General features: G+C 36.3%; 7 protein-coding genes, 1 long non-coding RNA gene and 3 pseudogenes across 12 annotated transcripts; 5 read left to right on the top strand and 6 right to left on the bottom strand.

Moving 5' to 3' along the window:
- Window positions 1-13,848: 13,848 nt before the first annotated feature.
- On the top strand, window positions 13,849-14,334 carry LOC135118561 (uncharacterized). The gene has a single exon (XM_064040934.1). The coding sequence runs from the start codon at window positions 13,849-13,851 to the stop codon at window positions 14,332-14,334; it is 486 nt and encodes a 161-aa protein (XP_063897004.1).
- A 13,900-nt stretch (window positions 14,335-28,234) lies between these two features.
- Window positions 28,235-30,369, top strand: LOC135118531 (uncharacterized). Its single transcript, XR_010277650.1, has 3 exons — window positions 28,235-28,355; window positions 28,802-28,960; window positions 30,065-30,369. It is a non-coding gene; the product is annotated as an uncharacterized LOC135118531 (long non-coding RNA).
- Window positions 30,370-39,347: 8,978 nt separating this feature from the next.
- LOC126056415 (uncharacterized) lies at window positions 39,348-43,860 on the top strand. Of its 2 annotated transcripts, XM_064040763.1 has the most exons (6): window positions 39,348-40,014; window positions 40,610-40,781; window positions 41,247-42,059; window positions 42,165-42,411; window positions 42,655-42,843; window positions 43,151-43,860. In XM_064040763.1, exons 2-6 carry the CDS (start codon window positions 40,695-40,697, stop codon window positions 43,843-43,845), a joined length of 2,031 nt encoding a protein of 676 aa, XP_063896833.1. In that variant the 5' UTR covers window positions 39,348-40,014; window positions 40,610-40,694; the 3' UTR covers window positions 43,846-43,860. The 2 variants fall into 2 exon arrangements, with proteins under 2 accessions (XP_063896833.1, XP_063896832.1); XM_064040762.1 differs by lacking the exon at window positions 39,348-40,014 and having other exon boundaries at window positions 40,021-40,781.
- Window positions 43,861-52,889: 9,029 nt separating this feature from the next.
- Window positions 52,890-54,810, top strand: LOC135118576 (uncharacterized). The gene has a single exon (XM_064040981.1). It carries the CDS (start codon window positions 52,919-52,921, stop codon window positions 54,623-54,625), a length of 1,707 nt encoding a protein of 568 aa, XP_063897051.1. The 5' UTR covers window positions 52,890-52,918; the 3' UTR covers window positions 54,626-54,810.
- Window positions 54,811-54,864: 54 nt separating this feature from the next.
- LOC126055264 (uncharacterized) lies at window positions 54,865-56,392 on the bottom strand. Of its 2 annotated transcripts, XM_049843814.2 has the most exons (2): window positions 55,954-56,392; window positions 55,421-55,682 (listed from the first exon to the last, which is right to left on the bottom strand). In XM_049843814.2, the coding sequence occupies exons 1-2, from the start codon at window positions 56,238-56,240 to the stop codon at window positions 55,568-55,570; spliced, it is 402 nt and encodes a 133-aa protein (XP_049699771.2). In that variant the 5' UTR covers window positions 56,241-56,392; the 3' UTR covers window positions 55,421-55,567. The 2 variants fall into 2 exon arrangements, with proteins under 2 accessions (XP_063897052.1, XP_049699771.2); XM_064040982.1 differs by having other exon boundaries at window positions 54,865-56,373.
- A 132-nt stretch (window positions 56,393-56,524) lies between these two features.
- On the bottom strand, window positions 56,525-57,442 carry LOC135118577 (uncharacterized; annotated as a pseudogene).
- A 14-nt stretch (window positions 57,443-57,456) lies between these two features.
- Window positions 57,457-59,085, bottom strand: LOC126055263 (uncharacterized). 2 transcript variants are annotated; one of them, XM_049843813.2, is made up of 2 exons: window positions 58,546-58,982; window positions 58,013-58,274 (listed from the first exon to the last, which is right to left on the bottom strand). In XM_049843813.2, exons 1-2 carry the CDS (start codon window positions 58,830-58,832, stop codon window positions 58,160-58,162), a joined length of 402 nt encoding a protein of 133 aa, XP_049699770.2. In that variant the 5' UTR covers window positions 58,833-58,982; the 3' UTR covers window positions 58,013-58,159. The 2 variants fall into 2 exon arrangements, with proteins under 2 accessions (XP_063897053.1, XP_049699770.2); XM_064040983.1 differs by having other exon boundaries at window positions 57,457-59,085.
- A 35-nt stretch (window positions 59,086-59,120) lies between these two features.
- Window positions 59,121-60,032, bottom strand: LOC135118560 (uncharacterized; annotated as a pseudogene).
- Window positions 60,033-60,046: 14 nt separating this feature from the next.
- LOC135118578 (uncharacterized) lies at window positions 60,047-61,554 on the bottom strand (annotated as a pseudogene).
- Window positions 61,555-61,684: 130 nt separating this feature from the next.
- On the bottom strand, window positions 61,685-62,451 carry LOC135118558 (uncharacterized; the record flags this gene model as incomplete). The annotated part of the gene is made up of 1 exon (XM_064040933.1): window positions 61,685-62,451. A coding segment is annotated over one exon (741 nt), but the record flags the coding sequence as incomplete, so codon positions are not given.
- Window positions 62,452-62,490: 39 nt separating this feature from the next.
- On the top strand, window positions 62,491-66,121 carry LOC126055303 (uncharacterized). 2 transcript variants are annotated; one of them, XM_064040784.1, is made up of 2 exons: window positions 62,491-65,032; window positions 65,304-65,558. In XM_064040784.1, the coding sequence occupies exons 1-2, from the start codon at window positions 63,540-63,542 to the stop codon at window positions 65,416-65,418; spliced, it is 1,608 nt and encodes a 535-aa protein (XP_063896854.1). In that variant the 5' UTR covers window positions 62,491-63,539; the 3' UTR covers window positions 65,419-65,558. The 2 variants fall into 2 exon arrangements, with proteins under 2 accessions (XP_063896854.1, XP_049699963.2); XM_049844006.2 differs by having other exon boundaries at window positions 62,491-66,121.
- Window positions 66,122-72,089: the final 5,968 nt, after the last annotated feature.

Here is a 72,089-nt window from a genome sequence, read left to right as displayed (position 1 = left end):
ACTGTTACGTGACAATGTGAATTTTCTTATTATATTCAAACAAGATGATGTGAATTTAAAACATATTTATGAAGAGCATGTTAGTTTTGATTTACAGTGGAAAGAATTCAGAAATCTTTGTCAAACTGTTTGGAGTAAACCTTATAATTTTCTACTTATTAATAAAGAATCAGCACTAAATAACGGAAGGTACAGACAGAATTTTGATATGTTTTTTAAATTTGACTGACTGTTTATGTGTGCATATAAGTAATTAACATACAAAATCAAATTCAGTATAATTTGTTCTTTAGCTTAATACAGTTGTGATAATAGATACAACATGGAGAAAAATATTAAAATAGAATTAATGAAGTCTGTCGACTCCATAAAATATAAAATAAAACAAATGAAAAACCAGGAACACTCAATGAACTTATCACTCGACAAAATGTTAAAACCTGTCACAGATCCCCTTAAAACCCTAGTTGATTCGAGCAAAACAATAGAAAATACACACTCTAATAATAATTTCGAAGACATGGAATTGGATGACATTAATACCAGCTCATCTACAAAGTTTGAAGAATGCTGCGATCCAGAACTGAATTCTGTGCAGTTCGTTAAAAGTCCCCAGACAGAATTACTGAAAGACTTAGAAATATCATTAGAGGGCGGTGATATCCATGATATTTATGATGGAGTAAATATACCATTTGGAATAAGGAGTGCAAACAAAAAATTACTAATGGGTAATTCAATAGTTTCATTTTCTAAAATAGATAGTGTTAATGATGATAATATCATTTTAATTAAAGTTGGTGACAAAAGCTACAATTTAACCCTGGTTTAAAAGAACTTTTACTTCGAAGAAAACCTGATTTGAAAATAATATCGAGCAAAGATAAACTTGTGTATAAAGATATGTTGCATTATACAAATGCACATAAGAGAGATTTCAATCCTAATGGACAAATTAGAGGTGATAAAGGTATAAAATATCGTGAAATAATCAAACCATTGTTTTCTGAATCGTTAAACAGTAATATTGTCACTAAATTTGGAGGAAGCTTACCAACACTAAAGAAATACAAAAAAGATGCTGACTTGGTATATTGGGACGATCCTAACGAACTTGTTGAGAGATTGAAACTATTAGTTGCTTCCCGAGATGCCGGTAATACAAACCATGACAATGAAATTTTATCAATTATCGAAGAATTAAAAGAAGCTGACATAATTAAATAATAAATAGTTAAAATAGTATGCTTTTTATTCAGTATTAAAGCTGAACTCAAGACAAATAGGTATACTTACTGAACTGTGAACATGAGCAAAGCTGACGTCGTAAACGAAATTCATAAAAATGCGAGGGTGAACTATCCACGAAGACATGTAATCATGAAAGATATAGATGACTTGTGGCAAGCAGACTTAATTGATATGCAATCAATTTCAAAAGAAAACAAAAATTACAGATATATTCTTGCAGTTATTGATACATTTTCGAAATATGCTTGGGCCTTTCCTATGCGAAGTAAAACTAAAGAAAATGTGTGTAACTCTTTCAAAACTTTGTTGGATAAAGGGCGTGTTCCTAAAAATCTGCAAACGGATAATGGAGCAGAATTTTATAATAACGAATTTCAGAAACTTATGACAGCGTATCATATTAACCATTATTCAACCTTCTCAACAAAAAAGGCTTCAATAGTTGAACGATTTATTAGAACATTGAAATCTAAAGTCTATAAGGAATTTAGTTTAAAAGGCAATTACAATTGGGTAAATAGTACCCTCAACGAGGTTATTTACAAATACAATCACACTCGCCATCGCACCATAAATGAAATCCCTGTTAATGTAGACAATAATAATAAAAAACTGATATTAGAAAGGTACTTAAAGTTGCTAAAAAATGATAATTTAAAAAGCAAGTACAAAGTAGGTGATTATGTGCGTATCAGTAAATACAAAGGAACATTTGAAAAAGGTTATACTCCCAACTGGTCAACAGAAATATTTAAAATTTGTAAAATACAAAATACAACCCCTATAACTTACTTAATCGAAGATACTATCAGAGGTCAGCCTATTTTAGGTGCATTTTATACACAAGAACTTCAAAAAACAAAACATCCCAATGTATATCTAGTTGAGAAAGTTCTTAGAAGAAAAGGTAGCAGGGTTTTGGTAAAATGGCTAGGTTTGTCTTCAGCTGAAAACAGTTGGATTGATAAATCGAATGTTATATTATAAATAAAATAGTATTAGCAACAAACTCGAATCGCATAACTATTTATTAAAGTATTCAATACGGAATCATCAGTCTTATAATGTGTTTTGGAGAGAGCAGTCTTCTCAATTGGCTTATTAATAATTTACCATTTGAATTACACTTACCAGGATATAATTACTGTGGTCCTGGTACTAAATTAATAAAAAGACTTGCACAAGGAGATAACGGTGTAAATAAGTTAGACGAATATTGCAAAGATCACGATATTGCATATCACAAGTCATCAAACTTGAAAGAGCGACATAAGGCTGATTTAATTTTGTTAAAAATGGCGAAACAGCGAGCGATTGCTTCCGATGCCAGTACAGGCGAAAAACTCGCGGCACGTTTAGTAAGTAAGGCTATGTCAGCAAAAATTAAAACTGGTTCTGGTTTGAGGAAAAAGCATTCTCCAAAAGTTACATCTGGAAAAGGATTAAAAAGTAAATTAAAAACTGTTATTACAAAAGCAAAAAGACACATAAAAAAATTAAAACCTAAGAGCAAGAAAATAGCTATAGAATTAGCTATTGCTGCTACCAGAGAATTAGCTGATGATTCATCGATTAAGCTCCCTCGTGTTATTCCTATTCCAAAAACTGGGGGAGTACTACCTCTGATTCCTATTTTCGCCGGATTATCAGCAGCGGGAGCTTTAGCAGGTGGTGCAGCTGGTATTGCCAAAACCATAAATGAATACAAAATGGCTAAAAAACTGTATGAGGAATCGAAGAGACACAATGAAAAAATGGAAGCTCTATGTATTGGGAAAGGACTACACCTTAAATCACACAAAGGCGGTCTTGGAATTTTTGTATCAAAGGAAAAAAACTAAGATATCGGCTACCCAAACGGGCCTTAACTAACTTTGACATTTTGAAGTATGGAAATAGAATTCCTCATTTTAGAGGTGTCTTTATGAGAGATGAGCTCCCTAAATATCCATATAAAAAAGAATGCGGAGTTATTAATTTAGATAGTTCTAAAAATCCTGGTTCTCATTGGGTAGCCTATGCAAAATATAATGATTATGTTGAGTATTTCGATAGTTACGGAAACCTTAAGCCTCCAAAGGAATTTATAAAATATGTAGGTTCTAACATTCACTATAATTATGAAAATATACAACGTGATCACCCCTTCAACTGTGGACATCTATGTTTAAATTTCTTAAAGAATTTTTGGTATTATCAAGAAATAAAATAAACAGGATCGTTTAAAAGAATTCAGTATTCAAGCATGTCTACTACGGTTACCATCTCTGGAAATAAATCAGAACTGGTCTCGTATTTTCAACCACCTCTTCATTTATCTGATCAATACGAGTGCGGTTTACTATACTTTTCAGTATTAAAAACAAGACCAAATGTGCCCGTTAATAACAGCTGTGTAACAGCTGTAATCAGAATCGAATGTGATCTTGTGCACGGTTCATATTACAACGGATTACCGACTCATTTTATTCACGAATTCATAACTGATACTACTTCAAGTCACGGCTACACAGAAATACCACAGAACGTTATTTACTTCCCGGTGAACAAAAATATAATTTCAGCCATATCTGTCAGGATTGTAGATCAGTTTGGTTACTGTATTGACTTTGGTGAAGAACATATTCAATTACGTCTTCATTTAAGAAAAGCAAAATGATAGTATATGATAAAAACCCTCCAGTGAAAATAAAACGTCCTATTCCGTCAACAACCGTTAAGGTGCACAGACGTAAGAAAAACGTGAAGAAATTGACTAAATCAAATAAAGATTTTCTTAAAGCTTTGGGGTTTAAAGTATGAGTATACTACAGATTACTGATTTACCACACTTTGATAGTTCAATCGAAAGTTATGAAGTCCATTCATATAATCCCTACAATAACAGCTTTAGAGAAAACGATGAAATCAGAATCCCCATACATCAGCAAGATATATACGTGCTACCATCAGCCAGTTCAATCTACATCGAAGGTCGGGCAAAGCTGTTCGGTAAGGATGGGACTCCGGTCAAGAAAACTGTTACGTTCACTAATAACCCTGTTATGCATTTGTTTCAAGACATCAGATACGAAATGAATGGAATTGAAATAGATCGTATAAAAAATTCCGGAATAACATCAACAATAAAGTCTTACATCTCATTGAATGAAGCAGAAAGTAAAGTTGCTGCATTATGGGGTTGGAATTTAAACGGGTTTCAAAGTGATGGGCAATTTAGTGCTGTGGTGCCTTTAAATAAGATTTTAGGGTTTGCAGAGGATTACAATAAAATTGTGATAAATTGTAAACACGAACTTATATTGAATAGGAGTAATTCTAACTTAAATAGTATTATTGTTACTGATGAAGTTGTTCAGATTCAAATAGATATACAAAGGGTTCAGTGGAGAGTACCACATATAAAAGTTTCAGATAGAGAACGTTTAACACTTTTAAAGCATTTAGAAAGAGATAAACCTATTCAGATGGCTTTTAGAAATTGGGATTTATATGAGTATCCTTTACTACCTAAAACCACAAAGCATTCTTGGTCAGTAAAAACTGCTTCTCAATTAGAAAAGCCCCGGTATGTAATTTTTTGCTTGCAGACTAATAGAAAAAGTAATAAATCGAAAGACAGCTCAGTATTTGATCATTGTGATGTGACAAATGTAACGCTATTTTTGAATTCTCAATATTACCCTTATGAACCCTTAGGCTTAAAGTTTTCTGAAAATAAGTACAGTATATTATATGAAATGTATGTGAAATTTCGTCAGTCGTATTATAACAGCCCAGTCGATCCGTTGCTTGATCTAAAAAATTTTAAAGATAAAGCACCGCTTTTTATCATAGATTGTTCAAGACAAAATGACTGTTTAAAAACTGGCCCGGTAGATGTAAGGTTGGAATTTGAATGTTCAACATTGATACCAGATAATACAACTGCGTATTGTTTAATTATTAACGATCGACTTGTGGAATACAAACCGTTAAGTAACATTGTGCGCAGGCTATCATGACTGCAATAATTGCAGATATTCAAGGATTCAAAACAGAAGCTAACGAATTTATAATCAAGGAGATTGCGATATTATGCGATAAAAAAATACAGGTATTTCTAATAAAACCTCCATTCCCATTTTACGATTTGACTAAACAAGAACGGCGACAAGTAAGTTGGATTGAGCGCAATAGAAAGATATACTGGAAAGAAGGAATTGTGCCTTACTCAAATTATCAGAATTTGGTTATAAATATTTTAAGAGATAAATGTGTTTATGTCAAAGGTTCAGAGAAAGTGGCGTGGTTAAGAAACATTGTAAATTGTGCTAATATTAATAACTTAGAAGATAAAGGTTGTCCTAGTTTATTAAACTTATATAAACAATATGAAAACTCTGATAATCTGTATAGCTGTATTTATCATGATTCAGTGTGTGCATTAAAAAACGTTATATGTTTAAATAAATGGTGTATAGATAATGTAGTATTTAAACACTTTATGTAACTAATAAATTTTTTAAATGAATATTTTCTTGTTTTATTCATTAAAATTATATTTCCACAGTTCATGGTTTAATTTTCAAACAGATGTTCGAATTAAAGTATTGAATAAAAGCGAATACTATGAAAACCATATAAGGAAGTGCATCGAATGAATGATGTCATACAATACTACATGTGTATCGTTAAAGTAAACAAAATGGCATGATGTGGTCCGCTATTTTGTTACATATTTGACGACACGTTTGGCTTAGTGGTTAAGACCTGATCACAACACAATCAAATGCAAAATTACACGTTATTCAACCACAAAGACGAAGTGTCGTGGGTATATTTTTTTATGATGATCGGCTCAAACCGATATTAAATTTTATAGAAATGAAAAAGAAATCAAATGTTTGAAAAGATATTTATTATTATTGCAATTAATAAAGCAGAGGATGGCCTATTATATTTGGATATGTTTTTTTGTCCTTAAATATAAATTCTTTTAAAAATTGCTTTTTTTTTTAATAGCCTCTCAGGCGATGATTAGTAATAAGCAATATACAATTTATATTAGTAGGTACTCTAGGGTTAAACAAGGATTTCACAATAACATTTATTTAACCGCTAAATATTATAATCATGAAACAGATCATATCAGGTTACTCAAAATTAAAATACAACACAACTTACCCACAGAAAACAAATCAGATCAGGTTAAGACATTATTCCATACATAAAATATAGTACCTAGAAAACGGATCTCATAAGGTCAGATTATAGTAATGTATGGTATTTGACTAAATTAAATAAATCTCTGCTAGTTGTCATATCGAATAGAGAATCTTGAATGCATTCATCTTTTCGAATAGAGTAAGTATTGGGGGGTCGCGGATCTCATTTGATCCGGGACCCCCAATACTTACCTACTAACATTTTCCATTAAAAATTGCAACGAAATACATTAGAAACTTTGATTTTAGATCGACAAGTAGAGGACGCGCTAGAGGACGGGGACACGGACGCGGACGTGGGTCCAATAGTCCGGAGGAGCCTCAGCCGTAAATATAATTTATTATGCTTTTTAAAGTTGCATTTTAGGTTATGTTACTGGTAACATGCTATTGATTATTTTTATCTTAGTTCAACAAGATCAGTGAATGTAAACAATCATATTATGTTATTTTATTTTTGCAGTCTCGAGTTAATAAATATGAGGGCAGAAAATGCGCTCACTAAGCGCCGAATCAACGCGTTGCCCGATGAAATTCAAAAAGAATTAATATGTCGCAAGCGACAAGCTGAACTTCAACGGGTCCTCCTGCCTGATGCACCCCCGCGCAAAAAACAAACACGGTAATTACTTCCTAGTGATATCAATGCGTTCGATATTCTTGTTCAGTTAATATGAATAAGATTTATATGATAGAATTATTTTGCAGGAGGCCATCCCCAGACCCTAGCTCTAGAGATTATTTCAGATGACCTTCTTGGTCATCCTTGATAGACTGAGAGCTGAAATACAGAAAAGGGTTACTTGCTTACTTTGCTTTGCTTACTTAAACTTTAAAAACAAATTTTCATTTTTAACAAAAAATTACTGAACTTTCGCTAGTTACAGAAAAAGCTCAGTCTCTCGTAAAATGTTATACCAATGATTTAGAGGACGATTTGATCCAAGAATGTGTGCATTTTCAAAGTCATATTTCCTCTGATAAAACTGCACAGTGTGTAGTGAAGCCTGTATCAAACTCACTACTCAGTCTCTCTTGGATATAGCTCTCCGCATTGCACTTTCCACTCCTGCTACAAATTGTTCTGGGGCAATTCGATTCAATTGTTAAGGAGATTTTCCTGTTGAAAACGCGTAAAGAATTTTATCAAAGGTCTTTCTTCATTGTCTCAAGAAAAAAAGGATTTCTCTAGCTCTTCTCTACATAGAAGCCGAGATAATGAACACCATAAACTATGATGATATTATTAATGATTTTGCTATTAAAAAGGCCATTACGCTCCTTCTTAATGACTTATTCTAATTTTGTTTAACTGCTTTTATTAACTCTTTTCTTTACTAAAAATGGAAAATTATTATTTTAGAAAGGTATGCAACTATGATGATGACTCATAAAAAACATAAATCCGGCAATGGCACTGTTAAAGTAATTTTTGACTGTAGATTAGACCTGATCAAAACTTATCATTAAATGTTACATAAGCCGGAAACTTGGTATAGTGAAACGGTTTCCTTGGCACACTGTTTCCTCAGAAACTAAGAAAACAAGGAGTTTTGTTTTATTTTGCACATATTATCAGACTTTAAAAAAAAACCGATGTTCTTTTTAATTTATTGCAGTCAAAACAGATTGATATTGAAGTAGCAAACCGCGAAATAGATTCATTCAATAGTTGGCTCGCAAATGATTTGTTAAACAATTTTGATGTCATTTATGACAGCGTCCAGGAATTCAGCGAGCCGCCGCGACGGATTAGACGATTAAATACAGGAATTATTGATCAGAGGACGATGTACCGGCGTCTTTTCATTGAAATAATAGACATTGTTAAGACGCAAATACAACACAGGTACGAATAACTATCGCAAATGAGATTTCTTAATTTGCTTAATAAATAAGTATAATATAGTACAATATTTCCAGATGAAATATTATCTTCTTTGTTAGTAAAATTTCCGCAAAATTTTTTGTTCTCTGCGTTAAAGAAAGTATTAATAATTTTTATGTGAAAATCAGCGCTGTGGCACCAATTCTATGTGGTCGCAGCATAAGGGAGCACGTTCTTTTTTTGCGCACGCACCATAACATTTGTTTCGTAAGATTGCAATTTGTGAAATTAAATTAATTATAAGTTTTTTCTAAGAATAAGGCAATTGAGGTTATTGTTATCTTTGCGACATTTACATACAGTTATGGTCCACAGATAATAAAAGTCTATGTTATAATGAGCGACACTGTGGACCATAGACTAAAACTGTTTTTTAGTATTAAGTTATTTTAGTATTATTTTTATTTCTTGTTTTAGTAATTTTCTTTTTATATGTTTCTACTTTGATGGCACATATAAAATTTGTATTAAGTCATTTTATCAACTCTGTTCTATACATACAGATGTTGGAAGCAATGCAGACTACGTAAATGTTGTTCCGGTAGCTTACGCACTTCTACCTGATAAGAAGACATCTACGTATAAATTGCTCTTTGAACTCGTAAAAAGCCAGATACCCGAATGGGAGCCAGCTATAGTGACCATGGACTTCGAAGTTTCATCAATACAAGCGGTCAAGCATTTTTTCCCTGGTGAGAAAATAGTAGGTTGCTTTTATCACTTCAAAAAAAATTTGTGGCGTAAAGCGAAGGAATTGGGCGTCGACAAAACACAACCAGGAAAAGATCATGTTCAGCTATGTTCGGCTCTTTTTCATCTCCCACTAGATATGGTCACCGATGGCTGGTTGTATGTCATGGTAGAGTCGCCAATTAGTGCAGAAATTACAAACTTTAATGACTACTTTGTACAAACATACAGCTAGAAAATTCAACACTCGCAGGTACATTTACTGTTTATGGGGAATTAAACAAAACAAATAATGCTGTCGAGCAATGGAATAGTCACATTAGAAAGTACATCAAACCGAAGCCAAACATTGCCGAGTTGCTGCAAGGACTCGTAAAAGATGTAAAATGAAATACTATTCTGGAGCATTAAAAAATCCTAACGGTATCCAAATATCGAAGAGGACGCAGTCTTCGATTGCTAAGATGATTCATCATTCTGATAATGACTTATTAATTGTAAAATAAGTATCGGCCACTTTTTGGAGAGACCACCTTGGAGTACCACTTTTTGGAGTACCAGACATACCAGAAAACCCTTTACCAGACATACCAGCCAGCCCTTTACCAGACATACCAGCCAGCCCTTTACCAGACATACCAGCCAGCCCTTCATCAGATATACCAGCCAGCCCTTCACCAAACATACCAGCCAACCCTTCACCAAATATACCAGATAAGACTCAATTTGTTATGCCTTCAAGCCGAAAAAGAATTTAAAAAATTCTACCTCAACATATGTATCAGTAATACGATTGAGACACTTGAATCAATTAAAAATCAGGCTATAAATAGTAGAGAAATAGAAGACGAGTTTTACCATTTTGGCAGAAATATAGCTAGCCAACTTCGACAGCTGCCACTACTTGATGCTCTCGAGGTGCAATCCGATATATTAAATTTAATTAAAATAAAAAGGCAATCAAACTACTCTCCATCCACTAATGAATCATACTACACTATTGAAATACCAGAAGATAATATAATTATAACACAGCAAAACATTCCGAATCAAGAAGAAACTGCACCTCAAGATACTAGCATTGTGTTGGAAAATGATGTTCTGGATACAAATGATACCATGTTGCAGCAAGCAATAAGAAGCATTGGTGCTTTCGTGGACACTGGCGGTACGGCTGGTCCACAAGTTTAAAGTCGCTCAGCAAGCTATGGAAAGAATAGGTCTTTCCATCGGCTCGGCATTTCTCTGAGGGATCGCATCAGAAATGAGGTAATCCGTCAGAGAACCAAGGTCATCGACATAGCCCACCGAATCAGCAAGCTGAAGTGGCAGTGGGCTGGCCATATTAGCCGAAGAACCGATAACCGTTGGGGTAAACGAGTTCTAGAGTGGAGACCACGCCTCGGCAAACGTAGTGTAGGACGTCCTCAGGCACGGTGGAGTGATGATTTGCGCAAGACGGCTGGCAGGAGCTGGATGCGAGAAGCCGAAAACATAAATCCATCATTAAGTCAGGTGAATCAGGATCTCAATCAGAAGTTTTAAGAGGAGCAGATAAAGGAAAACAAAATAAGGGGGACAAGATGATATCGAAGGAGCAAGGAAAAGAAATAAAGGAGAATTTTAGAAGGATGGTTCAGGAAAGCCTCCTTAATGACGGGGAGACAATTCACATCCCAGAAAAAAACTATGAAGAAATGGAACAGGAAAATAAAGACAGAAAATTAAAAATCCAACAGAAAGGAAAAGGAATACCGGGGAAAAATCTAAGTAAAGGGAGTAGGATAGAAGGGAGATCATTTACACGAACCGCTGTTCCGCAAAGTCAACCAAAGGAGAGGGAAAGATACACCAGTGCAAATATGGCATCAGGTCCCACCATACAAGATGAGGAAGCACTTAAGAACACCGCCAAGTGTGTCATGATGAGCGATATTGCGAAACAAGTAATAGAATTGCATGTCTCTAAGGCCGTACTCACGGAAATGAGGGTTATTATGACCCATCTGGAAGAAATGAAGACTTATATGGTCAGACAGGATAAAAAGATAGAAGAGCTACAGAAGATAATCAAAAACCAGAAAAATACGGGTATATCTCAAAAGGGATCCCTATCAAAGCCACCAGAATCTGGCCCTGTCTCTCCTGACATATTTCCATCAGGATCTCCTATCTGCCCGACCCTTGAGATTCCACCAACAGCTCCCACTGGGAGGAAGAAATTATCTCAATTATTCAACAAACAACCACACCCTACTCAAAATACAGCTCCAAGGGGAGGTCCTACAAAAGGTCAAAGAACAATAAGGATTAGTGGTAGAATAAACCATGTGAATGATAGGGCACATCAAGAGCAATCTAATAACGGCAACCTGGTGACCATACAAAATATTAAAAACATATTAGAAGAGGATTGATAATAATCACATTGCTCTAAACAACTCCAGCATATGAAGCCAGGATTTAAAACTGTATTATGGGTGCCATAACCTAAGATTATAGGAGTTAAAGATACTCGAACCAGAGAGTCAATCGTGTATAGTATAAGTTTAGTCTTAAGATGATTGAATATCTGTCACTGCATAATTGGCATGTACTTAATTTTCCCTTTTTAATCTTTTAAGCCCTCTATCTTTTATAAATGCATCAACTCATATATTAATAAATAGAGACAGTTAGCTAAATGTATAATGTATAAGTTATGGTATTGTTCGACATGTTCGGGTGGCCAGATAACAATCGATATTTTTTGTGATATTTGTGTAAACGATTATATGATGGCTTGACTACTAATTTTACTTAAATTGCCAAAAATAGAGACTAAGATGCTTCCAGCTTAACTGACAAGCAATTACGAGAGATTTTTTTTTGTAATTATTTAGAAGTTATATACTGATTAAGTTTTAAGTTGAATTTTATTTTATTAAAATTTTACACATGTCACAGCGCGTTACGCGAAGGAATGCGCCGAGCAAAGTTCGGCGACTTTTTTGATTTTGCAAGCAATCGAGCGGTTAGAAGATTCAATTGATATTGCTAAACAAAACACTGTCACATTTGATTTTGAACGTGTAGAAGAAATGCCCAACCACATTTGCCATTATTGGACTGGTCTCGAAGGGACCGAATTTGTTATTTTATTTGATGAGTTACCGTTATTTAATAAGGTACCATCACCAAAAACTGCTTTAGCTATCTTTTTAATTAAAATGAGGACAGGGGACGGCAACAAGAGGTTGTCTTCTTTGTTTAATATACCTCGATAAACAATGGACAGGCACATGAACATTGTACGCTCATGTTTTGTGGAACATTTTGTGCCATTGCATATAGGATTGCAACGTCTATCTAGACAAGATATCATAAGACGCAATCTTAGCATTCCAAATGCTTTTTTCGGCAATCCAAATGACTCTGAACAATTTAAATAAAACTACTTTTACGGATTTTATCGCGGTTATATTATATTATTTAATCCCGACGTTTCGGATCCTTTACAGACTCTGAACAATCTAGACCTGCAATCACAATATGTGATGGCACTTATAGATATATATTGAAAAGAGTTCCAATTATTTTTACCAACAAACAGGAAACATATAGTTTACACAAATATTTGAACCTGGTCAAACCATTTCTTTGTGTCTGTACAGACGGGCATATTATTTATGTGATCGATCCATATGCTGCCACTCAGACGGATGCCGAAATTATGAAAGATTTGTTTAATGATGAAAATGGGCCCATGCGAACCTTTTACAGTGAGGGAGATGTATTTATACTCGACCGAGGGTTTAGAGATGCAATCACACTGTTAGAGGCCTGCAATTATACCCCCTTACTTATAAACGTGAATTAAATATAAGTATTACTTAAGGGCTGTTTAAGAAAATTCTTACTTATAAACGTTGCTTAAGCATGTCATAAGGAACATTTAATGACTACTTAAGACTTTAAGTAGTGATTAGTTAAAATGTTGCTGAGAAGGTGATTAGAGATTTTATAAGTAAGGGGGATAATGTGCAAAAGCCTGAGTCATTAAATGAGGGAGAACATCAATTAACAACTATTCAAGCAAACAAAAGTCGATTAGTTACTTTTTGTCGATGGGTTGTCGAAGTAGTTAATGGACGTTTTAAAAGAGACTTCAAATTATTTCGCCAGGAGTTTTTTAATACAACTCATGCTCATCTAATGGATGATTTCAAAATTGCAGCTGCGTTAATAATTAGGTTTCATTCGACAATCCAAGATCGGCCAGATGCTTCTTTAATAATAGAAAGAGCCATGAGGTTGAAGAAACAGGTTGTTTACCTGTTTCTTTATAAGTGATTGAATAGGATTGTATTGAAATATTGTACCTGCACTGATCGGTACCTACCCGTACAGGTTTGTCTGTACCGGAAACCTGTTTCTTTATGTAAGCACCCTAGCGATCGAGCGGTCGGTTCGACAGCTACGTCACAGCGGCGAGTGAGCGAGACAGCACTAGGCGGTGTTGCACTCGCGCACGCGGGACAAGGCCTGTTGCACCAGTCGGCTTTCGTTCGCTGCGCTAACGCCTACATTTTAAATTATGCTAACCGTTGCTTTGTTCTGCCTAGGCTTAGACTGTACTGTATGTTCTGTGCTTCTTCTTGTTCGTCCTTCTGACTTTCTATTAAGTGTGTGTGTGTTTACAAACTGTACGTGTACTTGTGCTGTGCATAATAAACTTTCCGTTTCTGTATTGTGCACCCTGGACTATCATTTATTCTCCGCTACACGTCGCCCTACACACCTACATTGGTGACCCCGACGAGCACGACAACAATGTCGACCAGCAAGGCTGATGTCGAATCTGCAGAGTCATGCTGCGTGGGCGTGCGAGTCCCACCGTTTTACCCGGAGAAGCTGGCGCTGTGGTTCGCGCAGATGGACGCACAGTTCGCACTCGCGAACATCAAGACAGACGAGACGAAATACTTCTACGTCACGGGTCATCTCGACCCAAAGAACGCGGACGTCGTGGAGGACGTCATCACTAACCCGCCCGCCACCGACAAGTACGAAAAGCTCAAGGCCGAGCTCATAAAGAAGCTGTCAGCTTCGCGCGAGGAGAAGGTGAAGCAGCTCCTCATGCACGAGGAGCTTGGCGACCGGAAGCCGTCGCAATTCTACCGGCACCTCCTCAACCTCGCCGGTCCAGATGTTCCGGAGGAGTTCCTGCGGACAATCTGGACGAGCCGTCTGCCAGCAGGTACGCAGACCATAGTGTCGTCGCAGTCCAAGTCCCAGACAAAGTCCAGTGTCAATTAAATATAAAAACACATGAAAGATCGCTTAATACGTGCTATTTATGTGCTTTTATAATCTCATTAGAAACGCCGGTTCGTCATGAATAGATACTTACATATTTGGTCTCTTTCCATATTATTATTTACTTGATTTATACATCGACATATTGACACTTATGGATCCAGACTACTAGATAATCCTACTAATATTATAAACGCGAAAGTTTGTATGTATGGATGTTTGTTACTCTTTGACGCAAAAACTACTGAATGGATTTTAATGAAACTTTACAATAATATAGCTTATACATCAGAATAACACATAGGCTACAATTTGTAAACATATTGTTCGAAATACTAAACCTGCGCAGACGAAGTCGCGGGCACCAGCTAGTTACAAATAACTGACATGTTTATCTGATAACATACAATTAAGTCATGAATTCATGATGATCATGAAGTTCCTAGTGAAAAACTAATAGCAATGCTGTCTATAAACGATAAAATGTATAAAAAAACCAGTAGGAAGTTATCATGTTTAATGTCCAATATCTTTTGAATCGGTGCTTTATATAATATTAAATCTACATATCTTACAAATAGGGCTATAAAGCTATCGTATGACATAGAACTAGAATTTGGGCATTTTTGACTCCATACTAATATGGGCATGATCCTTTATAAGTTTGGCCTGTCTACGCTACATGCTCGCATTAAATGCATGGAATGCATCCTACATACCGTGCTGAATTTAAGAAATGGCAAGCCAAAGGCGATGAATTTAAAGAAAAGCTACCTACAGCTTGGCAAAAAAGAGTCTGATGCGGTGACAGTTGGAACTAAAAATCGATGATTGTGGCAACATTGCTTCACTTGTCAACTGCAAGTACATTCTGTGTCAACCAGTGTCAGAGTGTTTGTGTTTATTCCTAATTATTTTCAAAAAATAACAACTTTCATTGCTTATTAAACAATTTAAAATGAATAAAACTATTCGTAGTAGTGGCAGAGTAGTGATTTATCACGTCTTTTTGCGGTGTTTGGCTGAATCTCAAGCGGGACAAGTTTTGTCCGATATCAAGAATGTTTATCAAAGAACTGCTGATATGACAGGTATTTATGTATCCAAAATAAGTCATTAAACCTTAAATAAGTTTTTATAAATGTTTTCAATGCGTAGTTTTGTGGATATCCAGATTTACGTAACTTTTAGTCTTGTTTATAGAAATTAAAAATTGAGGTTATGTTTTGTAGTTGGACAAGTCTCGTATACGCTAATCTCTAAGATGAGATACTTGAAGATAATGGATATGGAATTAATAATAAAGTACTGTTATTGTTTCTTGTTTTAGGTAAATCTCTGGTTAGGTTTCTGTCTCTGGTACCTGGTACCCTAACCACCGGTACCTTGGACCCTGTGCCCGATATCGGTGGCAACCTATTTTTTATATTTTTAAATGTTTTTTATTTTTATATTTAATATTTAAAAATGTAAATTATATATATGTTTGAAAATAAATAAATGACAAAAAGCCCCGCAGGGCATCTGAGGCGGATGACGGGGAGTAGCGACCCCGCGGGGCTATATATCCGAGTGCTCCAGGGAGAGTATACTGTCCCCCATCTCCGGCTTGCCGGAGTGAAGCATGACGGGGGATAGGTCTCCCGCCTCTTGGCTTGCCTTCATCGGCCGGTCAGAGTGGAGTCGCTAGAGCAAGGTTAGTCCTGCTCGGGGGGTAGGTGCCGCGTGGTAAGTGGCGAGTGGGCCGGTGATGCTGGACCCACAGGGAGCGCGTGATCTGCGTTTAAAGTCCGCCGAGGTATCCTCACCCTTCAGCCGCTCATGTACCTGTTGCCCTCTTGTTGCTATTCAGTGACTGATTCCCGGGGGCCCAGTAAGTGAGTTGGCGAGTCTCCACCTGCCATTTTTACGTGTATTTAATACATTGTCATCGGCAGGTGCCATAGTTTCCGTAGTTTCCTCATTCCTAGTCCATTAGCATCCCATCACAATAGCCCAAGTAGTTTTCATCCATAGTTAGCAATAGTTTAGCACAGAACCGGGGATTGTCCTTGGGTACGTTTCTATAGTGTATACAGGGATAATCGCCGGTTTTGTGCCGCCATCTCATTAAAGTTGTCTCAAAAGGGCTTCAGCGTGTTGGCTTCGGCCCCACGTTCGCTTTCCAAAAATCCGGGTCTCTGTAGTCCCGTGGTCGGAAACAGACATACAAAAAAAAAAAAAAAAATTAGCGCAAACGTCAACGTCAATGTCGGAATTTTGACTCTCCCAAAATCTTTTTAATAAATAATTATAATTTACATATATATTTTATAAATAAAACACTGAAATTCACGTAAATAATAACATAATAGTAGTTTAGTGTTAACTGAAAAAAAAAAATAAGCAAAGCCCCAAAGGGTATAGGTTTTTCAGGAAAATTTTTATTTTACCTGCTCAGCAAACTCTCATTAAGTTAATTCAAATGAGTATCTCAAGCCTGGGATTAACAAAAACATTTTCGAACAATTAAAGAACAAAGCTGACCAAATGAAAATAGAACAAAAACTGTGTGTACTAATGTTTGACGAAGTCTCACTGAAGGCCAATATCACATACCAGGAGAGAAAAGACAAAATAACAGGTCTAGTTGACAATGGAGAAGAAAGAAAAGGTGACTTTGCAGATCACGCCCAAGTTTTTATGGTGCGTGGTCTAATTTATAATTATAAACAGGCAGTTTCATACACATTTTCATCGAGTGCAACCAAGGGACCAGAGCTTGCGAAACAAATCAAAGCTGTTATAATAGGCCTGCAAGAAGCAGGTTTGATAGTGGTTGCCTCAGTATGTGACCAGGGAACCAATAACAGACAGGCTCTCAAGCTGTTGATAAATGAGACCAGAGGGCACTATTTACGAAAATTAGAGGAGCCAAAAGAAAATATCATTCTTATAAATGACCAAGAAATCATACCTCTGTATGAGCCTCCACACCTTCTCAAAGGAATTAGAAATAACCTGCTCAATAAAAATTTAGAATACACCACAAAAGAAGGTGTAAAAATAATCGCAAAATGGTCTCACTTAAAATTACTGAAAACCCAGGTTATAAGGGTTTTAGATTGATCCCAAAGTTAACGGAAAATCATATCAACCCTGAAAAACTGAACAAAATGAAAGTGAAATTGGCCTCACAAATATTCAGCCGTACTGTGGCATCTAACATGGGATATCTAGCAGGTAATAGTTTGCTTATTTATAATAGCTTTCATTAGTGGCATCGTCCATGTGAAGTGTTTTACCATCCCAAGGAAATATTACCCCAGTATAAAGTAACATAATCTACTTCTGTGCCAAATTTCATACAGATAGTTCAGCCATTCTGACATGATTGAGTAACAAACATCCACATTTTGAGTATTAGTAATATACCTAATAGAAATATTAGTATAACATAATGTTACTGCCTGTATTTTTGTTCTTTACCTTTTACCGATTTCAAATGTACCTATGTATATTTGTCCACTTAATTGTCTCCAAAATTTATGGGATATGGGATATGGGACCCTATCACTAAGACTCCGCTGTCTGTATGTCTGTTTGTCTGTCACCAAGCTATTACATGAACCATGATCGCTAGACAGTTTAAGTTTTCTCAGGCGATGAATATTCGTTGCCACTGTAACAACAATTACTAAAGAACAGATGAAATATTTAAGGGGGACAACTGACAGCATACCACAGATGTGATTTTTTTGCCGTTTGTGAGTCGTCTCGCGCTTGGCCAGGTTTTGATTGAGTATTTTCATTTAATCTTGTTTTGTTTTTTGTGCTTGTTTCAGATAAGAACATCCTTCCTAAAGAGTGCCAGGAAACTGCTGATTTCTTGCTCTTCATGGACAATATATTTGACTCCGTGAATGGAAGCAAAATGAAATATAAACACGCCAAACCCCTATTTGGCCCAGCAACGCAAAACTCAATACACAACAAAACGTGGGTGGAAGGCATACAAATGTTTAAATCTATGAAATTTGTAACTTCGGCTGGTAAAACAGAAACTGTTCCTTCTGTTACCAATTGGGTATGGACACTGAAAGGATTACAGATGTTAATAAAAAAACTAAAAGAAGATTTAACGTGTCGTCAATATGGTTGCGACACCTTAACGAAGATCCATTGGAAAATTTCTTTGGCGCAGTGAGAAGCCACGGGTGTTGCAACACTAACCCGACGTGCGACCAGTTTGAGTCAGCTTTTGCTACAATTATAATAAATAATATAAGCAGTGTCCATACCCGCGGTAATTGCGAAGGAGACTTCTGCGATGCATTGTACCCTCTCATCATCAACGAAAATGCGAAAGCACCATCGACCTGCTCCTCATTTGACTTTTCAAAAGTAATCGATTTCAATTGTATAATGGAGGTAAAAGAAAAGGATCCCAAAAAAATTGCTCCAATACAATACATATATGAGCGGGTACTTTTTAAAAAAGGCTAAATCAACATTTTTAAATCTTGCGCTGATTGCAATTGTGATTTAGCATCAAAAGATGAAATAGAATATATTAAATATAGAGAATATGCAGGTCGACGATGGCTTTGCACTCCCAGCTAAGAATTAATTCAATTAATTTCTAATATGCAGGACATAATAAATGAAATAATAACACAAAACATTGAGATATTTAATTTAAAAGAAGTACTCAAAACTTCAATAATTATATTATTGGATTTTAAATTTATAAAATGTAAAAAGCATAAAATCAAATCAACAGATTATTTAATTGACATTGTTATTAGATGGATTATTGTTAACTATTGTAAAAATATTAGCTGGGAGAAGACAGGTTGATGATGATGAGGATAATCTCCAAATAAAAGCTAAAAAATATAATAAGTGCTATAAAAGACATAAATGAACATTTTTTTATTATTAATACCTTGTTTCAATTCTATATTATTATCCATAAATAGCCTACTAATTTATCCATTCATAAAATATATACATAGTACGCACACATACGTAAGTATGTCGCACACGTACGTGGGCATATATATATACATATGTATGTAGTTATAGAAACCGTGAGTAAAGTTTCCTAATAGGGATTACAGATGGCGTTGTAAGTGGTTACCCATTTTGAGGCCGAAGATTGGTCTCTATTTCAGTATATTAGAATGTACTCTGTGGAGGTAGTGTTGTTGGCGCGTTTTTTTTTTACCGTAGTTTCTCCTGTAGGCCTACTCCACTAACTGTCATGACAATTTTAGGATAGTGTAACCCTTTCGCGAGCACGGGCAAAATAGTTGCCACCGCGATATTTTTAAATTCTAGCAAAATAATTTTAGTGTGTTGGCAACGTGCAATTGAATACAGCTAACGCCATCTCTTAGCAATGTGTGACAACAGTTTTATGTTCTTCCGGCAAATGACAGGAACAAAATTTGACACTTGTTGGCTAGCACGTGAAATATAAGACCGATTTTTAGGTTATTTTACATAAATCTGAATTAATCTAGAAATTAGCCGTGTCAAAAGTAAGTATATATTTCTTTTGTTTATAGTCTAATAAGGATTTAACTAATTACGATAATATTTTGTCAATTTGTATAGAGACCTACCATTTAGGAACCCAAATGTTTGACTTTGCCACTGCCTGCTACTTATTTTATCTTGGACAAATAGTTGCCAATGCCCGTTTCATTGTTTTTTTTTTCAGATGTCACCACGAAAACGTAAACGGGCAGCACCACTAAAATACGCCGATTTAGTAGAGTTGATAAACATACCTGATGGACCTGAGTCAGAAGATGACTTGGAAATGTCTGAATCTGAAGAAGATAACACCCGAACTTCACTATCATCGGCTTCGACATCCTCTTTGAACTCATCAGCTAGTCGTCCTAATCTTAACACTAACAGTCATCAACAAACTGTCACTGTTACCCACCAAAAAAACCCCATTGTTATAGATAGGCTTTTCACCGATGAAGATGATCAAGATTGGTCTTCTAGCGATGAAGAACCATTACAAGAATATAAACTTCGTAAGAAGGCGTACACTACAGATACACAAAATCAAGATATTGTACGTGATGACTCGGAACTTTGCGTTAGTGATGATGATCATGGTGAGGAAATGGATGACGTGGATAATAATTCTGATTGTGATGAAACGGATTGGAAGAAAATGAATTTAGAACAGCTGAACGAAATTACTAAAATATATGAAGAAGATGGGTTTGATGTGAATATTTCTCCAAATTATTTTTTCTCTATTGTCACACCACCCATAGAATATTTTGAAAGATTTTTTGACAAAGACGTGATAAATACAATTACAGAACGAACAAATTTATATGCTCACCAAAAACAGACAAAACACTGGACTGATACAACTCCAGCCGAAATAAAGGCACTACTTGGTATACATATGTTGATGTCATTACATCCTTTACATGATGAAACTCAATACTGGTCCTCCAACCCACTCTATCATGTCCAACCGATAGCTGATGTAATGCCATTGAAAAGGTACAAAAAATTGATGGAGTGCCTGCACATAAATGATGATGAAATGAATGGGTAGTTAGAAGCCAGTAAGTCTGACACCAGTCTAACCAAGCGGTATTGGGTTGCCCGGGTAACTGGGTTGAGGGGGTCAGATAAAGCAGTCGCTCCTTGTAAAGGACCGGTACTTAGCTACATCCGGTTAAACTAGAAGCCGACTCCAACATAGTTGGGAAAAGGGCTCGGAGGATGATTTGATACTACAATCTTTTTTGCAATTGCAAACAATTATGTCAGGAGTTTTCCTGGAGCAGGTGGGAGTAAAGTTTTAATAGATTCCAGATATTATGTATCAATTTCCAAACCCAGTCTCCTGGATAAAAATGGAAATGTCGAAGGAAAATAAGCGTGTGATAATTTTCTACAACTTTAAAAGCGGATTGTCGCAACTTCAGCGCTTTAAAAAAAATTGTTCTGTGTTTAGTGATGCAGAACCATGCCTTAGGACTGCAGTACGCTGATATTTAGGATTTAAAAGTGGGCAATCTAGCCTTAGAGACAAGCCACGTGAAGGTAGTTCAAAACCCGATACGACCCAAGATAATATCGGCTATGCGGCAGTTAATTGTCGCAGACCAACATGTAACATACCGTGACATAGATCCGTGGGCATAACGATTGTTTCACATTCCACAAAATTAAGTAAAGTCTTCGTGGTAAACGTTTCAGCACACCTGAAAAAGCTGTTGACTCATACAAATCGGCCAATTTGACTACCCCCACTTTAGAATGGAATAAATGTTTCAAGAACTGGGTTTAATGCGTGCAAAAGTGCATTAAATATCGCAGGGAATTCTTTGAAAAACAATAAATGGTATTAACCTATTAGATTGTCTGTACTTATTTCAAACGATACAACTTAAAGGCAGCCCTCGTATGTACGTGGCTTATATGTGCATATCATGTATAGTGTGACTCTTTGAATCGCTATATCTCAGGAATGGTAAGATTTAGGAGAAAACTGTTAATGCCACATTGAAGAAAATTTTAAGATCTACAATTTTGGTCTCATGTCTTTTTTTTGATAAAACTTACCGTTTTCGAAAAAAAATCAAAAAACCTAAAATTTTGACATTTGACCTCGAATAACTTTTGACGCACAAATGGGATCGATGGGGACTTTTAGTATTTTATTTATAATGATCAAATCTAGCTCTCCACCAAAAATCACCTTTGTGGGAATTTTTGTTATTTGACCACTACTTTTATGTCTATTTTGACCGGGCTATATTATTGAAATTAAGAAATGGAGACTCTAATGAACGAATTGCCAGTTTATTCCAAATGCCTCGCAGTACTTTGGAGAATTTAATGTCCAAAGCAAGAGAGTTGCTTCAACAAGATTTTGTGCCAATGCATTTAGGGTTAAGCCATATGACGAGGGCAGAGATTGCTAATAGAAATCTTTTAATCCCTAATGGTCTTTTTGGAGGTATTAATGAGAATGGGGAGAGATTACCAATTGTCAGGAAACAGTAAATGGTTTATTTAAAGAACAATTTAAAATATTCCGCCATGATTTTTTTAATAGAGCATCATCTCATTTGATGGTAATTTTTCTATTGCTGCTGCATTGATAAACCGGTTTCATTGTCGTTATACAGACAGAACTGATGCAGCACAGATTCTAGAAATAGTTAATCAAAAAATGTACCAAAATAATGTTTTAGCTGATTTTATAAATAATAATAATTACAATAGAAGGAGAGCACATTTCACAAACATAAATGTTGATTCACAAAATATAAGTAACTTCCCTCAACTCACACAGGAAGACTTGATACTAATTGCTTGTGGTACTTATCAGATAAAACAAGCACGGTCTTATTATGGCGAACATATTCGATACAATGGTTCCTATACTATTGAAGTGTGTAGAGAGGCTCATCTTAGCAACCTGCGGGATGAATTGTCACTCTCCCAAAATCACTGGCTTCTCAGAGGCAAAATTCAAAGCAGACATATGAGTCGAAAAATATATTATGTTTATATCATAATTAACAATAATGTAAGTGGGAGAGAGGCAGTTGAACACTACTGTTGTAATTGCTTGGACGAAGAACCGTAGGTTGCTGTGCCCATACAATGACAATATTATGGTACCTTGGCTGGGCAAGGCATGAAACAAATATAACCCCTCCAGCCCAGTTTTGAGATCAATCGTCATACTTAATTTATTAATTAAGTATGATTGATTGATAATAAATTGTTAAAAAGTATGACATGTGGTTTTTTTTTTTCAATACATTTTAAAATAATGTAGTTAGGTATTGTTGTGTTTTGTGTGTGTTTTTACTATAAGAGACATGTAGGTATGCAAAGATAATTTGACAAGTCATTAATTTAATTAATCATTTACTATTTAAAATCAGAAGTATTAAGTAAGTGGTCGACTTTAAAGAACTATAACTTTTTTTGGTGTACTTCTAATAAAAAACGAATTATACTATTAAATTCTATGATTTCTTTCCTTTTTTATGACATATAATTCATCTTTGTCGGTTCTGGCCGAGTCTTGTAGGGAATCTTGGCATTCTCCTTTAAAAATATGCGCAACAATTACAGAAGCCGCACAACTAGAATCAAACTTAGTTATAATTTTGACGTTCATAAGTGCTTGTAAAGGCCTAAATGAAATAAATGATTTGACTTTGACTTTGACTTTGAACTAATTTATCTATAAGATTAAAATGACCATTTTTGACAACATCTGGCCAGGGTAACGCACACCACAAATCCCCACCGTATGCACTCTGAGAATAACCCTATCACCTGATGCGAGATAACGTAATGTAGGCACAAGTATTTCGTTTTAATGTTGTTGTCATAGAATCGTCATAGTATACTCAAAATGCATAAAAACATCAGTGGGGATTTCGCGGTGGCGATTTATAGAATAACTCGGTAAATAATACCACTTATAAATGAACAAAAACAAGTGATTTACGAAGTTTTTAATACAAATTATAATAAAAATACAAGTACTAATACAAGTATGAGTTTCATTAAAACTTACGAGTTAGTCATTGATCATTTTGCCATGGTAATCTCCCGACATCGGAAAGAAAATATTGAACCAATTCTGTCCTTATAACCTCAGGAGATTGTGTCCTTGTAACCTCAAGGGAATGTGTATTGTCTCGTCTAGGCAAGTCAGCAAACAAATTATTTTCACGTGGTTCCCTGCGCCAATCTCCTGGATTGATTTCTCTCCTACTATGTTCAGTATCATATTCATTTTGTTGTATTATACCATGTCGTTTTACATAATTGAACAAATGAATACATGCCAATGTTACAATAGTAACTTTTTGTGGATTTAGCTGGATGGGTTTGTTAAATATCTTAAATTGTTTTGTTAACTGTCCAAATACAATAATAAAATTATATAATAATATAATTTTATTTTGTGGAAATAAACACATTTGTATTTAATTTTTAGGTACAAGCGATTATCACGAATCAATGAACGCCGCCAAATTCGAAAATTCGTTCAAAGAAATGTGGCCAAGACTTGAGCCGAACGCGGTGGTTGTGATGGATGATAATGCGAGCTACCACTCAAGGCGAAAGGAGAAAACCTCCGTCACAAGTTGGAATAAAACAAATATTCAAAAATGGCTCACATCTAAGAAGATTACTTATGAACCAAAAGAAACCAAAGTTCAGTTATAAGAAAAGGTGAAAGGTGTAAAAACAGAGTACCAATCGTACGTTATAGATGAAATGGCGAAAGAAGTTGGTGTGGAGGTATTAAGATTACCTCCATACCACTGTGAGTTGAACCCTATTGAATTGGTGTGGGCAGACGTGAAGGGCTACGTGGCAAGAAATAATACCACATTTAAGATGGTAGACGTAAAAAAACTGCTCCAAGAGGGGTTGAAAAACATTACACAATAAAAAAGGAGGAAATAAAATTATGTGGTTTAGACAATAATATCGACAAAACTATTGATTCTTTTATCATCAATGTAACTGGTGAAACGTCGTCTGAGGAAAGCAGCAGCTCTGATACCACGGAATCTGATTCTGATTATTAAATAATAAATATTTATTTTTAAAATGATTTTATTTATTAACATCAAATCTAAAATACCTAATTATATTACCTATTACCAAAAACTGTCATAGAATAGAATACCTATTTCAAATAAAAATATTTATTTGCCACTTTTCCGTTATTCAAGGTAGGTAAATATAAAAATCCTATATTTTTAACTAGTACACGCCAAAAAATGTTTGTGACCACTGTCAGTAGGTAAATAGGTCAATGTACGAAATTCTTCCTGCTCGGCGACCGTGGTTTTGTTAAAGACGAAATCCCTGGCAAACTTAAGAGCAAGTTGTTTGAAGCTGATATACCGCTAATCATGCAGCATACTGTGTGTTCTGGGGTGATACCTTCAGTCAGTGAATTCTCAGAGGATTTGCGTGAGATAGCACTCCTCAATGTAGAAATGACCTTGACATTGGCATCACCACTAGACCTTTAGAAGATCTGCTAGAGTCTTCAACCCAGTATGTCGATGCAGCAATTAATGGCAATCTCATTGCTGACGACATAAGGTCTAGGATGCTCGTTAAGGCAGATGTCCTGAATGTTACATCTGGAAGGCTTTCATTGAGCCCCAAGGTGCAAGTGATGGTCACAGAACTGGGTAAGATAAGACGGTATGCCAGACATACCTATCAGAAGGCAGTTGAGATGCTGATGGCTGATAAGTCACAACAGGCTTCCGGGTCTTTTAACTTTTAACCGGCCCGGCCCCAGCATGCCTTCGCACCCGTCATCAGGGGAGGAACACGATGTGAACACCAGCCACACCCCTCAACGGAATCTGCTACAGCAGATGACCGATGTGGTGGGAAGGATTGCTAGAGGGATCACGGGCCCTACCCTAGATGATAATTTTGCTGACGCAAGGTCCGGTCCATGGACTGATGATGATGAGGTGGATTGACTAGTCTTGGGACTCTTTATTCTCATTGTCATAGTAGGCCCTCTATCAGTGCCTAGACGATGAATAATGAAGTCTCCTTTGATTTATTATCATAATTATCATATTCCTATTCTTTTATACATATTTAGTTTAGATTAAGATGCATGTTAGATTATATTAGGTTAAGATTAAACTGATTTATAGCCATAAAGCTTAAGTTTGTATTAATTATATTTTAATTAGAATTAAGTTTGACCATTTATCACTTTATTAATCAATCACTATCTTTTATTTTGTAGTTTAGGTTAGGCAGGTGATGGGGTTCACCGTCACCATCACCTGACAAAAATTTATTTCTTAATTTACGTATTAATTTAATAATTTATCATATGACATAGAACTGGAATTTGGGCATTGCATGGCGTTGCTGACTTTTGACTCCATACTAATATGGGCATGATCCGTTATAAGTTTGGCCTGTCTACGCTACATGCTCGCATTACGAATTTAAGAAATGGCAAGCCAAAGGCGATGAATTTAAAGAAAAGCTAGCTACAGCTTGGCAAAAAGAGTCTGACGCGGTGACAGTTGGAACTAAAAATCGATGATTGTGGCAACCACGGTGCTATAACTTAGAACAAAAGTGACCGAATCATAGCCGACCAATTTCAGTAGGCTCCTGCTTTTATAGGTACACATTTGGTTTAATAGATTTTCAATTTACCCGTATAGTAATATCAAAAGTTTGTCTTACTTAACGATAGATGGAGCTTTTCTCAAAATATTCATAGGTTCAGCCCAAAGATAAGTTTCGTTTCACTCAGATATTCTTAAATAATCAAAATATTTTTTTGATAAATTAAATTATATTATGAGTTACTACACCCTTCAAATACATTTTATTATCATAATACGTTTATTTAAATGGATAAAATTATCCACAAATGCAAATATATTAATTTTTGGAGCTGCTTTAAATGAGGGAAAAACTAAATAAAAGCTTGTGAAAAGGAACGCAACGCAAGTAAATGTCAGTTTGTTTTCAAACAAAATATTCCGTTTTCTCTTTTCGAGTGAATGGATGCGCTCCGAGTATTTTGTGGATTTTTCTTGACGACTTGGCTTGTAAGGACACTGACGATACTGCTTTTAAACGTAGACCTGGAAAAGTTTTGGATACCGACGATATCGCTTTCTCTGAACGACCCTTGCATGAAAATCTGGACTTTGTACTACTTTGGTAAACTGTTTGTGTTGTTAATAAACATGAACGCGAGCAAGTGTTGTGTGCGGAACTGCAAAAATACACGTAAGTACAAATTATGAGGTATAATAATTTTATATTGCTGATAGATAGTTGCAAGGGTGGTACCGGTACGGGTTTGGTTTAATTAGAAGTCAAACTTACTGTCTTGCCTCTTTTCGAAGAGTGATGTTTCCCTAATATAAATCTAAATTTGTGAAAAGTGCATAGAATGTTAATAACAATTAAATCTTAGCCACTGGATAAAAATTATCTGTGTATTGTTTAAAACTATCGGAGTTTATGTAATAAACTAAAAACCAAAATTTGAATGGGTATTTTCTTTTAATTTTGCTAGATTTATTGGTTTTAATAAAGTATGAAATTAGTAGTGTTCACCTTCAGGATAAACGACTATAAGTTGAACCAAAAGGTACTTCCCATTGATCTAGAACATGAAATTTTGTAAGACGTTGAGAATGTCTCATAGCACAAGTAAAACCATAAAAAAGTTACATGGAATAATTTAGAAAAGATAACTTGTATGTTGCATTTAAAATCAGAAATTCCTTTTTTTTTCATTAAGCTGACCATTACCTGTGCAACCTACATCAAATGTGTGCTTTGTGTTTTTTTATTGAATTAAGGTCTTTTTCTATTAAATCGATAGTTGGGTCAAGAAATAATATTTGGTAATTTTTCAGGTCCAGATACTACCTTGCATAAGTTCCCTGATCCAGAAAAAGAGTTGGATAGATTTAATTCTTGGATTTTTGCAATTGGTGGAAATGTTTTAATGATGGATCCCAAGTCTATCTTTAAAATGGAAGAATTTGCCACTCACATTTTAACCCAAAATTTTATACTGCGAGCAAAAGACTTAGCAAAATGCAATTCCATCATTGTTTTATCAGGTATGACAATAAATGTATGCAATAACTATTTCTAAATATACCTACTGTTAGCAGAATTGAACTTGTGACTCTTCTCTCAGTTTTTTAGTTGTTCAAGCAGTTTTAGTGCATATGAACTGGCCCCACACTTACAAGACTGAAACCATATGAACTTACACCACAAATAGCTTCTCATATAAAAATTTAAATGGCCATATTAGAGTGTCTACCAGTAATTTTAACAATTATCAGATGATCATCACCTTAAACAATCATGACATTTATTAAAAAACATACTCTATTCTATTTCAGGTGTTCACTCATCTTTGCCTGTTCAGCCTGCTCCATCAATTGTTGAGCAACCTACCCCATCAACATCTAAAGGTACTACTAGAATTGAGGAGAACTAATCAAAAACCGATAAATCCATTTTGAACTCTTTTTCATAAAATGATAAAAACCTTCTAGCATAGTGTAATATATACTCTTTTAGTGTAAGAAAAGAAACTATTTTTAATGAAAATTTTATAGTAAAACTACCAATAGATATGATTGTTATTAAGGAAATATTAGACAAAGAAATATGGAGATAACGGCTTTTGTTCAAGCCATTTTAGATTTACCAGGCTTAGATCGAGTCTGGATTTATCCACAATTTGATCCAACCAACTTAGATTAATTTTTTATTTCAAACTGATCTAGAGTTAAACTGATTGTGATTCTGCCATTTTTGGCAATTCTATCCGAAAACGAAATCCATATTAAAATATTAATTTGACTAAATAATAATTTACTGAACTTTCGTTTAACTGAACTGTATTCTATTTTAGGTATCCACTCATCATTGCCCTTACAAGATGTAACTAACATGACAAGGGAAACCATGTTTTCGGGTCAGAGATGTGAACAGGTGCTGCAGCCAACTGTTCTACCTCCAAATCAGCCGGCTCCATCAATATTTGAGCAACCTGCCCCACCTACATCCAAAGGTACCTTTTTTATTCAATTCATTGTTACATGTAGCATACTGATTACATTTTTTCGCAAAAGTCGGTTCGTGCAGTGTTTGAGTATATTTATGTTACTGTAAAACCCCGATCTACGGTAAATCCTAAGATTAACCAGTAAAACCTAAGATTTACTAACCCTTAGTGGTAAAAGTACGAAAACTTTACGGACTTTTACCACTGAGAGTTGGTAAATCTTAGGTTTTACTGGTTAATCTTAGGATTTACTAGATCGGGTTTTACAGTATACATTAGGTGGTCCAAAATTTTCATTTTATTTTTTCAATATAGCCACCCCGTAAATTTGTTACACGTATCTATAGTATTAACCTAGTAAAATTACAGCAATCTATCTTTAGTGGAAGGGGTGCTCAATCAAGTTTTATTTTTAATTTTTCTAAGAAATGCCTGATTTTGACTTTTTTTTTAATTTTTTGAGGAAGATTAGCAATTTATACTCCACGTAGTGGAACAAAACACAAAAATAATTTCTATAGAGACATCCAAAAAGACATAGTACACATAATTTTAGATTAAGAAAAAATAACTTTTTTGCATCTAATTGTTTCATGACCTACTTTGTTTTTTTGGATTTGCAATATTTAAATACTATTTTTTAATAAAAGAAGTTAATAAAAAAAAATGTTTCATTTAAATTCTGACTTTCCCATATTAATTTTTTTTTTCATAAAATTAGTTTACTTTAAAGTCGATGAGCACCCCCTTTAACATAAGATAGGGGGCTGAAATTTAAAATGGATAATAGTATAGATATGTGTAACAAAATAATGGGGTGGCGAAAGTTCTACCTGAAATTTTTTTTTTCGCCATACATTTGTGGACCACCCTAGTATACATATTATATTATTATATATGTATACAGTTACATATATACACCCACAATACAGGAAAAATTCCTAGTGTGGGGAAATGTTTCCACTCTTCCTTGTAATCAATAATGACATTGAAAAGCCAAAAGATAGCAGTTATAGTAATGAAATGAATGATAGTGTTGCTTCATTTTCAGACTCATCATACTATTATAACTGAGCTATCCAGAACTAAAGTCATAATTCGTATTTTCAGGAAAACAAGGTGTCAAAAGAAATATTTTCAGTTTTGACACAGAGACAATTATGCTAAAAAGTAAAATAAAAAAATTACAAGGACAAAAGGATTCTGCAATGACAAGATTGAAGAAAGCATTAAAATTGTCAGAAAATGCAACATTTAAGAAAGCACTTAGCAAATTTTCACCAGCAGCAAATATTTTCACCATGCTACAATTTCGAGAGTCAGGGAAGCATAAATTAGGTTGCCGATTTAATAAGGACGAAAAAGTGATGGCCTTATCCCTGTATAAACAGGGGCCCAGAGCATATCGCTGGCTAAGAAAGTTTTTGTTCCCCACTAACACTTACCAGGATGATCTCACGGGCTTCATTGCACCCCGGAATTAATGAAAACTTATTTGAAGAATTAGAAAAAAAAGTGAAAAAAATGAAAGAATCTGAAAAGTTATGTATTTTGCTTTTTGACGAAGTTGCCCTAACTCCACATTTCGATTATAATAGAAGAACAGATCAAGTGAGTGGTTTTGTAAATAATGGCACTACCGTCAATGACAAAATTGCAGACCACGCTCTAGTATTTATGGTGAGAGGCGTACAAAAAAATTATAAACAGCCAGTGTCATACACATTTTGTGCAAGCACCACACCAGCATTAGAATTGGCTTCACAAATAAAAAATTTAATAAGGAAATTACATGCCATTGGGCTAAAAGTAATAGCAACTGTTTGTGATCAAGGTGCCACAAATGTAAGTGCCATTAATTGGCTCGTGAAAGATACAAAAGAAAATCAGTTGCGACAAGGAAAAATTCAAAAAAATAAAACATTTGAGGTAGATGGAGCAGAAATAATACCACTGTATGATCCTCCTCACCTAATTAAGGGAATTAGAAATAACTTACTGACAAAAAATTTGGTGTATCAAATGGATGGTCAAGAAAAGACAGCCAAATGGGATCATGTCCAAGACCTTTATAAGGAAAATCCTTCATACAAGGGGATAAGGCTGATGCCTAAATTGACCGATAGGCACATAATTCCCAACAAAATATCGAAAATGAAAGTCAAATGTGCAACACAGGTCTTCAGTCGCTCTGTTGCAGCAAATATGGGATACCTTGCAGGTAGGGAGTAAAAATAACATTGACATTTCAAATTGTTTTATTTAAAGCAATACTCTGTGATTCCTACTTGATAAACTTTAAACTGTAAATAATTTAAGAAATGTTTTTTTACAATCCACCTTTTTCAAGAAATGTGCGAGGGTCAGTGGAGTGTCATACTTTTACTGACTACTCAACCCACTTTGTTCCTCCTGGAGCCCTTTGTGTGCCAGGGCCATGGTAACTTTTACAAACCACCCCTCTGCCCTAGCAGAACTGAAATTCTGACCAAACCAAACAAATTAATTACCTTGTTTAAGTTGTTTACGAAAATATTGTCATTTGGATTCACACAGTCCAGTCCAAATAGTTATGGATAACTTTCATCATTCTCCTGCTCATCCCAATTGATACTTCTCTATTGTCATCCCAACAGGCACCTCGCAAACCATCCGACGATTATTTGGTCTTCCTCTATTCCAGTTATAGATAGATAATTTGTAAATATTATTAACTAGCTTCCGTCAGCGGTTTCACCCGCTTCCTGAGGAAACTACTTCCCGTACCCGGATAAAAAGTTGCCTTTGTGTTATTCTGATGCATAGGCTATGTTACTGCTAAGTTTCATCAAAATCCGTTCAGCCATTTGGGTGTGAAGGGGTAACAAACATACACACATATACACTCACAAACTTTCGCATTTATATATTAGTGTGACGTGATGTGGTGTGATTATACATAATTTAACAAATTGAATGTAAACTTTCAAGTGAAGTCGATGTTAATAAATTTATCTTGCTTTTTCAGATATGGGAATTCTACCTGCAGAATGTCAAGAAACAGCAGATTTGCTTTTATTTTTCGACGAGCTATTTGACTCCGTCAACGGGAGCTACGACAATTCAAAAAAAAGGGCCGGAAAACCGTTGCTTGGACCAGTAACTCCATATTCAACCCACAAAGCGGTGTGGGCAAATTCAAAAAAAATTCTTAAATCCATGAAATTTTGCGGTAATCGTAAATCTGGTACTGTACCCTCAATTGTAAATTGGTTGCAGACAATTGAAAATATTGAATATCTTGTCGATGTTTTAGCCAAGCAGTATAACTTGACGTCTCTATGGATGAGACATTTCAACCAGGACCCCTAGAAAATTTTTGGCTGCATTCGAAGCCATGGATATCGGAATACTTCGCCATCGTGCGTTGGCTTCGAAGCAGCCTATGCTTCCTTACTTATTAATAATTTTAGCAATACGCATTCGCCGGGGTCCAACTGTGAAGTTGACAAATGTTTAAATTTTAAATCTCTAAAAAACCTCTTTTTTAAGAAACCTGAGACGTCAAGTTATACAACGGAGGTTGATTTTGATGATGTCAACAGTGACAATATCTTTGTAGATCTAGAAATTAAAAGACAAGATCCAAAAATAAAGGCACAATTGGAGTATGTGACAGGATACGTATTGCGTAAATTAAAAATAAGAAAATGCGAAAAGTGCAAAAAATCATTTTATAATGAAAATAAAGAAAATACTTCCATTAATTATAGGGAATATTTAAAAAATAAAACAAGCCTTACGTATCCGTCCATCTCACTAATGACATGCTTTTCAAATATACAAGATATTGTCACTGATATATTAAAAAAAGATTGTAAAAAGAAAAACATACGACAGTATATGAAAACAATATTTTCAGTTATTTTAGATTATAGTTTTATTCGCTGCAACCAACACAAAGTGCAATTAATTTCAAAAATTGAAGATACATGCACAAATCTTTTTATTTATAACTGGTGTAAAGACACCAATAAATTGCTAATAGGGTCACGAAAAGATTACGACGTAAAAGATAAGGTTCAGGAGTTGGCCTACAATTATTGTAAAAAAAGAATTAAATAAAGGATTCATATTTTATATCTTTTGTTTTATTTTTAGAAATCTACTACTAAAAGGAAATATTGCTACAAGGAATGAAAACAATACAAAGCCTACTGTAGATTTGAAGGTGTAGTTATACGTATATATCTTGATGGAAAGTTGTTCTTACTTATTGCCAGAGGGCGCTATAAAATGTTCGAGTGACGTCTCTATCTCAGTATATACAATGTACTCTGTGGTGGCAACATTGCTTCACTTGTCAACTGCTAGTACATTCTGTGTCAACCAGTGTCAACAGAGTGCGTTTATTCCTAATTATTTTCAAAAATAGCAACTTTCATTGCTTATTAAACAGTTTAAAATGAATAAAACTATTCGTAGTAGTGGCAGAGTAGTGATTTATCACGTCTTTTTGCGGTGTTTAGCCGATTCTCAAGCGGGACAAGTTTTGTCCGATATCGAGAATGTTTATCAAAGAACTGCTGTTATGACAGGTGTTTATGTATCCAAAATTACAAAATAGGTCACTGAAAAATCAATCCCCAACCTAAGGGAACCTTCCATCATTGTAATGGACAATGCTCCATACCATTCGGTTGAACAAGGCACCAACTAGTGTTTCAAAGGTTGCTGAGATAAAGTTATGGTTATTGAAAAACAATATAACTTTTGAGGACTCTCTCCGTAAACCTCAATTATTAATGCTTGTGAAGCGGCATAAACCAGATATAATATTATGACATAGGTGCCATTATGTACAAACAGATGGAACAACTAGTTATAAATCTAAGAGATGATAGTAGTAGTGATTCAGAATTAGAATATTCCAGCGATTCTGAAGGTGCAGGAAGCTCTAGCCAAAATGTGAGCTTTTCTGACATTGAATATTTAGATGAAAGTGTTTTTGATTCGTCTGATTGAATTGATTGATATTAAAATAAAACTTCAAACAAAATTTGGTTATTCATTATCCCTGTAACCAAACTATTTGTCAATGCCTAAAAATCCCATAGTTAAAACTGCCTTCGGGGCATGATTATTTGTCTGTAGGTACTTATTACACAGGCTTCAGCATCCCTTGTTAACATCGTTAATATTTAATATTATTAATAATTAAGTGTCCAAGGGACATCGCCTACTTAGGATTGAATATCTCCAGAAATAACAAATATCAAAATCTGTGAGTCGTAGTATTCCGGGTTGCCACAGGTGCGATACTACTGACCTCATTTATTCCACACTCTTTTTTGCCAAGCTGTACATATTAGGAAAAAAATAATTCAAGAAGGGTTCTGGAATAAAACGGGACTTCGCGTGTACGTGGGGTTCTGGAACAACGAATGATGGAAACACTGCAGAGATTTTTTGCTGATCCCGAAGCCACTGCTCAAATAACAGGTGTAGATGCAGATCTGATAAGAAGCTTTGGAGTAATTCTCCAGGTGATTTCATGCCGAGAATTTGTCGACGTTGACAAGTTCAGAGCCTACTGTCACGCAAGTGCAAGAAAGTTTATTGAGCTTTATTCTTGGTACTACATGCCTGTAAGTGTTCATAAATTGCTCATCCGTGGTGCCGACATTATAGAGCACAACAACTTTATCCCAATTGGTAAATTATCCGAAGAAGCGTCTGAAGCGCGCAACAAAGACTTTAAGCATTTTCGGTGTTTCCGCTCAAGAAAGATTAGCAGAGTAGATTAGCTACTAATGAAAACATCATTCATAATCTCTTGGTTTCGTCTGATCCCTAAATTTCTAGTATTAGACCTAAAATAAGGCAACTTAAATACCAACCTCTTTCAGAAGAAGCTGAATTATTGTTGTCATTTGTGAATGTTGAAGACTGCACTGATCATGAATAATATATTTTTTCTTTTTATGAACTATTTTAATTTTATTTTTTAAGTGATTTTGCCAAATTTTACTTTTTTAAGTCTTATAATAGCTTGTTTCACTTTCATTTGTGCTGCGTACAAGGAAGGGAAGTTAAAATGTATGACAAGTCCATAAGGTCATTTGTTTTTGGAATTAATTACCACATTTTAACTATTTTTTAGATATTGTAAAAAGTTTACTTCTGAAGGGATCAGCAACACACCATGGCCATTCACGTTTGTGTATAGTCCTTTATATCTGTTTTAAATGACTTTTATCGTAGGTATAAAAAGGGCCTACGCTATAAGCCCTACCATGCCACCAATCTTTTTAACAGTCTGACTGAAAATGTTCCTAAAATATTATTATAGTTTGATAAGTAAACATACCTATTAAGTTTTGCATGTTATTCAAAATGATGAAAAAATCTTTCATTAATATAGGTAAATACAGTGAGCAAAAGAAAGTCAAACTTGGAGACATCTACGAGAGTCAGAAAAGGAAAGAAATAGTAGTTTGGGACCTCAAAAGTTGGACCTGAAGTGATGTCAAAACCTCAAGCCCTCGTTGGTGGAGCGATACGCTGCAACAGCTCAAGGGACTCCAGTCAGCACGTTCCATTCCTCCCGACGAATCGAACGTGCTAAGATGAACTTCGATGAGTTCAATCCTACCGGCGCTAGTCGCCAACGCTATAACGTATTTGAGGGCTATGGAAACTTGTTTCCGCCAGCAAATAAAGGAGCAGCCCTTCCGCCAAGAAGAGGACGTGGCCAAACACGATCCCGTCAGGGATTTCAGATGGCGCGAGTTGAAGCCAAGAGAAGATTTGAAGGTGCAAAGACTATGGACAAGATCCATGATATGATAAAATCAAGCTTGCATCCAGGAGCAAAATCTAGTGATGATTTGCTCACTAAGATTGGAGAGAACCACACCTTAAAGGCCATAACGTTGTCAATAACTACCCGTGCAATAGGATTTGGTTTGTGCCATCTTAACTTTATCGCCGTGTCGTATCACGAAATTGTGGTACCTAGTGTTTATGCTCAATATCGTGTATTTCTAGCAGTCTTGGAAGCTAAGCTAGAAAGCCTTAAAACTGCTTACCTTCTGCCAGCCCGTGACACAGACTTGACTTACAAGTATCAAGTGAACGCAGACTCATTGACAGAAAGTATGTTTAAAAGATTCTACGCTGAACGAGGTCAAACACAAACAATGCTAGCATGCATTTGTGCAGATGAAACATAGATTCCTCCTATAATCAAACTATCTCCAAAAGGGACGATCAATTCATATTTATTTTTGAAATGGTATATTTTTTTCTAACTGCCATACCACCTGAACGTCCAGTAGTCTAGTTAATGTACTTTCCCATCTCATTGCACGCATTTTTTACAGCCACAAGCAGCAGATGTAAGACTATTTAAGCCACTCAAGAGTTACTGGCGTGATAGCACGAATCGGTACATGAGCAATAACCCTCAAGATGCTCCAAATCACAGCAACTTCCACTCCATATCGAATCCGGCGTTCAGAAGCGCTTTACGCAAAAAGAACAATAATGCTTTTCAAATTAGGTACTATAGAATAGAATGTCGCAACCACATTCTTCGAAACTTATGCAACAAACTTACGGCCTTATATATAACAAACGGATACCAAGTTCCTGTGTAGGTTTAGAAAATTTATTACAACTAAACAAATAATGATTATTAGAAGGTGTATTCGACAAATCACATACGCTCATAAAGCAGGTACAGAATCCGAAAGACGGTGCAACATAGAAGCATTATATGCCAATATACTGCTAGCCCATAATCACGCGTTTGATGATCACACAAGATGCAAACCGTTTTTTTTTTGTAATTTCGTAGGTAGTGTGAACAGCCTTCAGATATTCCTAAAGACTTTTTTACCGGTACATTATGGTCCAAAATTGGTCCAATAATGTCATGCTGCCACAGCAAATGCTCCGAGCTTGATACACGACATTGACAGTAATAATGTGGAGCGCTATAACAGTATTTTAGCCAAGCTCGTCGGTGGTAAAAGGGTTAACTACAGCAGGCGTGGCTCTTACCAAGCTTAGTGCCATGCTGCTGTAGTTTCTTTTAATACACACAAAGTGCTGACGACTATGTATAAATCTGTCGCAGGGCGTAGTCCACGAGCTAATGCAAAAAAGTTTGAAGAAAGAAAAATAAAATGCATGAAAGCGTTAAGAAAATATTGCCGAAGAAAAAATTTACTCTTTTGCAAAAGCTGACAATTATGGAGATTATTTTTCCGACCCAAATATCGACCAATAGAATTGCACCATTCGACGTCACGTGGTACAACCTACATGGTATTATACTGATAATTTTTTTTGAATATTTTCTCTGGTCGTTGCTATGTCAAACTGACAGGTTGTGGCCGACATTTGGGACGGAAAAATAATCCCCCGAATACCACACGAGCTTCAAAATTCTCTGGCATTTCCTTGTGGTATTATAAGTGAAAATTGTGAAAAATCCGACATGGATTCTGAAATTTTTGAAAAAGAAAACGAGACCTTGCAAAATTAAAAAAAAAAAACTGAGGAAAAACGGCAAAAAATTTAACGAGATACTGTTCTGCAAAGTTCTCGTTCAGACTGGCTTCCTGAACTAGTTGACCCGAGGTTTTCACGGAACCAGAAAATACGAGATCCCCAATTTATTCAAGACGCGTTCAAAGAAAACTACAAAAGAAAAACGAAAATGTATGAATATTGAAAGTGAAGATAAATCTAGTCAGCCGCAAAAAAAAAACAATTAAAAAAGAAATGAAGTGAAGGCAAGGTCTAATGAAAATAGTACAGAGGAAAAACAAAATACATGGAAATTAAACTCTAATGATATTGCACTAATAAAGCAATACAGAAAAAAAGAAATCAACATATTATTTTAAATTACAATATAGATGAAACTATGGATTTACAATCTACGTTTGTTATTATGTATTTTGGTATCACTTGTACAGAGATACCAAACTGTCCTAGAAAATAAACAAAGTGATGCTTCGACATGGAAAATTAAAGAAGCCGCTTGGGAAAGCTTCCAAAATGAATTTAATGCTCGATCTGGAGGCACATTTAGATCGACGAAAACGTTAAAAGTTAAGTACGAGGGCCTGAAACGTACGGTGAGAAAAGTCGGCTGCAATACGCTCTGAGCTCTACCGCACCGAGAAGGTGGCAAGAACACGGCACCTCCTCTGGATAATGTAGAAGAGCAAATAAAAGCTATGATTACACTAAGCACCGATGGCATAAAAAGTATTTACGACTCCGATATGTTACCACAAAGTCAAGAAATTCAAGGTGAGTTAAATGCTTATTTGTTTAATAAAGAAACTTGTACTGCTTAGGGAATTTCTATCACAGGAATATACAATAATGTTTAGAATTGATATTCATTAAGAATTGCTTTAGACTTGAATAAAAATATATGTTTTGTTACAGACAGCATTGATGTTCCCAAAATGGATGAAATTTCAGTTTTACAGCGTGGCCAGTATGGCCAGTAACACACGCGCCGAGTTTAAATCGGAATCATTATGGTATGCTTGCCACCTCACTGCACGCACCACATGCAACCATTAGATGTATCTTTCTATGGGCCACTGAAGATATATTTTAATCAAAAAGTGAGCACTTGGTTAAAGAACCATCCAGGCAGAGTTATTACTCATTTTCAAATAGGTGCAATTGTCAACAAAGCTTATGGCAAAGCAGCTGCCATCAATGGGTTTCAAAAAACAGGTCTCTGGCCTGTTGATTTAGACATATTTCCAGATTATTTGTTTGAGCCAGCTGAGACGACAAACATCCCCATGCAACAAGATAGGGTAGAGCCCGAAGAAGATTCAACGGCAACAGAAAACCTGCGTACCGTCATCAGGTCCATCTCAAGTAGAAGCAGGCAGTTCGACATCACTGATAATTGCAATCACATCAGCCACAGACAACCCACTTCCACTATCAGTAGCCCAATCTAGAGACAGCTACTGCAATAACTGCGACACCCACATTAGGGTGTGTAATTTTTTTCAACTTTCGAATATTTACATTTAATACCTCTCAAAAGTTGCTATCTTGGGTGTCATTAAAAATAACATTAATATTTTTTTTATACATACCTACTTATGGCTCGCTCAACGACCTTGAAGTTTTATAAAAATAGTGAAATTTCGTTCGGTTTTGGCAGGTTATATTTCTTACTTCTATGCACTTAAAAAGTTATTTGATAATATTTTATTAAAACTGCATCGTCAGTAATACGACAGAGTGAAAAAAAAAGGAATCTTTCCATTCTGTTGTTTTTAATACCTACTTTTACGTGAGAGTGCGCTCGCCCCCTGCGTCCCTCCCGCTTTACTCCGTTTCGCGCATGTCAGTGAGGCGCAGGGTCTGTCAAGTTTGTTCTACGAATTGCATTAAGGTGGGCTTGAAAACAAGAGAGAGTCAACGACATCAGAGTAAAAGAGATAAATATATAATGTTGCCACCAAAAATACAATTTCGTATTCTCCCTAATAATGAGCGTATAAATTGATTTTTAAAGTAAATTACCCTTGAAGATACTTTTAGCTATTATTCTAATGCCAAAAAATATACTTAGTTGAGAAATATTAGATATAAAATTTAATATTACTTATTAGAAAATATATATGGGGGATTATGTGTGGCAACACTAATGTCCGGACGCCATATTGGTTTTGACATTGTTGACGTCACAAGAAAAATGTCTGCGGCCGGTTGCGCACCATTTTATCTTGTACTAATGTTTATTTGTAATAAATAAACTACTTCCATTTAATTCTACATACATTGATAACGTTGAGTCGAGCTTGCTCCTCCGTTGCTGTGTTTTGGTGAAATTAAGTGTGTATTTGTGAGATATAGACTCGGTGTTGAGACAGTGACTTGTTTGATTTTGTTTTGTGTTTAATTCGCGATGAGTTCACAAAAAGAAAACACAAGAATCTGCTGCTTGTGTGGATCTTCACCTTCTAAAGATCCCAGCATCACTTTGCATCGGTTTCCAAAGCCTGGCACTAAAATGCTCTGCGGTATGTACACTCCATGCTATTCGTCTTAGACGACATAGAATACCACATTTATTGTTAATTCCGCTTCTAACTACCACAAACTCACGTAACATATATACCTATATACTTAAGTCCCAACTTTCCTTGCCAAAAATCATTAGGTACTTACTATAAAAAGTTTTCTTGCTTACACCATTCCCGTATCTAATATAACATCTCTTTCAATCAAAGCGAAGACTACCCACTGACATGATATAATAATATCTTAACTCGGAAAATGATTAAAATAGTGTGTAATTTGAGAGCAGTGGTGGCCGAGTGGTAACTGCCCCAACTTACGAGTGGTAGGTCGCGGGTTCAAACCCGATCTGGCGCATAACTTTGTGTAATTTATTTCGTCACTACTGCTCTCAAAACGGTGAAGGAAAACATCGTGAGGAAACCAGCATGTCCTAGAACCAAAAAATTCGAAGACGTGTGACATCCACCAATCCGCACTGGGCCCGCGGGGTGGATTATGGCCCAAGCCCTCTCCTAGAGAGGAGGCTGTGTCCCAGCAGTGGGAACATTAGAAGGCTGATGATGAGTGTGTAATTTTGATATTTTTAATTTTCAGTTGTGAATTATGGGCAAAGTATTGCTTCCCAAACGAAGCCTGGTCTTCACCAAAATTCCAGGACGCACTCCATAAACAACATAAGATGCTATGCAGCAAACATTTCAAAAGCACATGCTTTAATGAGAAGAAGTTGTTCAGAACAGCTGTACCTGATGTTCAATGCCAAAAGGTTAGTACCATTATCATTTTGAAAGTGTATTTAAAACACCTGTCTTATATAGCACAGAAATACAGACATTATGTTCAGTGTTCATTGTACTATGCAAAGCTATTTCTGAATGACATAGACAAGGCCTGGACCCAAAGATTATGGAGGTACATGGGCTCTATGCGCCACCAAATTGGGAATTTGAGTAGAGCAGAGTAAGAATTATATATGAAGGCAGATTCTTTACTGGAAGAATGAACTTTCGCATAAATGAATTCCCACAAAAAATCTGCTAATGGTTATCCAACCAATTGCAAGATATAAATTTAAAAAATTAAATATATGATGAGTACAATGACCTCTTAAGAGGTTGTTGGTTTTTTCCATAACACTGTATATATGTTTTTACATTTACCTCATCTATGACTAATAAATTTAAAGAGTTATCTTTAAATTTATTTAAAATAATCAACTTTCAATTTACAGGATACAACAACTTCTAATGTGCCAGATCAATCTGCCATATTTGAACCTGTTGCCGGTCCATCCAGAATGAATCCTTTAACAGAACATAATGTAAACATTATCACTCCGACCAATTCAGGAATGTTTGTGTGCAAGTCTTCAAAACAAGAAAGTGACCAGAAAAGCAAAATGTTGAGGAAACTGAAAAGTAGTATGAACAAGGTGTATAGATTACAAAAAACTGTAAAACATTTAAAAAACGAATCTTTTTTAAATGTTATTTGTAACAATGAGACAGTCCGAGAAATCCTCAATACAAAAATGAGTTCGACATTTGCACTGTTACTGCAAGGAGAACTGCAGAATTATAAGAGGAAGAAGCCTGGTCGCAGGTGGAACATGGAGGCTAAAATAATAGCATTGAGGCTCTACAAGAGGTCACCAACTAGCTACAAATTGCTAAGGAGAATGATTTGTTTACCAGCACCCAGCACATTAAAATCCCTCTTAAGTAAATTTAAGATGAATGTGGGGACACACAAAACAATACTCACAATTTTAAAAAACACGACAAAACACTTTGTCCCCTCTGAACGTGAGTACATATTGTTGTGGGATGAAATGTCCTTAAGAAAAAATTTATGGTACAATTCGAAGACGGATTTAATTGAAGGGTTTCAAGACCATGCTACACAAGGTAGATCTCCACAGCCAGCTTCATATGCCCTTGTATTTATGATAGTTGGAGTCAGGAAACATTTTAAGCAGCCAGTGGCTTATTATTTATCAAGCGGTTCTGTCACAGCTGACAGACTTTCAGCTTTGATTAAGGAGGTATGCATTGCTTCTTCATATTCAATGATGATCATGCTGATTTAACTCTTTGCTGAACTATGATGTTAGTTTATTTGTTGCTAATCTCCCTTATAATACTTTCAGGTTTTAAATTGTTGCTTTGATGCTGGGATAAACATATGCGCTTCAGTCTGTGACTTGGATGGAGTCAACAAGAGAGCTCTATGTCAATTAGGAGCTTCTGTTGAGAATCCCTTCATAGAAGTGAGCAATCACAAAATTGTCACTCTATTTGACACACCACACCTGCTGAAGTGCTTCAGAAATCTTTTCATGAAATATCATGTAAGATTTAGGACCAATATAACATCAGACCACCAACAAGGAATTGGTAAGTCATTTGTTATTTAGTTTTAGAAAAATAATTGTTTAATAATAAATATGTACATTTAAAGCATAATATTTTTTTGTACAAGTAATTATAACACCGGGAACGATAAGAGGCGGGTTATTTTCTTAGAATAGTTGACTTTATATTTAATTTTGGATATTTATTTTGTACTTTATGTTTTAATTGACTTGTGACGAATAAATAAAATAGTTAATTATAACACTATTAATAATTACTTTACAGGAGTCGCTAAATGGAGCCACATCAAGCAATTTTATGAATTGGACAATAATAATCCCAATTTTGTGTTTGCACCATGCCTAAGTAAACAACACCTTGAGCCTAATTCCAAACAAAAAATGAGGGTAAAACTTGCGGCACAAGTTTTAAGCCACTCAGTTGCAGCAGGACTATATACTAAAATAGCTGGAGGTAAGAAACCTGATTTATTCCTCAGATCATAGTTGCATGATACTTATATTTGTTTCAACAGTATGGTTATCTGGGGTTGTGTCTTTGATAAAGGATAAAACCAACAAATAATTATATTGTGCTTTTAACATTATTACTTAATCCTGTATTGAGCAAGTAACTAGCCGAAACTTCACAATTTATAAAAGTAAAGTATAAAATAAATGTATATTATGTGTACATTTGCTGCCAGTATATCCGAAGTTATTAAGCTAGTTAGTAATATGCTTACTCATATTGATTTGATTTGTTTATTGTGAATTTTCAGGAGACATGCCGACTGAAGCCTTGGCAACGGCTAATTTAATTTCAAGCATGGACGATTTGTTTGATGGTGTAAACGCGTCGACACCAGACTTAAGGAGAGGAAAAATATTTTCCACAAATATAAAACACAATACAGGACATCTCCAAATGTTCGATAAAATGAAATTTTTTAAAACCCTGGAATTCTTGGGATGCAGGGGTAATCCCCCATCAAAAGATGGCTGGATTTGGACCCTCAATGGGTTAGAAATGGTTTGGAAAATTCTAAGTGCCAAACATACTACAGTTAAAAGTTTATCCACGAGAAGATTCCAGCAGGATCCTCTTGAAAATTTATTTGGATGCATTCGATTCAACTGTGGATCCAATAGCAACCCAACAGTTGCACAATTCGTTGCTGGATTAAAAACAGCTGTAATAAGCAACATGGCACATACTAGCTCAGGTAATTGTGAGCTGGATAGCAACAGTGCCATAATTACCAATTTTAAAAAATTATTGACACCAGCCACAGACATGCACACTGAAACTGAACAATCGGAGTCTGTTATAGAAAATGAAATTGAAGAAAATATTATTTCCTCCCTGGAACAAAATTTGGAGGAAGGAAGTAGCGAACTACAAGCATGTGCTTATGTCTGTGGCTTCATAATTAAAAATATAAAAATATTTGTAAGAACTGTAAAAATATTTTAGTCTCCGAAACACCAGAAGAAGTGCATAATTTTATAGAGTTTAAAAATTATGATTCGGTAAAAATTCTCTTACATACGCCTCTAAAAATTTAATAGATTGTGTAGAAAAAGTGCAAACATAATTAATATTTTTTAGAAAAGAGGCGTATAAAGAGAATATAAAAAAAAAAATAACACAATTACTAAAGGACTCTATAAATTATGTCTTCCTCGAAAATTGTATGGAGCACAAAGAATTAAATATAAATTATATAATAAATAGTGTCTTCCATATTAATATAAAGAGATATTGCATAATAAAAAACAAAATTTATTCCGAAGATGCATGTAAATCTGCACTAAAAGAAAAATGAACATAATTATGCATAAATAAATATCTTAACTAATATTATATGTGTGCGTTCGCGCAGCGGAATGTTGTTGAATTTAAAGATTTTAATTATGCAGATAATTAGTGTATGACGTCCTATAATTGTGTATGGTAAAAAAAAATTTGTGTATGCAGCCATTGTGGAGAAATTAACTAAAAACTGATTCCGCTGGGCAAACGTTGTCCTGTCGGAACTTTTTTTAATCCTTAGACTTTAGAAGAAAAAAGATGTGTCCACAAATTAGTGTGTATTTGTGTGTAATTGTTTATGTATGAATGAAATCAGTGCATGCATAAACTTGGGAGAAATTCAAGTTTCCGCTTCGCGAACGTTTGGCCATTAGCTAGTTTTCATATAAAGCGTTTACATAGAGAGCTGCCGATTTTTACATACGTTGTTTTGAATTTGTTTATATTTGTTTAAAAAACAGATTTAGAAAAAGTCGTAGGGTTTAAAAGATAAAAATGTAAACGTAAAATACACTTTAAAACATACAAAAATTATTGACACCAGCCACAGACATGCACACTGAAACGGAACAATCGGAGTCTGTTATAGAAAATGAAATTGAAGAAAATATTATTTCCTCCCTGGAACAAAATTTGGAGGAAGGAAGTAGCGAACTACAAGCATGTGCTTATGTCTGTGGCTTCATAATTAAAAAATATAAAAATATTTGTAATAACTGCAAAAATATTTTAGTCTCCGAAACACCAGAAGAAGTGCATAATTTTATAGAGTTTAAAAATTATGATTCGGTAAAAAATTCTAAAGTGTATTTTACGTTTATATTTTTATCTTTTAAACCCTGCGACTTTTTCTAAATCTGTTTTTTAAACAAATATAAACAAATTCAAAACAACGTATGTAAAAATCTACAGCTCTCTATGTAAGCGCTTTATATGAAAACTAGCTAATGGCCAAACGTTCGCGAAGCGGAAACTTGAATTTCTCCCAAGTTTATGCATGCACTGATTTCATTCATACATAAACAATTACACCCAAATACACACTAATTTTTGGACACATCTCTTTTCTTCTAAAGTCTATGGATTAAAAAAAGTTTCGCCAGGACAACGTTCGCCCAGCGGAATCAGTTTTTGGTGAATTTCTCCACAATGGCTGCATACACAATTTTTTTTTTACCATACACAATTATAGGACGTCATACACTAATTATCTGCATAATTAAAATCTTTAAATTCAACAACATTCCGCTGCACGAACGCACACATATTTTATTACAGTTTTAAAGTTATTTGAGAAAAACAGATTTGGCTGCAGTAATGTTTGAAATGTTAAAACTTGGCAAGATCGTTTTTCAAAATTTGTTTCAGCCCGGAACGAAATACATTGATATATAGCTTTTGTTGTGTAGTAAATGTTTGTAAATATCAAAATATAATTGGTCTAGTGTCTTTCTCTTCCTAATCATTTCTATAATAAAGAAGAAATAACACCAACGTTTATTACACAATATGATAGAATAATTTAAACCATGTCTGTAAACTTGTTGTTTGTTAAACAAATCGATAGTATTCTTTATTGTATAATAACATAGTCTTGTTTTTATAATAGTAACACTTTAAAACTAACTAGAATTTTTGTTTGTTTATGTTTTGATGTTGAAATTGTATGCAATAGGCCCATCCATACTTGTTATTTTGGACGAAAATGTCTGAAATACCTACCTAAATTGATTAAATTCATGTATTTTAAAATTCATTACATAGGTGCACATACTTGTGATTTATGAACACCTTTTGTACCCTATTTCTGGAAATAAATTATAATTATTAACATGCTAAATAAAAAACTCTTGTACTGTAATCTTCCTTTTATTACACTGCTGCACTGCTCTATAAAGATAAATATTAGCAATTTATGCACAAGTACACTGTGTTTCATGTCGATTATTGCTGAGCAAAATGTGATAATCTTGCTCAGCCATAATCGACGAACGCACTGGGGCCCGATTCTCCTAATTTTACGATTCAGTCGAGTCGATTCACATTCGACTGAGATTCAATCCCGACTCAATTACGATTGAAGCATATGTGGCATTCCGCTATTTTTCTTTGAAATAAACGTTTTATCCTTTTCTGTCATTCAATAATGAATCATTTTGTCTGCAAATGATTTACGATTGCAATATGATTGTAGAGCAAACTACCGTATAGACCAAAATCACCAAAATAGCAGACCAATCGCAAACCAATCGAATGTCGTTGGAATACGATTGGTCTTATATTAGTAGCAGAATGCCCGATATGGTTAAAACTGCTACTGCGATCATATTGCGATTCAATTTCTATTCGATTTTAACATTATTAACTTAGGAGAATCGGGCCCCTGTACTTGTGCATAAAATGCAATAAAAATGACCTATAGAATATACTGTAGTTTGAAACTCCCGCCCTAGCTTCTACTCTCTAGTTTTCGTGGGCGGAATATAGATGGCGCCGGCCGGTAAGGAAAAATTTCCTCATAAAATTTGTACGGAGTCGTTATTCTTCCCTTTAGGGTATATATGTTCTGTGGTGAGGCGCAAGACTTGTTTACGAGTGGGTGTGTTTGATTGATTGGTACATACATTGTTATCTGTTTGCATTGTTTATAATAATATCCAAACTATCGATATTACTGCCCAAAAATGACGTCACTGACTCGAAAAAAAACAAAGTTGCGTGTTATAGAAAAGTTTCCTGAGAAGATGAAATGTAATAACCTACCAACTTACGAAGATGTTTTAAGACATTATGAATGGGTGCGTCATGAAATGAAGCGCTCAAATAATAAAGAACCTCAAGCAAAACGTATCAGTTCCGAAGTTGTTCGAGCCATTATTGAAATATGGAACAAAGCATCAATTCCAACTGTTACTGAGGTTAGAGTGAATCAGCTTTTACTAAGTTACTGCAATCAATATCGACAGTTATTGAAGAACTATGATAGAGTACCCAAGAGTCAGTCATATTTAGATAAAATACATAATTTTATCACAAAATCTGCCGAATTATTCGATATTGCTTCGTGCAAATGCAAGGAATTTAGGGCTTGTAAATGTGGGAAAAGCAAGACCGTTCCTGTTAAAGAACGCTCGTTTCTTGTTGATCAGAGGACAGTAAGACGTATGGCTATTGGAAACATTGACGCAGAAACTACCAAAAAGCTTCAGAATAAATGTGAAAGGTCACAAAGGCAACAAAAGTCTATGGAACCACAACCTTGTACTTCCAAGTCGATTTGTATGAGCTCGTCGGATAATGAAGCTGAAATATCTATTGAAGATGAAGATTATCAGCATAAAGATACATCAAATAAAGGTAGGAAGAGAAAAATGCCATCAATAGTTTTAGATAAACTGTCGGAAATTTGTGATCGCTACGGAGTTTCTTATAGAGCAGGCGCTGCCATTGCTTCCGCCACCTTAAGTGACACAAAAGACAAATCTTCGAATTCACCTCCTACTGTCATAGACCATAATAAACTGAGACGCGACAGAGTTAAAAGACGACGTACATTGTTAAAAAATAGAAAGTTGGAGACACTAGAGGCATTATTTTTTGACGGGCGGAAAGACCATACGTTGTATTGCGTCAAAGATAAAAATAAGTTCTATCGCCGGATTAGAGTTGAAGAACACATTACAATGATACAGGAACCGGGATCAATTTACCTCGGTCATGTAACTCCACCTACTGGTACGTCTAAAGATATCGAGCAAGCAATGTTTTCATATCTCTCTGAAAAAAACATAAATCTCGATTCATTGGTGGCGATCGGTTGCGACGGAACAAATACTAATACTGGGCGTAAAAATGGAATTATTGTTCAACTTGAGAGACGGTTTGGAAAGCCAATGCAGTGGCTTATCTGCCAACTGCATGCTAATGAATTGCCGTTGCGGCATTTGATTCAACACTTAGATGGAAAAACAACAGGGCCCGTCGCTTTTTCAGGACCTATTGGTAAGTTGCTAAAAACTTGTGAAACTAGAGAAATCACTCGATTTGAACCAGTCGCCGTTTGTTTACCAGACCTATCAAAGATAAAATTAAGCTCGGATCAACAATATTTATACGATATGTGTGTGGCAGTGTCAACCGGATCGGTTAGCTACGATTTAGCAAAACGGTTTCCTGGTAAAATGTCACATGCTAGATGGCTCACGACTGCTAATAGAATATTACGGCTGTATGTTTCTACAGAACAGCCGACAAATGAACTGATGTTAATGGCAAATTATATTTGCAAAACATACAGTCCAACTTGGTTCCAGATTAAAATAAACAGCTCATGTAAAGACGGAGCAAGAAATTTATGGTTTCTCATTAAAAGCTCAAGATATCTATCTGAAGACATAAAGGCTTTATTGGATCCAGTAATAGAGCGGAACGCATATTTCGCTCATCCCGAAAACTTATTGCTATCGATGCTAACTGATGACAACAAGCATATAAGAGAACTTGGTTGCAGAAGAATTATAAAAGCTCGTGGTTTGCGACAAGCGACGATGATGAGGTCTTTTGTTATTCCAAAAATTAATTTTGTTAATTAAAATTATTACGACATGATTGATTGGCAAAACAAGTCTCTTGTTTTAACAGAACCTCCGCTATTGCGTAATTTGGAAACAGATGATCTAAAAAAAATTGTAGTTGAAGGAAATATCGAGAAATTCGACTTTCCAAAGTTTCCCTGTCACACTCAGTCTGTGGAAAGATGTGTTAAATTGACAACGGAAGCTGCAGGTTCTGTGGCAGGACAAGTTGCCAGAGAAGGTTATATTGCTTGCAAGCAAAACTCTAGGCAAATAATGCCAAAATTCAATTCCAAAAAAGATTTCAAATAACATATTTTTCTAATAAAAACTTGATTATATTTACTTGTTATCATTGTATTTCCTTATTTACATATTTATTTAAAGAAACACGTAATTTGGTACAAAGGGATGTGAAAAAAAATACATTAGAACAGACTTAGAACTTTACACTTTTTTTTTTTTTTTTCAATCATTAATGTCGCTTGAGCGAGCCAAAAGTATATTAATTTCCAACATTTTTTGTCATTTTCTAGTTACTATTGTTGCCCTTCAACTTTTGAGAGGTATTACGCAAAGAAATAACAAACTTTTTTTTTCTCCATACAATGGTGACACACCCTAACCCACATCATCTAAATTGATACTCCAAGACATCAATATCAATGTTCCAATCAGCGTGCTGTCTCCAGTGCCGATAGGAATGTAGCTGCAATACATCAAAACATGCGCGCGCCGCGACGGCGGGCGCCCCACTGCAGTCTCGCGCGCCGAGCGAACATTACACACGATCAAAGACTGTGACATATTTTTTGATGGATGTAAACGGTGACAAAATACCAGTTTGCAAAACTTTTTTCCTCACTACCTTAGGCTACAACAAAAATAACTGTAAAGCAGTAAGAAATGTTATTAATAGTAACTATAATAGCGGTGAATTGATTCCAGCATCAGCAGTTAGTGATGGCCGTGGACACAACCCGAATCCAAAAAAAATTGAACCTACTAAAATTACGGATCAATAATGTCATTTAATCCCGCAATATCACACTACAGACGTGAGCATGCACCTAATAAAAAGTATAACACAACTATAATATCTATATCAAATATCAACTATAATAACTATAATATATATATATATATAGCTATAATATCAACTATAGCCCTCATCAGACCAGACCTCGCACTCTCTGATCATGACTGGTAGTCATACAATCTGTGCTCCCTATTTTGAAAATTTTTATGACGTGACAGTTGAAGTCAGCGAGAAAAATGTTACCTTGTCTAAGGCAATTCCGTTGTGTAGAATAATGCTAAGTCACATTAAACTTAGGCTTCAAGAGCAAAGTATCATACCAGAAATTAAACACATTGTTTTACATTTACATAATGAACTAAACCAGAGATTCGGTTACATAGAATCCAATATATTAAACGCGGAATCCATAATTCTGGATCCACGTTTTAAAAACAAGGGATTTCAAGACTCCAAACTGTATGATCGTGCCTTCAAAGACCTCAAACTTAAAATTGGTCGAAGCTCCTCCTCAAAGACTACCTACGTGAGCAGAAAAAGGGGAAACGTCTAAAGGTTATTTAGGTGGTCACAAAACTACATTTAGTAAAGATCTCGAACGATAAATAGTTGAACATTTACAAGAGCTAGAAGTACGTTTTTTTGGAATGACTACAACTGATTTAAGAAAACTTGCTTATCAAATTGCTGTTGCTAAGAAAATTCCTCACAGATTTTCATCGGAAAACCAAATGGCAGGCTTGGACTGGTTGAGAGGCTTTAGAAAACGAAATCCATCCATTTCACTTCGAATACCGGAGGCGACATCAGCAGCCAGAGCACGAGGATTCAATAAAGTCCAGGTGGATTATTTTTTCAAGTTGTTGATTGATATAATGAAGCTGCATAACTTTGAACCCCATCAAATATGTAACGTTGATGAATCTGGATTTAGCACAGTGCCATCACAAAATCCGAAAATATTTGCCACTAAGGGTAGAAAACAAGTTGGAATAATAACCAGTGCTGAAAGAGGAACGCATTTTACTGCGGTTTACTGCGGTTTACTGCGTTAATGCCCTTGGAAGCTTCATCTCACCAGCGTTCATTTTTCCTCGTAAAAATATGAAGGCAGAACTAATGGACCATGCTCCAACGGGCTCTGTTGGGTTTGCCCAAGAAACAGGGTGGATGAATGGAGAGGTATTCCTTAAGTGGATGCAGCATTTTGTTAAACATGTAAAGCCTTCGCAAGAAACCAAGGCACTCTTACTTCTAGATGGGCACTCTAGTCATAAAAACTTAGACGTCTTAACTTATGCAAAAGATAATGGAATCATTATATTCTGCTTCCCACCCCATAGTACACATAATATGCAGCCGTTGGACAAGAATTGAAACCGTTAATAAAATTCAAGACAGTCAGAAACCTGAAAACTGGGATAACATCTCGGTGAAATCTTCGGATTTAACTTCTGGCTCTATTCTCATCAGTGAATATAATATCAGTACCATCCGATGGCCCTTCACTGATAACACAGAATGTGACTGTGAGCATAAATATGAAACTCAAGTACGCATCCGGAGATCAGGTTGGAATTCTGAAACAGACGCTCAGGGAACATCAAGAGGCTTTTAAGGCCGCTTAAGAAGAGAAAAAACCAGATAAACTAGCTCAGTCTTGCGAAGATATAGCTGTCAACAACAATGTCTGCCAACCCCGTACTTACAAACAAATGTTTCATTTTATAAGCGACAACAATTGTGGACATTTAATTAGACCATACATGATTTGAAAACCAACAAGGCTTTTTGCTACATGTGGCCAGAGTGTGAGGGAAATAGAGGTGCTAACGATATTGCTTCTTGTCTCTACGATTTTATCATCAATCAACTACCAAACTTACACCCAAACGCTAAGAAGCTGATTATGTACTCGGACTCTTGTCCTGGGCAAAACAAGAATTCAATTGTAGTAACACTCTGGCTGGAGGCTGACACCGACCACGCATTGATTGAGCGCAAAAAGAAGCACACGAAAATGAATATATAATTTATCGTTTAAATGTAATTCTAGATGCATTATGTTCCGGTATGAAAATAAATGTGGAACAATTTGAAAAATATTGCAAAGAAACTGCCGAACTTTATGTGTCGTTATATCATTTTTACCCTATGTCCCCTACATTACACAAAGTTCTTCCTCATGGAGTAGCTGTCATCAAGGAAGCAATACTACCAATTGGGCAACTGTCAGAGGAAGCAGCAGAAGCTCGCAACAAGAATTTTAGGACATTCAGACTAAACTTCAAAAGAAAGTTCTCGCGATTATAGTGCAACATGGACGTACTAAACCGACTTTTATTGACTTCTGATCCTTAATTAGGGGAAGGGGGGGCATGACGGGGACGCGAGGTAAGACGGGGTCACGCACACATACAAGAAACTAGACTCTTGCGAACAGAAAGCAATAACCCAATAGGAAGCCATACTCGATCAACCGTCAGTGCGACAGAAACAGTGAGTGGGAGTGCACGCGTTTTTTGTTTACAAACGAAAATCACGTTGAGTGTCTCGTCGATCTAATTTTACGCAGTTAAAAACGTCTTTACTGTAAGGTAATTATGACTACCCAATTTATGTCTTTTCTCGTATATGGTTGTTAGTGTTGTTTACTTTGTTGTGGTATAGTTAGACAAAAGTTCAGTTAATATTTTTTTTTCGAGAAATTTATTTTTTCTAAATCAGCCTTTGGGGTAAGACGGGGTATTGGGTATGAGGTAAGATGGGGTATAGGGGCAACATGGTGAAGTGGGTCTTCGTTTAGGTATCTATGTTTATAAATAGGTACGTGCCTAATACGATTGTACTTTTCAGGTAAAACAATGGTACGTTCATACAAGAAAAAAACTAAAAGAGGAGAGTGGTCAACAATTTCTATGAAAACAGCTATAGATAAAGTATTAAGTAAAGAAATGGGCTACAGAAAAGCCGCTTCTGAATACGGAGTGCCTCAGACTACTTTGGAGCGATATGTTAAGAAAATGAAGGAAGATGGTGAAGTTACAATTGGTGTACCTTTGGGCCCTAAAACCTATTTTACAACAAAGAAGAAGACGAGATTGTGGCATATCTAAAACATATGGAAGAACGTCTTTTTGGGCTGACAACTCTCGATCTGAGACGTCTAGCATATCAACTGGCTGTGAGAAATGGTAAGGCGCACAATTTTAATACTGACAAGCAGATGGCAGGGGTTGATTGGCTCAAAGGTTTCTTAAGGCGTCATCCAGATTTATCCATTCGTAAGCCCGAAGCTACTTCAGCAGCTAGAGCAATGGGGTTTAATAAAGTGGCCGTTAGTAAATTCTACCAGTTGCTCGGAGAGATTTATGACAAGCATAAATTAACTCCTGACAAAATATATAATTGTGACGAAACTGGTATCTCCGTTGTATCTAAAACCAAGAGCAAAATATTGGCCATGAAAGGACGAAAACAAGTAGGCTCGTTATCATCTGCAGATCGCGGCCAGACTATTACAGTAGAAATATGTTTTAACGCTGCTGGAACCTACATGCCTCCACTGATGATTTTTCCGAGACAACGAATGAAACCAGAATTGTTAGATCACGCCCCACCAGGTACTGAAGGTGTTTGCAATGCTCGAGGCTGGATAACTACCGAAATATTTTTGACTTGGTTCAAAAAGTTTATCAGATTCTCCGGAGCTACTCCTACTAATCATGTGTTGCTGCTTCTAGATGGGCATGTAAGTCACACTCAAAATTTGGAAGTAATTGATCTGGCACGTAAAAATGGAGTTATTATACTTTGCTTTCCACCTCACTGCACACATAAAATGCAGCCAGCAGATGTTGCATTTATGAGGCCACTCAGTACATATTATGACCATGCTGTTTCGGCCTGGTTGAGATCACACCCAGGGCGTGTGGTAACTGTATTTCAGATAAGTGAAATATTTGGAAATGCATATATTCAGGCAGCTACAATGTCGACAGCAATCAACGCATTCAGAAAGTGTGGCATATGGCCGTTTAATGAAAATAATTTTACGGATGCCGATTTCATATCTGCTGCAACTACTGATATACAAAATATTGAAAACTCGTCGAGTGTAGAGCAACACAGAGTTACAGAAGCCGAAGGGCCTCAATATGAGGTAGTTCCATCTGTGCCTTCAACCACAGTAGTCACGACTGTATCTTCAACGACCACAACATCCCATCCTGGAGCAGTTACAACAAGACCTGAACTTACAACAGAATCATGCACTTCAGTTAGAATAGATTTTATCACCGAATGTACAGAGCAAGTCACACCTGATGTGACTAAAAAATCTGCTCCCGAACCTGAACCTGGATGTTCTTTTGCTTCTAAATCTCCCATCCGTGCGGTATGCCGCGATCTTACATCTAGCTTTGAAAATGCATCCCCTGGTGATATTTTGCCAATCCCTTTGGTCCAACAAACTGAAAAGAGGAAGCAATACCGGAGAGGAAAAACAGCTGTCATTACTTCAACTCCTTATAAAAATGAGCTGGAGAATTTGAAAAAACTGAGGAAAGTATCCAATCCTAATGATCCTCGGCTCAAAAAAAATGCTAAGAAGAAACAAAAGACTACAGTTGCAGCCAAGACGAAAAATGACGATGATGAAGATACAATTTGTCTCTATTGTAATGATGAAAATCATAGTTTTCTGAAATCATCCGAAGGTTGGGTAGGCTGCCAGCTTTGTGGACGTTGGGCTCACAATGGTTGTGCTGGTGTGGATGATGAAAACACCGAAGAAATTCATATTTGTATTTATTGTGATAATAATTAGCTAACCCCATCTTGCCCCATTTTCATTACCCCATCTTACCCCATGGTAAGGGGCAAGATGGGTTTTCGAAAGTTCCTATTAAATCATTTATTTAAAAAAAATGTTATAAGTTCATCTCCCAAAGACTATGCCAAATTGTAGTTAGATTAATAAGGCATTGTGCCATAAATAAATAAGCATAATAAACGCATATTGATTTCTGACACTTACGCGAATATTAGACATTTAAATAAAACTACTTTTACGGATTTTATCGCGGTTATATTATATTATTTAATCCCGACGTTTCGGATCCTTTACAGCATCCATGGTCACGGGCAGACTAAGGTGTTGGTCGTCTTGATATATTAGTTACAAACAGCTACCCTACATTTTGTTAATTATTATTGACAATCCGATTCACGCAAAACGAGCTAACTGTATCCTTAGGTCGAGCAGTTGTAGGCTTGGATTTTGATTTAATAGTTTCTATGATGGGATTCCAAGCAGGTGGTATGACCCAGCCATCTTCTCTATTGAAATTTGGATGTTTTTTAATTTCAATAGCCTCGCGAATCATCCTAGGTAGGAATCGGTTTTCTTTTGCAAGGACTTGTGGTTTATCAAATCTGATGTAATGCTGGGCCTTGTCTAGTGTGTGTTCACAAACTGCTGACTGTCTGGAACGGCGGTGTTTGACATCGGCGATGTGTTCTTTTACGCGGGTCCCTATGCTTCTTTTAGTTTGGCCTATGTAAGAGAGACCACAATCACATTCAAGCTTGTATACACCCGCATCTTGTAGAGGTATGTGACACTTGACAGGTGGTAAGAATTGACTAATCTTCTTCAGCGGCTTGAAGTAGGTTTTGATTGAAGCTCGCTTCAAGATGTAGCCAATCTTGTCTGTGACTCCTCTTATGTATGGAAGAACAGCAGGTAGACGCTCAACTGTGGCTGGTTTCACGCGGGTTCTGCGACGAGGGCGCGGTACTCGGAGCTTGTTGTCGTGCAGTACTTGCTTAACATGTTGAAGCTCAGCACCCAGGTGTTGTTCATCGCAGATCCCACGTGCTCTCTGAAACAATGATTTACCAACGGTAGATAACTGTGTTGGGTGGTGGTGGGACTCACCATGAAGGTATTTGTCTGTATGGGTTTTCTTCCGATACACAGTGTGACTCAAGGTGTTATTAGGGTTACGGATAACCAAAACATCTAAGAAAGCTAAGGAGTTGTTTGCCTCTGACTCCATAGTGAATTGAATTTTGGGGTTTATGGAGTTAAGATGATTTAAAAATGCTGTGACTTTGTCAGATGGTAGTATTGTGAAAGTATCATCTACGTACCGCTTGTAGAATTTGGGTGTTACGGGTGCAGATTGCAGGGCTCGCTCCTCAAAATCCTCCATGAAGATATCAGCAACAATGGGAGATACTGGGGAGCCCATTGCTACACCATCCACTTGCGTGTAGAAGTGATTATTCCACAGTAAATAGCCAGATGTTAGGCAATGTTTTAACAGTTCAGCATATTCAGTAGGCATGTTATTCTCTGCTAGTTTCTTAGACACAATCTTGATGCAGTCTTCAACGGGTAAGCATGTAAACAATGACTGAACATCAAAACTGACCATAGTTTCATTGTCAGCTAGTTGTAGGTGTTTTATTTCACTGACAAAATGGTACGAGTCCTTTACATATGCTGCTGTGTTTCCTCTCAATGGTGAAAGTACTTTAGCCAGATGTTGAGCCAATCTGTAGGTTGGTGAGTCGATTTGGCTGACTATTGGTCGTAGTGGAGCATTAGGTTTGTGTATCTTCGGTAGCCCATACAGCTTTGGTGGTTTTGCGCAGCTAGGAACTAGGTATTTTACGTCTAGATTCAATGTTTCGGAGTACTTTTTATCAAATCACTAGTTGATTTCAATGTTTTGTTGTGGGGTCGGTCTTCACTTGTTTATATGTACTTACATCCGATAAAAGGTCTTGTATTTTATCATTGTAATCTGACGTATCCATCACCACCGTAGCATTACCTTTATCTGCACGTAGAATTGTTAATTCAGGCCTGTCGCGAAGGTTTTTTAACGCTAGATATTGATTTTTATTTAGATTCGGTTTGGGCAGTATGTTGCGACGTAATACAGACGAAATGTCCTGACGTATCGCCTCCGAATCATGTTTATTGATTTTATTTTTAAACAGGCAGTCTTCCACGTTGCATATAATGCTTTCTACCGGTATTTTTCGAGGTGTTACAGCAAAATTTAGGCCTTTCGATAACACTTGAACCGTATTTTCATCCAAGACATTTTTTGATAGATTGACAACTGCGCGTGATTGGCTCGCAGGTAACGGGCGCGTTCCGTTTTCTTTTCGTGTGTTATTTTGGACATTTGATTTAGACGTTAGTTTTTCAAATTTGATTATTTGTCTGTTTTGCATTCATTATATTTAGATTTTCGCGCTCATCTAGTATTTTCATGCAATTATTAAAATCAAATGTAGTTAAATCTATCTTTAATTCATGGGATGACGCCTCAATGTCTTGATTAACGCGGTGCAAATCGGATCGTGTATTTTGTATTAACTGCTGTAGTAACTTTTTACTTGCCTGGTTTAAGATCTTAGCGCTTCCTCGTATGTCCTTCCTTGGTGAAATTATGGCACACGTAGGAATGATGCTGTTGTCTCTGCATCTCTTCAAGAAATTCAAGGATGTTATGAATCTTGCGCGCTTCGTCTTGAGATCTTCCAACCGGCGTATTTTATTTGCAATTGGCAGTCCGTACTGGTTAACATATTGATTTCTGACACTTACGCGAATATTAGACATTTAAATAAAACTACTTTTACGGATTTTATCGCGGTTATATTATATTATTTAATCCCGACGTTTCGGATCCTTTACAGCATCCATGGTCACGGGCAGACTAAGGTGTTGGTCGTCTTGATATATTAGTTACAAACAGCTACCCTACATTTTGTTAATTATTATTGACAATCCGATTCACGCAAAACGAGCTAACTGTATCCTTAGGTCGAGCAGTTGTAGGCTTGGATTTTGATTTAATAGTTTCTATGATGGGATTCCAAGCAGGTGGTATGACCCAGCCATCTTCTCTATTGAAATTTGGATGTTTTTTAATTTCAATAGCCTCGCGAATCATCCTAGGTAGGAATCGGTTTTCTTTTGCAAGGACTTGTGGTTTATCAAATCTGATGTAATGCTGGGCCTTGTCTAGTGTGTGTTCACAAACTGCTGACTGTCTGGAACGGCGGTGTTTGACATCGGCGATGTGTTCTTTTACGCGGGTCCCTATGCTTCTTTTAGTTTGGCCTATGTAAGAGAGACCACAATCACATTCAAGCTTGTATACACCCGCATCTTGTAGAGGTATGTGACACTTGACAGGTGGTAAGAATTGACTAATCTTCTTCAGCGGCTTGAAGTAGGTTTTGATTGAAGCTCGCTTCAAGATGTAGCCAATCTTGTCTGTGACTCCTCTTATGTATGGAAGAACAGCAGGTAGACGCTCAACTGTGGCTGGTTTCACGCGGGTTCTGCGACGAGGGCGCGGTACTCGGAGCTTGTTGTCGTGCAGTACTTGCTTAACATGTTGAAGCTCAGCACCCAGGTGTTGTTCATCGCAGATCCCACGTGCTCTCTGAAACAATGATTTACCAACGGTAGATAACTGTGTTGGGTGGTGGTGGGACTCACCATGAAGGTATTTGTCTGTATGGGTTTTCTTCCGATACACAGTGTGACTCAAGGTGTTATTAGGGTTACGGATAACCAAAACATCTAAGAAAGCTAAGGAGTTGTTTGCCTCTGACTCCATAGTGAATTGAATTTTGGGGTTTATGGAGTTAAGATGATTTAAAAATGCTGTGACTTTGTCAGATGGTAGTATTGTGAAAGTATCATCTACGTACCGCTTGTAGAATTTGGGTGTTACGGGTGCAGATTGCAGGGCTCGCTCCTCAAAATCCTCCATGAAGATATCAGCAACAATGGGAGATACTGGGGAGCCCATTGCTACACCATCCACTTGCGTGTAGAAGTGATTATTCCACAGTAAATAGCCAGATGTTAGGCAATGTTTTAACAGTTCAGCATATTCAGTAGGCATGTTATTCTCTGCTAGTTTCTTAGACACAATCTTGATGCAGTCTTCAACGGGTAAGCATGTAAACAATGACTGAACATCAAAACTGACCATAGTTTCATTGTCAGCTAGTTGTAGGTGTTTTATTTCACTGACAAAATGGTACGAGTCCTTTACATATGCTGCTGTGTTTCCTCTCAATGGTGAAAGTACTTTAGCCAGATGTTGAGCCAATCTGTAGGTTGGTGAGTCGATTTGGCTGACTATTGGTCGTAGTGGAGCATTAGGTTTGTGTATCTTCGGTAGCCCATACAGCTTTGGTGGTTTTGCGCAGCTAGGAACTAGGTATTTTACGTCTAGATTCAATGTTTCGAGTACTTTTTATCAAATCACTAGTTGATTTCAATGTTTTGTTGTGGGGTCGGTCTTCACTTGTTTATATGTACTTACATCCGATAAAAGGTCTTGTATTTTATCATTGTAATCTGACGTATCCATCACCACCGTAGCATTACCTTTATCTGCACGTAGAATTGTTAATTCAGGCCTGTCGCGAAGGTTTTTTAACGCTAGATATTGATTTTTATTTAGATTCGGTTTGGGCAGTATGTTGCGACGTAATACAGACGAAATGTCCTGACGTATCGCCTCCGAATCATGTTTATTGATTTTATTTTTAAACAGGCAGTCTTCCACGTTGCATATAATGCTTTCTACCGGTATTTTCGAGGTGTTACAGCAAAATTTAGGCCTTTCGATAACACTTGAACCGTATTTTCATCCAAGACATTTTTTGATAGATTGACAACTGCGCGTGATTGGCTCGCAGGTAACGGGCGCGTTCCGTTTTCTTTTCGTGTGTTATTTTGGACATTTGATTTAGACGTTAGTTTTCAAATTTGATTATTTGTCTGTTTTGCATTCATTATATTTAGATTTTTCGCGCTCATCTAGTATTTTCATGCAATTATTAAAATCAAATGTAGTTAAATCTATCTTTAATTCATGGGATGACGCCTCAATGTCTTGATTAACGCGGTGCAAATCGGATCGTGTATTTTGTATTAACTGCTGTAGTAACTTTTTACTTGCCTGGTTTAAGATCTTAGCGCTTCCTCGTATGTCCTTCCTTGGTGAAATTATGGCACACGTAGGAATGATGCTGTTGTCTCTGCATCTCTTCAAGAAATTCAAGGATGTTATGAATCTTGCGCGCTTCGTCTTGAGATCTTCCAACCGGCGTATTTTATTTGCAATTGGCAGTCCGTACTGGTTAACATATTGATTTCTGACACTTACGCGAATATTAGACATTTAAATAAAACTACTTTTACGGATTTTATCGCGGTTATATTATATTATTTAATCCCGACGTTTCGGATCCTTTACAGCATCCATGGTCACGGGCAGACTAAGGTGTTGGTCGTCTTGATATATTAGTTACAAACAGCTACCCTACATTTTGTTAATTATTATTGACAATCCGATTCACGCAAAACGAGCTAACTGTATCCTTAGGTCGAGCAGTTGTAGGCTTGGATTTTGATTTAATAGTTTCTATGATGGGATTCCAAGCAGGTGGTATGACCCAGCCATCTTCTCTATTGAAATTTGGATGTTTTTTAATTTCAATAGCCTCGCGAATCATCCTAGGTAGGAATCGGTTTTCTTTTGCAAGGACTTGTGGTTTATCAAATCTGATGTAATGCTGGGCCTTGTCTAGTGTGTGTTCACAAACTGCTGACTGTCTGGAACGGCGGTGTTTGACATCGGCGATGTGTTCTTTTACGCGGGTCCCTATGCTTCTTTTAGTTTGGCCTATGTAAGAGAGACCACAATCACATTCAAGCTTGTATACACCCGCATCTTGTAGAGGTATGTGACACTTGACAGGTGGTAAGAATTGACTAATCTTCTTCAGCGGCTTGAAGTAGGTTTTGATTGAAGCTCGCTTCAAGATGTAGCCAATCTTGTCTGTGACTCCTCTTATGTATGGAAGAACAGCAGGTAGACGCTCAACTGTGGCTGGTTTCACGCGGGTTCTGCGACGAGGGCGCGGTACTCGGAGCTTGTTGTCGTGCAGTACTTGCTTAACATGTTGAAGCTCAGCACCCAGGTGTTGTTCATCGCAGATCCCACGTGCTCTCTGAAACAATGATTTACCAACGGTAGATAACTGTGTTGGGTGGTGGTGGGACTCACCATGAAGGTATTTGTCTGTATGGGTTTTCTTCCGATACACAGTGTGACTCAAGGTGTTATTAGGGTTACGGATAACCAAAACATCTAAGAAAGCTAAGGAGTTGTTTGCCTCTGACTCCATAGTGAATTGAATTTTGGGGTTTATGGAGTTAAGATGATTTAAAAATGCTGTGACTTTGTCAGATGGTAGTATTGTGAAAGTATCATCTACGTACCGCTTGTAGAATTTGGGTGTTACGGGTGCAGATTGCAGGGCTCGCTCCTCAAAATCCTCCATGAAGATATCAGCAACAATGGGAGATACTGGGAGCCCATTGCTACACCATCCACTTGCGTGTAGAAGTGATTATTCCACAGTAAATAGCCAGATGTTAGGCAATGTTTTAACAGTTCAGCATATTCAGTAGGCATGTTATTCTCTGCTAGTTTCTTAGACACAATCTTGATGCAGTCTTCAACGGGTAAGCATGTAAACAATGACTGAACATCAAAACTGACCATAGTTTCATTGTCAGCTAGTTGTAGGTGTTTTATTTCACTGACAAAATGGTACGAGTCCTTTACATATGCTGCTGTGTTTCCTCTCAATGGTGAAAGTACTTTAGCCAGATGTTGAGCCAATCTGTAGGTTGGTGAGTCGATTTGGCTGACTATTGGTCGTAGTGGAGCATTAGGTTTGTGTATCTTCGGTAGCCCATACAGCTTTGGTGGTTTTGCGCAGCTAGGAACTAGGTATTTTACGTCTAGATTCAATGTTTCGGAGTACTTTTTATCAAATCACTAGTTGATTTCAATGTTTTGTTGTGGGGTCGGTCTTCACTTGTTTATATGTACTTACATCCGATAAAAGGTCTTGTATTTTATCATTGTAATCTGACGTATCCATCACCACCGTAGCATTACCTTTATCTGCACGTAGAATTGTTAATTCAGGCCTGTCGCGAAGGTTTTTTAACGCTAGATATTGATTTTTATTTAGATTCGGTTTGGGCAGTATGTTGCGACGTAATACAGACGAAATGTCCTGACGTATCGCCTCCGAATCATGTTTATTGATTTTATTTTTAAACAGGCAGTCTTCCACGTTGCATATAATGCTTTCTACCGGTATTTTTCGAGGTGTTACAGCAAAATTTAGGCCTTTCGATAACACTTGAACCGTATTTTCATCCAAGACATTTTTTGATAGATTGACAACTGCGCGTGATTGGCTCGCAGGTAACGGGCGCGTTCCGTTTTCTTTTCGTGTGTTATTTTGGACATTTGATTTAGACGTTAGTTTTTCAAATTTGATTATTTGTCTGTTTTTGCATTCATTATATTTAGATTTTTCGCGCTCATCTAGTATTTTCATGCAATTATTAAAATCAAATGTAGTTAAATCTATCTTTAATTCATGGGATGACGCCTCAATGTCTTGATTAACGCGGTGCAAATCGGATCGTGTATTTTGTATTAACTGCTGTAGTAACTTTTTACTTGCCTGGTTTAAGATCTTAGCGCTTCCTCGTATGTCCTTCCTTGGTGAAATTATGAAATTATTTATGAAATTATTAATGAAATTATTTTTAAATCATCTTAACTCCATAAACCCCAAAATTCAATTCACTATGGAGTCAGAGGCAAACAACTCCTTAGCTTTCTTAGATGTTTTGGTTATCCGTAACCCTAATAACACCTTGAGTCACACTGTGTATCGGAAGAAAACCCATACAGACAAATACCTTCATGGTGAGTCCCACCACCACCCAACACAGTTATCTACCGTTGGTAAATCATTGTTTCAGAGAGCACGTGGGATCTGCGATGAACAACACCTGGGTGCTGAGCTTCAACATGTTAAGCAAGTACTGCACGACAACAAGCTCCGAGTACCGCGCCCTCGTCGCAGAACCCGCGTGAAACCAGCCACAGTTGAGCGTCTACCTGCTGTTCTTCCATACATAAGAGGAGTCACAGACAAGATTGGCTACATCTTGAAGCGAGCTTCAATCAAAACCTACTTCAAGCCGCTGAAGAAGATTAGTCAATTCTTACCACCTGTCAAGTGTCACATACCTCTACAAGATGCGGGTGTATACAAGCTTGAATGTGATTGTGGTCTCTCTTACATAGGCCAAACTAAAAGAAGCATAGGGACCCGCGTAAAAGAACACATCGCCGATGTCAAACACCGCCGTTCCAGACAGTCAGCAGTTTGTGAACACACACTAGACAAGGCCCAGCATTACATCAGATTTGATAAACCACAAGTCCTTGCAAAAGAAAACCGATTCCTACCTAGGATGATTCGCGAGGCTATTGAAATTAAAAAACATCCAAATTTCAATAGAGAAGATGGCTGGGTCATACCACCTGCTTGGAATCCCATCATAGAAACTATTAAATCAAAATCCAAGCCTACAACTGCTCGACCTAAGGATACAGTTAGCTCGTTTTGCGTGAATCGGATTGTCAATAATAATTAACAAAATGTAGGGTAGCTGTTTGTAACTAATATATCAAGACGACCAACACCTTAGTCTGCCCGTGACCATGGATGCTGTAAAGGATCCGAAACGTCGGGATTAAATAATATAATATAACCGCGATAAAATCCGTAAAAGTAGTTTTATTTAAATGTCTAATATTCGCGTAAGTGTCAGAAATCAATATGTTAACCAGTACGGACTGCCAATTGCAAATAAAATACGCCGGTTGGAAGATCTCAAGACGAAGCGCGCAAGATTCATAACATCCTTGAATTTCTTGAAGAGATGCAGAGACAACAGCATCATTCCTACGTGTGCCATAATTTCACCAAGGAAGGACATACGAGGAAGCGCTAAGATCTTAAACCAGGCAAGTAAAAAGTTACTACAGCAGTTAATACAAAATACACGATCCGATTTGCACCGCGTTAATCAAGACATTGAGGCGTCATCCCATGAATTAAAGATAGATTTAACTACATTTGATTTTAATAATTGCATGAAAATACTAGATGAGCGCGAAAAATCTAAATATAATGAATGCAAAAACAGACAAATAATCAAATTTGAAAAACTAACGTCTAAATCAAATGTCCAAAATAACACACGAAAAGAAAACGGAACGCGCCCGTTACCTGCGAGCCAATCACGCGCAGTTGTCAATCTATCAAAAAATGTCTTGGATGAAAATACGGTTCAAGTGTTATCGAAAGGCCTAAATTTTGCTGTAACACCTCGAAAAATACCGGTAGAAAGCATTATATGCAACGTGGAAGACTGCCTGTTTAAAAATAAAATCAATAAACATGATTCGGAGGCGATACGTCAGGACATTTCGTCTGTATTACGTCGCAACATACTGCCCAAACCGAATCTAAATAAAAATCAATATCTAGCGTTAAAAAACCTTCGCGACAGGCCTGAATTAACAATTCTACGTGCAGATAAAGGTAATGCTACGGTGGTGATGGATACGTCAGATTACAATGATAAAATACAAGACCTTTTATCGGATGTAAGTACATATAAACAAGTGAAGACCGACCCCACAACAAAAACATTGAAATCAACTAGTGATTTGATAAAAAAGTACTCCGAAACATTGAATCTAGACGTAAAATACCTAGTTCCTAGCTGCGCAAAACCACCAAAGCTGTATGGGCTACCGAAGATACACAAACCTAATGCTCCACTACGACCAATAGTCAGCCAAATCGACTCACCAACCTACAGATTGGCTCAACATCTGGCTAAAGTACTTTCACCATTGAGAGGAAACACAGCAGCATATGTAAAGGACTCGTACCATTTTGTCAGTGAAATAAAACACCTACAACTAGCTGACAATGAAACTATGGTCAGTTTTGATGTTCAGTCATTGTTTACATGCTTACCCGTTGAAGACTGCATCAAGATTGTGTCTAAGAAACTAGCAGAGAATAACATGCCTACTGAATATGCTGAACTGTTAAAACATTGCCTAACATCTGGCTATTTACTGTGGAATAATCACTTCTACACGCAAGTGGATGGTGTAGCAATGGGCTCCCCAGTATCTCCCATTGTTGCTGATATCTTCATGGAGGATTTTGAGGAGCGAGCCCTGCAATCTGCACCCGTAACACCCAAATTCTACAAGCGGTACGTAGATGATACTTTCACAATACTACCATCTGACAAAGTCACAGCATTTTTAAATCATCTTAACTCCATAAACCCCAAAATTCAATTCACTATGGAGTCAGAGGCAAACAACTCCTTAGCTTTCTTAGATGTTTTGGTTATCCGTAACCCTAATAACACCTTGAGTCACACTGTGTATCGGAAGAAAACCCATACAGACAAATACCTTCATGGTGAGTCCCACCACCACCCAACACAGTTATCTACCGTTGGTAAATCATTGTTTCAGAGAGCACGTGGGATCTGCGATGAACAACACCTGGGTGCTGAGCTTCAACATGTTAAGCAAGTACTGCACGACAACAAGCTCCGAGTACCGCGCCCTCGTCGCAGAACCCGCGTGAAACCAGCCACAGTTGAGCGTCTACCTGCTGTTCTTCCATACATAAGAGGAGTCACAGACAAGATTGGCTACATCTTGAAGCGAGCTTCAATCAAAACCTACTTCAAGCCGCTGAAGAAGATTAGTCAATTCTTACCACCTGTCAAGTGTCACATACCTCTACAAGATGCGGGTGTATACAAGCTTGAATGTGATTGTGGTCTCTCTTACATAGGCCAAACTAAAAGAAGCATAGGGACCCGCGTAAAAGAACACATCGCCGATGTCAAACACCGCCGTTCCAGACAGTCAGCAGTTTGTGAACACACACTAGACAAGGCCCAGCATTACATCAGATTTGATAAACCACAAGTCCTTGCAAAAGAAAACCGATTCCTACCTAGGATGATTCGCGAGGCTATTGAAATTAAAAAACATCCAAATTTCAATAGAGAAGATGGCTGGGTCATACCACCTGCTTGGAATCCCATCATAGAAACTATTAAATCAAAATCCAAGCCTACAACTGCTCGACCTAAGGATACAGTTAGCTCGTTTTGCGTGAATCGGATTGTCAATAATAATTAACAAAATGTAGGGTAGCTGTTTGTAACTAATATATCAAGACGACCAACACCTTAGTCTGCCCGTGACCATGGATGCTGTAAAGGATCCGAAACGTCGGGATTAAATAATATAATATAACCGCGATAAAATCCGTAAAAGTAGTTTTATTTAAATGCATAATAAACGCAATGATTATACTGTATTTTTGGTATTTTCCTTAGATACCCCATCATGCCCCCCCTTCCCCTAACTGGTATGAGATGTAACTCAAATAGAAAAAAGAAGAAACTATTGCCAGATGTTGTAAATCTTTTATGCGAAAGTGACATAACAAATATTAATATTGTTGACAACAGTAGTGATGACGAATAAATAGTTATATGTACATATATGCAAATAAATGGTTGTTTTATTTTGCTTTCATGTAAAACTAATTAAAAGAATATATAAGGTCCTAAAACCAAAAAAATATTTTAAGGCTAAATAACACACTGTGCGAAGATCGAGAGGTAGATCGAGAGAGATTCTCTGCGTAGTGCGCTAAAATGATGACGCCGAGTGGCTTGATTAAACCGATGTTGATCTTTAACAAAGCCCTGACCTGCCAACAACTGACATGCAAGATGCTTATCCAGTTATTGGTGTTGAAGAGTCTTGCTATTCCGTGGTCCGAAAATATTGTCAAAACTTTTTCGCATTCCTTTCATTATTTTTATGTCAGCCAAAAACAAACTAAGTCTTCAAACGAAAGTCTGCCTCCGAACGTTTATTATAGGTATAGTAAGTAGTCCATATTTTTTTTTATAATTAAAGAATAGATTTTTTGAAGGTACGAAAAAATACACGTGATATAGGGAGGAGGGGTAAACCTCACCACGTATCACCAAGGGGGAGAGGGTCAAAAATTGCCAAAAAAAAACATCCTGTGATTAATGGATGGAGCCTAACCCCTGCACTGAGTAAAGTTAAAAGCGTCGTCGATTTTTTTAAACGAACTTCCCAAGCAAACGAGAAGTTAGTAACAATGCAGAAAGACTCAGCCTGCCAACTTTAAAATTAAAACAAGATGTCGCCACCAGGTGGAATTCTAATTACGACATGCTGCATCGGTTTATCGAAAGCAAAGATGCTATAATATCAACTATAGCCCTCATCAGACCAGACCTCGCACTCTCTGATCATGACTAGATAGTCATACAATCTGTGCTCCCTATTTTGAAACTTTTTTATGACGTGACAGTTGAAGTCAGCGGCGAGAAAAATGTTACCTTCTCTAAGGCAATTCCGTTGTATAGAATAATGCTAAGTCACATTAAACTTAGGCTTCAAGAGCAAAGTATCATACCAGAAATTAAAATCATTGTTTTACATTTACATAAGGAACTAAACCAGAGATTCGGTTACATAGAATCCAATATATTAAACGCGGAATCCATAATTCTGGATCCACGTTTTAAAAACAAGGGATTTCAAGACCCCAAACTGTATGATCGGGCCTTCAAAGACCTCAAACTTAAAATTGGACGAAGCTCCTCCTCAAAGACTACTTACTACAACGCCAGCGGTAGACGCAGTGCAATCCCAACCTGGCCCTAGCAACTCGATTTGGTTTGAGTTTGACCAAGTAGTGGTTAGGCAAACACCTGACAACCCAACGGCAGCAGGAATAGTGGAGTTAGACAAATATCTACACGAGCCTCTTATAAATCGTACCGAAGACCCCTTAAAATGGTGGCACGCTCGAAAAAACATTTACCCTTTACTCTTCAATTACATCATGAAACGGCACAACCTTGTGGCAACCTCTGTCCCTTGTGAGAGGATATTTCCTAAAGCGGGATATACGCTCAACGAATGCAGAAGACGGTTGACAACAAAGAAAGTGTCACACAGCGGCGGCCCTAGCCATTGCGAGGCTACGTGCGGCAGGTCTATGCGAGGCCCTTTGTCCTACGTGAAAAGTCTGTTGTGAGCTAGGAGTTATTTTCTTGTTAAAAAAAGGACTTACAAGCGGCGCTACCTTCTAGGTTCGGCTAAAAAAGGATGAAAAAAAGAAAATGGGAAATAAAGCACCCGCGAGCGTAGCGAGCGCAAAAATTTTTGAGCTTTGGGTCACTAAAGCACCTAAACTTGTATATTAAAGAACGGTGCAAGGTGAAGTCGCGAGCGCAGCGAGCGCGAAAATGTGTAAGTTTTGGGACATAAAAGTACTCTAATCATGTTAGAATGAACGGTACTGACAAGCGAACAGCCGCGAGCGTAGCGAGCGCGAAAATTTTTGAGTTTTGGGACATAAAAGTACTCTAATCATGTTAGAATGATCGGTACTGACAAGCGAACAGCCGCGAGCGTAGCGAGCGCGAAAATTTTTGAGTTTTGGGACATAAAAGTACTCTAATCATGTTAGAATGAATGGTACTGACAAGCGAACAGCCGCGAGCGTAGCGAGCGCAAAAATTTTTGAGTTTTGCGACATAAAAGTACTCTAATCATGTTAGAAAAAACGGCACTGAGAAGCGAACAGCCGCGAGCGTAGCGAGCGCCAAAATTTTTGAGTTTTGGGACATAAAAGTACTCTAATCATGTTAGAACGAACGGCAGTGAGAAGCGAACAGCCGTGAGCGTAGCGAGCGCGAAAATTTTTGAGTTTTGGGACATAAAAGTACTCTAATCATGTTAGAACGAACGGCAGTGAGAAGCGAACAGCCGCGAGCGTAGCGAGCGCGAAAATTTTTGAGTTTTGGGACATAAAAGTACTCTAATCATGTTAGAATGAACGGTACTGAGAAGCGAACAGCCGCAAGCGTAGCGAGCGCGAATTTTTTTAAATTGTTTGTTTAAGGACTCTCAAATTAAACTCGGAATTAAGCACAAATAAAAAGAATCCGTGACTGGATCGAGAGCCAGTTGTTTTTGTTACGTTGGTGTTCCAATTTTTTTGTTAAATTGAGAACTCAAAAAGTAAACGCAGAATGAATAAGAAATAAATAAAGAAAAATACTTTTTTTTCTTGGACCAGATATATATGTATTTTTTAATTATATTTTTTTTATATTAGTGTGGGTTGTAGCGCGAGGCCCCCCCAAGCGCGAGGCCCTGTGCGAAGGCACAGTTCGCACACCCCTAGGGCCGCCACTGGTGTCACAACTTCTTTTCATGATGCAACTCTAATGAATAAGTACTTACAGATAGCGCGCGAGTTGAATGCAGTCGGGGTCTGAGGTAAAGAGCGGGAGCATCTCCCCCCGCCATCTTCACGCCCCACCTCACGCGCCTGCAGTGTAGTGCTGTGCCATCCTTGTCAACTATCGTACGTTTGTCGTGTTATTGTGTTAAAGATACCAAAGTACCTGCTTCTACTTTAGCAACAAACCAGTTATCTGAGAAAAGTGGTGCAAAAAAGCCTAAAGCAAGGCAATCTCTAAAAAACCCAGAATTGTACCAAAGATTAATTTTCTGAAATGTCATAAATGCTTTTCTTCTATGCTTACCCAAAAGGGAAAATGTATTTCTTGCAAAAACTGGTTTTGTTATGATTGCATGGCTGAACCTAACTGCCTTAATTACGTTTGCGAATCATGTTTGGAATCGGATGGTAATATTTTGTCTAATAGACCTCGATGAGATTTATTCATTCAAAGATTATTTAAAATAAATATTTTATTTTTGTTTCAGATTGATTGGCTGATGCAAAATATGGTGATTTTCCATGACGTGGACAAAGTACTCACAATGCATAATTTGGAGCAGTTTTATATTGATGACGCTAACTGGCCGTGGCCCATCACTCATTTTATATTAGTTGAAAAATGCTTTGGATGTCAACAGGAGATAAATTCCTCAAGACTACATCATTTTACTTTAAAAATGACTAAATTGGACATTTTCAATTTGTTGCAATGTTCATATTTCTGGTGTTGTAATTATTTTGTTTATGATCATTTCACTCCAGATGAATGTGACATATGCACTCTATATGGTTAATAGTTTGTAAGTTTTGAGAACATATATATTTTTGTTAAGTTTATATTTTATTGGATATATCAAAGTCATATGTTTGGATATATATCGTTGATCAATATAACATTCCTAGCTAAATTAATAATGAGCGAGACTTGTAATCCAGTAACTTCTACTGTGAGACTGATTAGGTTATTTAATAAAAGTACAAAGATTAGCTTTCTTAAAACGCACAACAGATAGTTAGGTTACTATTTAAATTATACTCTAGTGACATCAAAGACTATTAACTTGAGACTGATTTAATTCCTTTTATAGGTAATTTAAAGGCTGATTTGCAATTATATTTAATAATATATATTTACGGTGATTTTTCCTTTAGCATATTGATTATGGTCAAATTTGTTCCTAAGTTGTCTATAGATAACTTATTAGATAAATGTGGATCCACTGTGGTAGCCCGTAAAATTCAAGTTTTCTTGTCAAAGAATAAAGATTTTTAATTACCAACGCTATGTTTTATTTTGTATCATGTAATCTCAGCTTAAGATTTTTCAATGTGTCAGTTTGGTGACTGTCCCAAATTGTATACAAACAAGACATATATTTTTTAACTTTTGTTTCATTATGTAATTATATTTGTTTGAATATTATTTTAGCCTTTTGCAATATTGAACACTACAAAACACATTTATTTAAAAAACTAAGCCCTTTATCGAGGGAATTAATAAAAATCGATCTTCGTAGCGTCACTTGTCACAAAACAGAAGTTGAAACCTCATTTTAGAGAAATGAGATTTCAGTTTAAGGTTAGTATATATTTTTTTAGATGGTTTGTAATATTCAGTAGCAAAAGAAAAGAAAAATTGAGTCATATTAATTAAAATAATAAAACAGGATGTTTTTTATGTTGTCACCAAACTGACCACTTTTTCACCACAATGTCCATTTATTTTCCGTTTTTAATAAGGAAAACACTCAATTTATTAAAAATAAAAAACTGTATCCAGTCCTTTGGACTATGAAGTACAGGTTGAGATCTTTAAACATATTAAAAACACAGCTTTTAAAAAAATAACGTATTTTTAACAGGGTACACTTAAAAGTGAAAATGCCCAAATACATTATTTCCTAAGAAGAAATGTTGGCAACCCTAATTACGAAATAATCATGCATTGACCAAGTGCTTTTTTTTTGTCGCTTTTCAGAGTCATCAAGGTTTACTTTATTAAGTTTTTTCCCCTTTGTATCTGTTTTGAACGACATAATTTTGTGATATGTAAATGTATTTGATATAATATTATTAAATAAACATAGGTAAAAAGGGCATATACTATTCCAACCTCATTTGCAAAGAAACGACGTTTTTTTTCAGTAGGTAGATCCCGCTATTTTTATTTAGACAGCCGACTTATTTAAGGACTACCGACAAGACAAAACAGACAAAAATAGACACCAAGAAATCTCAAGGCAGTAGTTTCTTTGACCAATTTTTTTACGGGACTGAACTGAAACTGCCAATATTTTAAGATATTACTGGCGACAAACTAGACGATGTTCTGATTTCACACAAAAACCAGTCACACTACTCTATACTACCAACAGACATCAACAAACAATTTTTGACAACAAAAATACATATATACACTTTTTTATTGTAACTTTATCTAATCCAATCAATATTTGTATATATTTTCTTTTTCTAAACTTTTTAGCAACAAGATTATTTTTCGTGCAAGACTTAAAAGCACTCCTAACACAACGATATCTTTTTCTTTATTTCGCCAAACAAAATTTTCAGATAAGTACACAACATTTCAAAGACACAACAATCCCTTTTGAGCGACTCCAAACTATCATGAGAACCTCCTTTTTTGAAGTCGGTTAAAAGAAACAGAAAAGGACACCAAGAATAGTCAAGGCAGTAGTTTCTTTGAGAATTTTTTTTTCGGGACTGAACTGAAACTGCCAATATTTTAAGATATTACTGGCGACAAACTAGACGATTTTCTGATTTCACACAAAAACCAGTCGCACTACACTATAACTACCAACAGACATCAACAAACGATTTTTGACAACAAAAAATAAATATCCGACCTTATTTACACACTTTTTTATTTGTTACTTCATCTAATCCAATCAATATTTATATACTTTCTTTTT

The sequence above is a fragment of the Helicoverpa armigera genome, chromosome 23 (genome assembly GCF_030705265.1).
Source record: "Helicoverpa armigera isolate CAAS_96S chromosome 23, ASM3070526v1, whole genome shotgun sequence".
NCBI classification, from domain to species: Eukaryota; Metazoa; Arthropoda; class Insecta; order Lepidoptera; family Noctuidae; genus Helicoverpa; species Helicoverpa armigera.
Note: the sequence above shows the minus strand (reverse complement) of the source record. Positions and strands in the feature narration are given on the sequence as shown.

Excerpts from the sequence above, each read along its gene's own strand:
- LOC126055263 (XM_064040983.1), bottom strand. The coding sequence starts at position 58,832 with ATGGTCAGTTTTGATGTTCAGTCATTGTTTACATGCTTACCCGTTGAA.
- LOC126055303 (XM_049844006.2), top strand. The coding sequence starts at position 63,540 with ATGTCTAATATTCGCGTAAGTGTCAGAAATCAATATGTTAACCAGTAC.
- LOC135118561 (XM_064040934.1), top strand. The coding sequence starts at position 13,849 with ATGTCGACCAGCAAGGCTGATGTCGAATCTGCAGAGTCATGCTGCGTG.
- LOC135118576 (XM_064040981.1), top strand. The coding sequence starts at position 52,919 with ATGGAAGAACGTCTTTTTGGGCTGACAACTCTCGATCTGAGACGTCTA.
- LOC126055264 (XM_064040982.1), bottom strand. The coding sequence starts at position 56,240 with ATGGTCAGTTTTGATGTTCAGTCATTGTTTACATGCTTACCCGTTGAA.
- LOC126056415 (XM_064040763.1), top strand. The coding sequence starts at position 40,695 with ATGCTATGCAGCAAACATTTCAAAAGCACATGCTTTAATGAGAAGAAG. Across the intron at positions 42,060-42,164 it reads TTTCAGCTTTGATTAAGGAG|GTTTTAAATTGTTGCTTTGA; the intron begins GTATGCATTGCT and ends TAATACTTTCAG. Across the intron at positions 42,412-42,654 it reads AGACCACCAACAAGGAATTG|GAGTCGCTAAATGGAGCCAC; the intron begins GTAAGTCATTTG and ends ATTACTTTACAG.